Source organism: Arachis hypogaea, chromosome 13 (genome assembly GCF_003086295.3).
Source record: "Arachis hypogaea cultivar Tifrunner chromosome 13, arahy.Tifrunner.gnm2.J5K5, whole genome shotgun sequence".
NCBI lineage: Eukaryota > Viridiplantae > Streptophyta > Magnoliopsida > Fabales > Fabaceae > Arachis > Arachis hypogaea.
Window position 1 is genome coordinate 8,473,949 of NC_092048.1, and position 72,089 is coordinate 8,546,037.

A 72,089-nucleotide genomic window follows, 5' to 3' on the forward strand; every position below is an offset into this window, starting at 1 on the left:
AGCATACATCAAACTACCAACTGCAGATACATATGGAATCTTCTTCATTTCTGCTTTCTCTTTCTCATTTGTAGGACATTGCTGCGAACTCAGCTTGAAATGACTAGCAAGTGGAGTACTAACAGGTTTGGAATTACTCATGCTAAACCTCTCTAAAACCTTCTCAATGTACTTCTGCTGTGACAACCACAGTTTTCCATTCTTCCTGTCACGAGTGATACTCATGCCAAGGATTTTCTTTGCAGGACCCAAATCCTTCATAGCAAAGGATCTGTTCAAGTCTTTCTTAAGACTTTCAATCTTCTTAGTGTCATGACCAACAATCAACATGTCATCAACATAAAGTAAGAGAATTATAAAATCACCATCAGAGAATTTCTTAACATAGACACAATGATCAGAAGAAGTCTTACTATACCAATGACCTTCCATGAAGGAATCAAACTTCGTGTACCACTGCCTTGGCGCTTGCTTCAACCCATATAAGCTCTTCTTCAACTTGCATACAAGATGCTCATTTCCTTTAACCTCGAAACCCTCTGGTTGCTCCATATAGATTTCTTTATCTATGTCACCGTGAAGGAATGCAGTCTTCACATCAAGCTGCTCAACCTCTAAATTCAAGTTAGCCGCCAATCCAAGCACAACTCGAATAGAGGACATCTTCACAACTGGAGAGAAAATCTCCTCAAAATCAATACCTTTCTTTTGCTCAAAGCCTTTCACAACCAATCGAGCTTTGTACCTTGGCCGTGAGACATTTTCATCTGATTTCAACTTGAACACCCATTTATTCTTGAATGCTCTCTTACCCTTCGGCAACTTCACCAATTCAAAAGTATGATTCTCATGCAAGGATTTCATTTCTTCTTGCATGGCCTTCAACCAATCTTCCTTATGTTCATCAGACATAGCTTCCTGGTAGCTCTCCGGCTCCCCAGTCTCAGTGTTCATCACATACTCATGAGGAGAGTATTTTTGAGAAGGATGACGCTCTCTAGTAGATCTTCTCAATTCAGGCTCAACTGGTGGTTCAAGTGGAACTTCAACATCTGGCACCTCAGGTTGAGGTGTAGGTTCATCATGCAAATCATCACCATCATTATCAACTTGCACATCTCCCCCATCAACAGGAGGTCTAGTGGAAGGACCAGGTTCATCATCAACAGAACGTCTAACAGTTACTGTTGGCTTATCTGTCTTCTCAAGATCTTCAATAGTTTGGTCTTCAAGAAAAATCACATCTCGGCTTCTAATTATCTTCTTGCTCACCGGATCCCATAATCTGTAACCAAAGTCTTCGTGACCATAACCCATGAAGATACACTGCTTTGACTTCCCATCAAGTTTAGACCTTTCATCTCTTGGAATGTGAACAAAAGCCCTGCAGCCAAACACTCGCAAGTGACTATAGGAGACATCTTTCCCTCTCCAAATTTTCTCTGGAACATCACCATTAAGTGGAACAGAAGGAGAAAGGTTGATCAAGTCTACTGCAGTCCTCATCGCTTCACCCCAAAAGGATTTAGGCAACTTTGCATGAGAGAGCATATACCTGACTCTATCATTGATAGTACGATTCATTCTCTCTGTTATGTTGAAGAGTCTTAGGAACCGTCTTCTCAAGCTTGATCCCATGTCCTTTACAATACTCTTCAAACGGACTCCTGTATTCACCACCATTATCTGCTCGAACACATTTCAATTTTCTTCCTGTTTCTCTTTCAACACTTGCATGAAAGTGTTTGAAGATTCTGAGCACCTGGTCTTTAGATTTCAAAACAAAAGCTGGGATTTGAATCAGATTACTGAAACTTATATCAAGAGATACCAAAGCTGGGAAACGAGACACAGAAGGCACCAACAAACCAACTGAATTGGCACGCCTTCTAGAAGACAAAAACTGGAGAGGCCTTGTAAGAGTTTTGCGTATGGATGATGTCATGTGCCTTTCTACACTTTGACCCGCATTCAATTGCTTACTTGGCCTGGATTTCTCTAACAACTGATATTTAAACAATCTCTTGCAGCCAGATAGATTTATATCATACAGTGAATTAAGACAAAATATGCTATTGGGAATACTAACAAGACTTCTGCAGTTTTTCAGATTCAAAAAATGAAGCTTTTCTAGAGAACCAGTGGAAGCATCAAGGTGAACAAGTTTAACACATCCTTCAAGATCTAGGTGCTCAAGATTTAGGGCCTGTGATAAATTTGGTATCTTTACCAGATTTTTGGAATGACATAGTTCCATATGTGTCAAGTTATGTAGATCCTACAACAAAACAAAAAAAGGGGCATCATAACAACTTTCCAACTCGTTAAATTAGAGAAAGATGAGAAAATTGTCCTCTTGTTTTCATTTAAATAAAATCAACATGAATAAAGACAATAATATCTATCATACCTTTATTCCCTCCCAGAGTTCTTTGATGTTGCTATACGTAAGGATTAATTTAACTAGTTTATTTGGTTGAAAGTTTGATGGCAAATATGTGAAAGGATATTCTTTCCAATCAAGATATCCTAACTCATTAGAAAGAAAATCCAGGCTTCCGGAAAAATTTCCTTTGGGAAGTATGAGTAATTTCAGGCCACTCATTTGTGACAAAGTTTCAGCTGACAACTCTTTCCCAGCTTCATCATATGTTCTCAGAACTATGGCTTCAACGTTCTCAGCTGTCTGATACATTAGACCTTTTAAAATTATTTAAATTCTAAAAATAGTAGTAAAAAATAATATTACCAATAACTATTTTACCTTGTTTTCTTGCAGGACATATCTTAGATCCTTGTTTTCTATGGGGTATGCCATTTTAGTGAAGAACAGGCTCATGAGCCATTACAAGGTGTTGTAGAAGATTTGCTAACAAGATCATTATTTAACCAATGTAATTCCTTGCTTCATAAGTTGAAGACATGATCATGACATATAACATTTTCTATAATATTCATACGCTAAGAGACAGCTAAAAGTACTATATCTTGAAATTTGAAATCTGATATACAATCCATTAATTTGGTTTGTAGCTTTTGGATAATTTCATAGAGAGAAATAATTGTAGTTTTTGGAGGCAAGAAGGGACAACCCTATTGATGGTTGTCTACCAATCAAAATCAAAGGTTTTATTTCTCACAACAGCTTGCATGACAAGTCTTGTGAAGAGTACAAAAAGTACTTCTGAATGTAGTCTCCATCTACATCCTCACATTTTTTTAACCTTCAAAAACATAATTAAGCATATAATTCATAATTAAGTATATAATTTAATTGGAGATTGAGACATTGCAGCAAGATAAACTCAGCTACTAACATATCCCTTTTTTTTCAGTTTCACTTTGATTTCTCTGCTGGGAACCATAGAAGAAAATGAGTTTGATCACTTTTGAGAGTCGTACTTATTTTAACATGTACCACATACTTGATTCTCAAATTAATTTGTTCATTTTGCTTGTAATAAACCTTAAACAAATCATCAACTCTTCTCAAATCTTATCACAATTTAATCCAAATAGCAAATGAGTACTTTATTTGATAAAGCTAATCATCAGAGAAACATAGCAAAAAGAGAGACACTATGCTAAATAAGAATTCACATATTGCCATCAACTGATGATGTTTATTTCATAAATATAAAAAAATGTTTATAATATTTCTGGAACAACTCAGTACTCTTATACAAAATTACATAGAGCTGATGGTGCATTTTCAGCTTTTTGATCATCAACTCAAATTCTCACGATCAACTCTATCCATTATGGGATTTTGTGTGATCATCAGTTGGATAAAGCATGAAGTGATATCCAAGATGCTTGGTCTCCATTTCAGCAAAATTCAACAGCAGAATGGATTGAAATCCTTGGTCCTAGTCCATCTGAAATGGCTGCAAAGATCATAGCCAGATCAATTTGCTCTCAAGCTGTTGCGATCTGCTACTGACTGCCACTCGATTCAAGTAGCTTTTGCATTTTTGGTGTTGCATGCTTTTGGCATATCGGTGGAAAGAAAAGCATGTGAAATGAATGATGAACCTGCTTGCTTTCTAACTTTTTAACTGAGAAGTCACACTGCAAAAGATGTCTTCACTGCAAGGAATTGTTAGACCTCCCATTGAGTGATTAAATCCAAATTCTTCCTCGGCTTCACTTAGCAATTGTTGAAAAGCAGGTTCATGCAAGTATGATATAGGAACCATATATCTCTTCTTTTGCTCCTCTTCTCCAACATACACTGCAAGATACCCTTTTTGCACATTTCCAGACACTTTTTTGCCACCTGAAAGAGACCGGCTGAGGACACGTTTAGCATGAATCACCGAAGAAGGCAAACGAATAGCCATAGTTTTCTGAGAATGTGGATTTTTTTTTCCTTTTTTAGAAGAAACTACTTGTTGATGGATAATGTGTTGTGAAAACTTGATGAAAGATTCTGAGATGCTGCATGCATATATATAGAGATAGATTTACTCAGCAAGATTTGGAGATAAGCAACGACATGAAATTTGGTGAGACAATAACATTTTGATGAATCACATGGTTCTGTTATTCAAAGCACTGTCAAGTGTTAAATTATGATTGAAACTAGAAGTATAAATTGGGACATGCACCCAACAATTTTAGTTAAAGATGGAATACTTGGCACCCTCATGTTCTAAAAATCTTAGTACAATAATTTGTGGATGTAGGAACTTTCCTCTAGACATGGTGGACAGAAACTATATTTTGGATCAAGGGTTAAGATTTTAATTACATGATTTTCCTTTTGTTTTGCTTTCTTTTTTCCCCAAGCAATTATGGTTAGCATTATAGATAGATTTGGCATTATTAAAGCATACCAAACTACTTGATTATAAAAGAGGATATGGTGGATATACATGAAGAACCTAAGTGATATGTTTTGAGCCTGTCTATAGCATAACAAGTAGGCCATGGCTTTATTTGCATTATATTGGCTTCAGTCTCTAAAAGTCTCTTTCTGAAGATAAAACTATGTTGGCAAGAAACCTCATTGAAGACAAGACAATACCATGTGATCTCATTTGCCATTGTCTCTCCCTTGACCCCATCAAATAGTACATTAACCATTCATTTCTGAAGAGAACTACCTCCACATAACATGTATCTGTTATATCTATATATATTCACCAAAACTATGCCATTCTCAAGCAACAATCATTCTTCTTCTACACACTTTGATATCATTTTTATTGTTGTTTGTGTTAAGCAACATAAAACAATGGGCTTTCGCTTACCAGCTATTAGAAGAGCATCATCTGCTGTAGTGGAAATTACCATCTCAATGAGATGTGAAAGATGTAAATATTAGAAATTTCTCCCTCACAATTTCTCTGGATTGATACATTTTATCAACAAATATTTCTAGACTGCTATTGTTTTGTAAGTTTCATATGTTCTTCACATGTTTTTTTTAGCTGCTACTGTTGCAACAAAATAGTGTGCATTAAGAAACAATTGAAATTGGAGCTGAATTTTGGGAGATATTAGCTACCTGGCCTCAATGTTTTCAGCATCTAAATTCCCCTGAATCTTTATTCTTACAAATTTAGAAGTTTTTCTTCCAAATATCCTTAATAATGTGTAATGTCTGAAATGTAAGTATACCCATTGTTGGTTGGATCCTTTAGTTGCTTTTATTATTAACCATTTTTGTTATCAATTTGCTAAATTTCACAACAACAACAATAACAATAATAACTGAGACTTCATATTTCATATTTACATGCATGTGATGATTCTTTTCTTTTACTATATAGTATATGAATATATCCTTAAAAGACCAATAAAAACTTATCGACGATATAGTTAAAGGATATTGTAACAAAAAATTAACCAATGTTTTTAGGAAAATTTTTAGCTTAATTTATAGAATTATATGATGTGAAATAAATAAACTATAATTGAATATTTAGTTTTGAATCCAATATTTTTAAAATGGCTGAAAAAAGTATGCACGTGTAGAATTAAGGACTTGATGATTGATTTATTGTTATGTTAACTAGAATGAGACCCACGCATCCATTAATGATAGTATATAATAAATATTTAAAATGGCTATGTTTTGTAGAATTAAATTAAATATGTGTAAATTAAAGTTAAATTTAAAAGGTGTTTTGTTTAAAATAATTTGTAGTACAAAAGATTTAAATGTTGGAGTTGTACAAAGTGATATTTTTATTGAGTGTGTGTTTGGATTACAGTTTACAAACGGTAATTTGTATAAAATTGATTTTGCAAACTTGATTTTGATAAAAAGTAAGTTTGTGTTAAAGTGATTTATGTTTGATAATTTTTGTATCAAAATGGATTATAGTAAAATAAATATTGTTTGAATAGATCTTATTAGTTAATTTTATAATAAAATTAATATTTACTCACTAAAATAAAAATAACATATAAAAGTAGACAAAATATATTTTTAAATAAAAATATAAATATAAATTTTAGATATATATATATATATAATCAAATATGTTATATTTTTTAAGTATTAATGTGAGAATGTTAATTTAGTATTTTTTTAACATCGTACTTTTATTTTAGTACTCTCAATAATCTTATTCTTAATATTATTGAAATTTAACATTTATGATTTTATTATTATCTATGATTAATTTTTTATTTAATTTATCTTTTTTAATGAAATCATAATCTATATTATAAAAAAAATTACACTAAAAAATAGCATACGAGAATTACAATTATAAAAGAGAGTACTAAAAATAATAAAAAATTAAAATTTACTTTGTAGTGATTGAAATAAATTTAAGTTCTGGATGATATTTTTTATATAGTATATTTTTAGTATTGTTAGTACTCTTTTTTAGTTTACTATAATTTTTTACTATTATTATTATTTACGTTTAATTTTTTGTTTAATTTACTTTACCTAATAGGATCAATAAATCATATTATTAAAAAGATAATAACAAACATAATACACAAAAATCACAATTATAAAAGTGTATAATGTCAAACAAACAGTTGACAAAAAAAATAAAAATAATAAATAATAAAAAACAGAACTCATATAAATACAAATAAGAAGAATTCTATAAATAATACAATAACATACATACAGGATAAAGTTGGTAAAAGATAAATAAATATTTAGTATTCATGGCTAAAAGCCCGTTAAGAAAACGCAGAAGTTAGAAATTGTTACTTCTTGTAAACGTAGTTTTAGTAAAAAAATCACTTCTGCATTTATAAAAAAAATTGTCAAACCAAAAGTTGAAAACTTTCAAGAAATCTAAACATACTTCTTTTCTTCTAACGCATTTGCTAAACACATCCTTAGTGGTTTAATTTTTGAATTTGTTTTAGTTGATGGACTTAGTCTTCTTATGTGGCGCTCGTCCTCCAGTTTCTTTATTGGTTATCATTAGAGTTGTTGTTTTCTTCTTTCTATCGTAGGTTCTTATGAACACATATTATTTATGAATTGTTAAGTTGTATGCACTTTCTATTGTGTTGTTTGTTCTATCTTTGCATATATGTTCTTCCTTCGAAGATGTGTCTTGAATTTGTATGGTTTTCTTTCTCCTTAATCTTTTAATGTGCATGCAATTTTTCAACGACATCTACAATAAAAAGAACAAAAATGTGTAGAATTTTTTTTGAACAAGTTATTTTAATAAGAATAATTGAAATAGTATAAAGTGAAATAACCTATTAATATTTTTCTTTGACCCACTTTGTCACAATATCTCAAGTGATGTAAATTGAAAATAGTGTTGAGAAATGTTCAAAATTGAATCTTTAATTTCTTTCACAACAGTTATGAGTAAAAAGTTTGTTTTTATTGTACGTTTAATTGGTCTATACAACTCATTTGCATCTTCTATTTTTAAATTTTTTATAGTATAGACTTTTCCTGCTTGTAACAAATGCTTGAATTTGTTCATCATATTTCTCTTCACAATTACATGAAGATATGTTCTCTGCAGTGTTAGTAAATCATAGCTAATAATTAATTAAAAAAATTGATTACATTAATTTTTTTTAAGTTATTAAAAAAGGAACAATGAATAGCATATCGAAAGAAATATAATTTTAACGATATTAAAATATAATTATATATAAAGTATTATAAAATAATATAAAAAGTATAAAACGTAAAAATAATTAAAGTATTTTTTTGTAAATTCAATTTAAAAATATAATAAATATGTTTATTTTGTATCTTTTCATCTAATATAATCATTTCTAAGTAAAGAGACTTTTCTTCATTTGTGGGTGTTAATGTTTTCCATAGACGAACCATGTGAACTTTGATAAACCAATTGTCTGTTTGTTTGGTGATATTGTCCAAAGAATGATGCTCTATTGAGTAAGTTTGAGATGTTGTGTAGTGCCAAAATAAATTTCTTATGCTAAATTTAATGTTATTTGAAGAAATAGTGATAAAAAACTTGTATAAGTAGTTCAAATAGTATGGAATTTGAATATTTGTAACGTAAAATTTATTATGATTAATAGATTATTATGACATTTGTAATATGAATGTTTATTATATTTAATGAGTTATTTATAAAAATTAATAAATTAATTATTAGGGTTATAAATTTATTGTATTATTTATAACGATAAGATGTAATAAATATAGGGATATGAATTCTTATATAGGTTACAAATTTGGTTAGATACTATTAATTTTTAATTATTGTCAATGGTAATTTTGCAGCCGAATTTGTATATATTTCTATTATTTGTATATTTTTTTGTATATTTTATTTTTGTATTGATTTAAAAATAATAGTTGATTTGGCAAAAAATGAGTGGTTGATTCTAAAATTTTGCTAAATAATATTACTGACATGGTATTAGTAAGAAGAGAAAAATCTCTTAAAAGTAATGTGAATAAATTTATCTATCTATTTTTACATATTAAGAATAGATATAAGTAAGTTAATCAAAAACATCTAAATTACAAGAACCATTTGAAAATGTAAAGCAAAAACCTCTAGAAAAACTAAACCATTAAACAATAAGATGAGAGAATGCTTTATATTTTTTGGGAGGTGTTTGAAATGTTACAACTTACGAGAAGTGTTTTTTTATTTTAAGTTAATTTTTTAAAGTTTTTATGTATTTATGTATGAGTTTAATTTTGATGTACCGACAGTGTAAAACGTGCAATCACATCTGTTTTTTTGGATGACCATTTACAATATCAATGTGAAAGATAATTTTTTTTTTGTGACTAATGTGAAAGATAGTTATTTTTAGAGATATAGTAGTTAAAAACATTTAAATTACATGAAGCCATTTGTAAGTGTAAAGCAAGAGGCTCTAAACAAACTGAACCACTAAACAGTAAGAGAATGCTTTATATATTGTGGGAGGTGTTAAAAATGTTTAAGTAGTAGACAAAACGCAGATGCAACATTTTCATTCATTCATGAATTTAAGGATTGCGGGCTACATTAATTGCTCATCTTGAATTGCCAAAAACTTGTGCTTCTGATTGTGACGAGATGAAGAATTGGCTCTGTACATCATTGTTGGGTTAAATTGTTCCACATCTTCCTTTAATACCCAACGATAACCAACACTCTTCACTTCTACTACTTCTGGATAATCACTTTCGATGGCCAATTCAGGATAATATGTTCCTTCTTTTGAACCCGATTTAATATATTGGTGGGATAGAAACATTAGCAACATATGATCCAATTCAGTTGTGATCAAATCTTGCTTAAACCATATTGGAACATTGTAACGACCGGTCTCATAGCGACTTCGATGAAAACGACATTCTAAAAGAGATCCTGTCACTCGTCGAACAAATTGAGGTGAAGCATGATGTGCAACAAATGTTCCACAAACAGCAATGCCAATACAATTGTTGTCATCTAGAATGGGAGACGGATCCAGCCATATTGAACTACCCGCATTCTGTTCGCTGAACCACCTTGGAATTTTAGTTCCTGGAACAACAGCTCTAATGCTGTATTTGGGGAAAGAGCATTGCAAGTTCACCTGCCACCGTAGAAATTAGGTACGATTAACAATATAAGTTCATAATATACATAGAAAGGAGGAATTGAAGTTGGTACCTGAATCATTCTTATCATCCATGAAATAACTGTCACACGACAACCTTCCGTGTCACTCAAATTTGGGCAGTTGAAAACATATATTCCTCCATAAGATACTCTTCTGATCGGCAAAAGTGTACTTGGCAACCACTTTAGATGCTTACAGTACTCCAAGTTCAACACCCTTAGCTTGGGAAGTTCCTTGATGCAATGAGGTAGCGCAACAATATTGTTTCCCCCGATATTTAAATCTTCTAAACAATGTAACTGTCCAATAGCTTCAGGGATTTGAACTAGATTACAGAAACTTATGTCAAGAGATGTCAAAACTGGGAAACGAGACAAAGAAGGCACCAATGAACCAACTGAATTGGAGCGCCTTCTAGAAGACAAAAAATGGAGAGGCCTTGTAAGAGTTTTGCATATGGATGACGTCATGTGGCTTTGCACACTTTGACCTGAATTCAACTGCTCGCTCTGTCTTGGTTTCTCTAACAACTGATATCTAAATAATTTTGAACAGCCAGATAGATTTAAATTTTGAAGAGAATTAAGACGAAATATGCAATTGGGAATACTAACAAGGTTTTTGCAGTTTTCCAGATTCAAGAAACGAAGCTTTTCTAGAGAACCAATAGATGCATCAAGATGAACAAGTTTATCACATCCTGCAAGTTTTAGCTTCTTAAGATTTGAAGTCCGAGATAAGATGGGTATCTTTACAAGGCTTTTGCAGTTTTCCAGATTTAAGGAATGAAGCTTTTGTAGAGAACCAACAGATGGATGAAGGTGAACAAGTTTAACACATCCTTCAAGATTTAGTTCCTCAAGATTTGGGGCCTGAGATAAGTTTGGTATCTTTACAAGATTATGAGAATCACATAGTGCTATATGTGTCAAATTAGGTAGATCCTGCAACCAAAATAAATCCAATAAAAGAAAGCAATATTACTCTATCTAGTTAACTACCTTCCAACTCATTAATTTTTTGTCCTTTTTCACCTAATTGTTTTCATTACTTATACATTATTTTTGTTCCTATATATCATTTTTTTTCTCTTTCAACAATTTATACTCTTTTAATATATATGACCTAGTTGTAATAATAATATTGTTAAAAATAGATAGTATTTATGATTCATAAAATATAAAATTAAAAAATTAAATATTATTGTCAACTATTCAAACATTACATTCGTACTTATATATTTTGTCAAATATTTTCATTTTTATGCTATAGTATATATTTAAATGTAACTTTTAAAAGACAAAAGAAATAATAAATAAAAGTAACTACTTAAAAAGAACAAAGACAAAAAGTGATATGAAATCAAATAAACAAATTTTAATTTAATATTTTTATTCAGAAAGTATGTATTCTTCCTGTAATGTTCCAAGCTTCTTTTTTTCTATTATTACTATCCTACCCTTTAATTTTATCAAAATTTCTACATTACCCTTATTCCTCCTACCCAACCCTAACCCTAAATTACTAAACAACTTCCACTCTTCCTCGTCAACAACAGCCCCCTTCTTTTCAAAACTCACACCATACACAAATACACCTACGCAGAAAAAAAGAAGAAGGAGAGAACGGTAGAAGGGGCTGCTGCCTCCACGCCTCGTCGCCGAAGTTCTGCTGCTGCCAAGTCGCCATCGACGTCAACCCTAGAGAAAGAGGGAGTCTGCGAGGTGAAGGAAGCTGGAGGAGTGTCGCTGCCATTAGCGTTTTGCGGTGCCGCCATCATGGTCGCCGAGAAGGAGGAGGACCCGCGAGGAAGAGGGACGCGGTCAGTCTCATCGTCATCAGATCCGTCTTTGCCGATGGAGACCCCATCGCCAAGCTGCTGCACCGCCGCTGCCACTGTTAGGTTTCCGGGAAGAGGAGCTCTAGCGGGAAAGAGAGAACGAGAGAGTTCGCAGAAAGAGAAACATCACCATACACGAACAGAGGGGGGAGGAGGAACTCACCGGAGGAGAAGGAGACTCGTCGCCATGCCTCTAGTCGCTAGGAACGGCGGTACCGTCGCCGGAAAACACGTCGGAGCTTCCAAACTCACCGGCAACACTACCTTGCCACTGTTCTGGTCTAGCTTCTTCCCTTAGTCTGTCCTGTTTTCACCTTATCTCTGCCACTAATTCATTTTTACCTTGTCCTTGTTTTGATTTATTTTTGTCCTTGTTCTGTTTTGGATCTTCCAGAATTTTATCTGCCTTTGTCTCTGTATTCGATTTGAAATGACTGCCTGGTGTTGTGGTCATTGTCGCTGTCGTGAGACGCACTCTGGGTTTGGTCTCTTCGGTCCGTTAGGACCATGCTGTGAGTAGGCTTTACATTTATAACCGTTAAGCTTTTGGTTTATGCTATTATGAGTTTTTAATTATATTTATAAAACTATTATTGAAGAACTTTGATTTGATTATAATACTTGATTTATTATAGCTGAGCAATTCTTCTTATGAAATTCATATATTAGGAATTTTTACATGAGACTATATATATGTTTGATAAAATTTTATATTATTTTAGAATATTGATTTTATTTGAATATATACTTTTGAAGTATTAAAGTATTTGTTGGCACACACATAGAAATTATGAAATATGTTTCTATGATTGAAAAAGTATGATGTGAAAATATTTCTGATAAGAAAGTATTATCTGATTGATTTGATTCGATACCTTATATATTTGAGAGATTAAAGATTTATTGTATTTGAAACTATATGTTTTGAATTGGTTTGGGAGGCTCGTATTAGAAAACCGTAGTTAACGGCGGTTATGACGTTAACTTAGATGCATCTGACTCAGACTCCAGCTAGCAGGGGTGTTGCTAGCCTAAAGTGTAGGCCACACGTTAGATCTGTTATTTTGTTAGGACACACAAGAGGAAAGGGCTACCCATAGAGGTGGAGCCGTCCATGTGTGGACTTTTGATTTGATTTCTGTATGAGAACTCCCTTATTGATTCACTTATTATTATTAACTATTATTTTCTAATTAAAGTTACTTTGATAATAATGTTTATATGGTCTCATGTCGATTATAAATGTATTGTCTAGTCACTGAGTTGTAAAACTCATCCCTTTTTTTTTAAAAACATTTTTCAGGAACAAATACTTGACTATGTGAGACTTTTTATTCAAGAGTAACAATCTGCAGCGAGTACGTATTCTTTGTCGAGTTCCTAGATGTATATGCTCCATATGTCACAGGCAGGATCCAACCATTTGTAATTATTTTATTTTTGTTAAAAATATATATAACTATTTATTTTAGAATTTGTAAAATATTTATAACTTTCTTATTCAACTTATAATTGAGTCGGTTTAGGCTTGCTAAGGGACTATTTTCCTGAGCGCCGGTCATGGCTCATTTTGGGCCGTGATAAAGTGGTATCAGAGCTTAGGTTTAATCAGTGTAATATGGAGCAAGTGTCCTATAGTAGGATCACAATTGTATAAATAGAAGCGCGCCTATTTGTACAAATTGTGGCACTATCAGAGGCCTATAGGAATGTCATCCTTTTCTTTTTGTCATTCTTGTCTTTTGGTTCTTGTCATCATGAGTCATCTGTCGATTCTTGACACCTCTTTTCTCTTCTTTGTACCCATCCTTGAGTTATTATTTGGTAGCTTTTCTTAAACTTGCTTTTGCAATGACTTTAGTTTCGGTTCCGGTTCGCAATTCCTGCCTTGTAGCGAGTTCTAATCTTTCACGCTTTTGTGAATATTTGCTTTAATCTTCTTCATTTTCATGTTATTTTCTATGGTTTCTGATTTCAATATTTCATCAATTATCTAGAAGATTCGATATGTTTTTACTGTGAATTATTATCTTATTCCTCTCATAGAACAGTATTTGGATTTGTGGATTGTGGATTCACTTAGCTGCTAATTGAGATGCTTTGTTTTGGATTTTGATAAAACAAGGTTGTTCTTCTTATGTTGATGATCTTTGAAGTTAACATAATTTTGAACCACTCGTGATTTGTTCTTTCGAATCAATAATAAAAAAAAAAACAGTTATTCGGTTGCTTAGGTAGAAGAACTACGTGACGAATATATGCATGGAGTGTTATTCTTGTTTGCTAGATTGGAATTATAATATTCTCTGTTTAGGTGTGGCAAATTTTCTTTTATGATCTGTTAGTGGAATTGAAGATCTTTTCCGATCTGAAAGTTTAGTTGAATTTTTTTTGTTTGATAATCTGTTCTGCTATGGCTTTGTTTGTTGAACGTGGCTTTTCTTTCAAGGGCACTATTTCTTTTGGGATCCTTCAAGTTCTTCCCTTTTCAATCTTAGGATTCCTTTGATTCTGAAATTTAGATTTCAATTTTTGACTCATTTTATTTCTGCTCAGTTACACACTTCATATTTCTCATGGTAAAATGACTCAAAATAGCACGCAAATTAGGGGGCATGAATTTTTGTGAATAGAAATTTCTTTGTAGTAATCACTTTTTCAAAACCCATGATTTCTTTTTTCTTTTCCTTTTTCGTTTTCCTACTGGTTGATGCTGCTTTGGATTAATACCCTTACCTTGTTGTGAAAAACAACTCAAACCAATTTAGTTTATTGTGTACTGAATATTGCATTGAATTCTGAAGAAGGGTCTTTCTTTCCTCCTTCATTTGTTTTTCAATCATGTTCTGAAATCTAAGATTCTTTGTTGTTTTTCAACACCTGAGTTGAGCATTGTTTTCAATACCTTTCAAAAGTTTTGAATATATACTTGTTGGTTAGTTCTCTCTTTTTGTGCATTTTATTTGTTTGATTTTTTTTTTAATACTGTAACATTATTTATTGTATGAAAAAGTGCTTTGAATGTTCAAGCTTTCTTCCTTTATAGACCTTTGTTTTAAACTTTTAATCAATGCAAGTTTTACCCTTGCACTTTTGCAATGCTTTGCTTGTTTGGATTTTCATTGAAGACCCTTTACTCACAAGTTCTTAATCCGTTTACTGATTTTCAGCTGTTTCTTAGTTCCAAATTTATGATCCGAAAAAGCATTTTTGCTTGAAGTTACTTTACCTTGTGCAAGTTAACCATGTTATGGTTTAAACCTTGAATTGTTGCATATGTAGGGGGTTTAATTAAACAATTTTAATTTAAGAATGTCCACAAGATTTATTGAGTAAATTGCAAATAGCTTTAATTGTTGTGAGTGATTAATTGATGATATGAATGCTGAATTGTGCTTGTGATGTGTGATTGGAATTATTAATTAGTGATATGGATTGATTATGCGAATTGTGAATTATTTGACCAATAATTGCTGTGATTGTTGAATCCTAATGGATTATATTGGTTGATTACTGTTGAACTGGTTATTGTAATGGACTTAGTTGGTAAATTGATTGGAGTTTGGTTTAGAGGATAGTTGGAGAGCTGAATTTTGAAAAGTTGAACTAACTTGTTGGAAATCTGAATTTTGAATTCAACGGCAAATTTGGAAAGTGAACCAGTTACTCAATAGTGATTGAAATGATACGAGATTAAAAGCCAAGTAAAGTAGAATAAGTAAAATTGCTAAGATTCAATTTTGAAGGTTTCGTATAACTGGAACATTAGTTATGATTTTTCAAAGTTAAATCGTAAAACCTGGTTTTCTGCATTTTTTTTAAATGAAGCTAGAAACTTTGAAAATCTATAACTAATTCGGTGATGATCGGAGTTGTATAGGACCAAGTCTGGATTAAGCTTGGGAATATAGGGAGCTGGACTGGATTAATTTATTTTTGTTTCATACAAAAAGACTTTTTAATTTTTAGATAACATCTTGTCTTTCATTTGTTTTTATAATGGTTAAATTCATTTTCTTTCACAAGAGTTATAAAAAAATTTATTTTTTCGTAGCATTTTAATTTTTTTGTTTTGTTAATTAAAAAATTTGTTAAATTATATAAATTCTATCATATATGTAATTATATGATAGAATCCCGTATAAAAAAAAATCATTGGATAGAATCATAGAAAATTATTGTTGTATTGATCATATTTACTTTTAAATTTGATGGAAGCCTATAAATATTATGGCTATTTTCAATATGCTTATAAAAAAATTATTAACTTGAATAAGGTTTTTCCGTGCACAGTATGGATTACTAATTTGTTTATTAAAATTTTAATTTTAAAGTTAAATTTTTTATGGGAAGTTAATATTAAATTGTTTTGTTCACAACTTTTCTTATACAATTATTAACTTTTATTAAATTGTTTTGTTCACAAATTTTATCTTATATATTTTTGAATTCTTTAATAAAGTAAAATTATATATCTTTATTCTTATGATCCAATTTAATGTAAAAAGTCCATATTAAATACTTAATCTAACTATATCTTTGGAGGAACGGGTGTGTGACTATGTATCAGACCGGAGGTGGGATCTCAATCGAATTGCAGTAGTCCTAGGTGACGATTGGATTCCCGTTTTCAGGTCGACGAAAACACCTGAACCAGAGATGGGAGAAGATATTCTAGCCTGGCTGTTGACATCAGACGGTGCGTTTTCTATCAAGTCAGCTTGCTCTCTCTATCTAAGCCCTTCAGATAATTCTAAAGCTGAGTTGTTTTCGAAGATCTGGAAGCTTGAAGCTCCCCAAAGGCTGCGTACTTTTTGCTGGCTTGTTGCAAATGAAGTGCTTTTAACAAATGAGATTAGAGTCAAAAGAAATATGACCCAGGATGGATCTTGTGTTAGTTGTGGTGAGGCAATCGAATCGATGCTCCATGTGATCCGAGACTGCAGAGTTGCGAGACAAACATGGATGAGCATTGATGCCAGATTGAGATTTGGTAACTTTTTCAACACCCCCCTTCTCCCTTGGTTGTTGGAGAATTTATCATCCCAATCCCTCTTCAAAGGGGTTCACTGGCCCCTCCTTTTTGTATGCATAATGAATGCACTCTGGCTTCGTCGAAATAAGGTGATCTTTGATAGCGATGAGGCCGTAGCAGAGAATAGCATTCATTTTTTGGCCTTCCGTTTAGCGAAGGACTACTCTATGGCACACCTCGAGCTTGCTCAGAGCAGGAAAAAGGTTTGCAACTTCATTGAAAGACAGATCAAATGGAAGCCACCAGATCACCCGTTTATTAAGCTCAACTCAGATGGCTCTGTGTTAGATGGAGGAAGAGCAGCTTGTGGTGGGATCCTAAGGGACTCTGATGGAAGATTTATAGCTTGCTTTAGTGCAAATTTGGACGGTGGAACAGTGACGACAGCGGAGCTTTTGGGAATTTTACTAGGCCTGGAGCTAGCTTTGAATATTGGTTGCTCTCATCTGATCATTGAAGCAGACTCCCTTGTTGCAGTGAAGCTTTGTCTCCAGAAGGAAATTAACTTACATGCTACTAGATCTTTAGTCTTGGCTATCAGAAACAGATGCAGCAGGCTTACTAACTGGAATATTCATCACCAATTTCGGGAAGCAAATACTTGTGCTGATAGGTTGGCTCACTTTGGTCATAGTCTTCCATCTGGCTGCCATATTTTCTTTAATCTGCCCTCTTGTATTTCCTTAGCTTTTCATGCTGATTCTATAGGTATTGCTCTCTCTAGAGTAGTCTCTATTTAGTTTTCTTGTTTTTGGGCGTTTCTGCCCCCCGATGTTCATCAAAAAAAAAAAAAAAAAAATCTAACTATATCTTAATATTAAATATTTTGTATTAAACTTATCATATGCACGAGGCTCTTCACTAGTTTACTTGAAACTATATATTTAAATTCACAAATAAGTTATTTAGTTGATATACTTTTCTTATCAATTATTTTAATTTATAATTACAAATATAAATACAACTCAAATTCTTTTTCCAATTGTATTCGTATATATTGATATTATTAATATTTTATGAATAACTGTATATAGTTTATAATATCCACCTATCTAATTATAACTTTTTTAAAGGGGGTTTTATTCTTGTAATTAGAGAATACGTTACAAAAATCAATAGCATAAATAATTACTTTTAGCTTATAAATTTAAATAATTAGTTCATTTATGCAAGTAATTCTAATTAAATAAAATTTTATCAAATAACTTAATGAATACATATATATATTAACTATTACAAGAAACAACTTATTGTGAATATAAAAATGGTTTTAAGTAAATATGAATATGTTAATAATGACTATTTTGCAAAAATTAGAAAAGAATACATATTTTATGAATAAAAAACTTGACATTTATTTAAAATTTTACATTTTTAAATTAATTTTCTCTTTCTTAAAATTTTATATTTTTAAATTATTTTTCTCTTAATTTTATTCTTCTACCTTAATGGTATAAGAATTTAGTTGAACATTTTTAAATTATAAGGATCTAATTATAAATTTGATAAAATTATAGATGTCAAAAAAATAATTTAATTATAAAATTAATACTAACAAAGACAAGGATATCTGCCATACCTTTATTCCCTTCCAGAGTTCTTTGATGTTGCTATAATCCAGGATTAGTTTAACGAGTTTATTTGGCTGAAAGCTTGATGGCAAACATGTGAAAGGATAACTTTCCCATTCAAGATATCCCAACTCATTAGAAAGAAAATGCAGGCATCCTGAGAAACTCAAATTTTCAGTAAGACTAAGTATAATAAGCAATTTCAGGTTACTCATTTGTGATAAAGCTTCAACTGGCAACTCTTCCCTGTAGATACAAAATTCTCGGAGAACTATGGCTTCAAGGTTTTCTGCTATCTGAAATATTAGAGCTTTTAAGATTATTTAGATTCTAAATAAAAGTGGCAACCTACAACAATTTCAATAACTATATTACCTTGTTTTCTCGTAAGACATTGCTTAGATCCTTTTGATTCCACAACCTGCTCCACTTTCTTGGTTCGTGGGGTGATTTTTCTCGAACAATACTTCTACCCAACTCTCTCAACAGATCGTGCATAACTATCTCCCATCCATCAAAAATAGTTATAAGTGATTTATCAATGAGAATTCTTATACCAATATCAGGATAAAATCCTCGAATACGTAAAATCTCTTTCACATATTCTTCGCGCTTAAATGGAAAGAAACAAGCAATATCAAGAAATATTTCCTTTTCCATATCGTCAAGTGCATCAAAACTGATTCGTAGCACATCCATAATATCTTTTGTTGGCTTTTCTTTCAATCTAATTAATGCACTACTCCATTCGGAGACATCTCGCCCAAACAAAAATGAGCCCAATACTTTAATCGCTAAAGGAAGTCCATTAGCATATTTTAATGCAGAATCTGTCAGGCTCTCGTAATCTTTTGCAACGTGATTACATTTGAAAGCTTTTCTGCAAAACAATTGGAGAGCATTCTCATCATTTAAGAGCGGAACTTTGAAAACTTCATCCGCTCCATACTCTCTCAATATATGCTCATCTCTAGAAACTATGATTAATCTACTCCCTCTACCTAGCCTTTCCCGTTTTATAGCCAACTTCTCCAATTGAATCCCCTCATCAACATTATCAAGAACTAGGAGAACCTTTCTATGGCATAACCTAGTTTGAATCAGATTATTTGCCAGTGAAAGATTGCATATCGAAAAATTTTCTTGCATGAAAGCTTGACAAAGAAGTTGCTTTTGTACACCAAGTGGACCATAATCTCCGTAAATTCTACTTACGTCATCCACAAAACATGAAGAATCATATTGATGAGAGATTTTTCCATATAAAATGGTGGCAAGAGTTGACTTTCCTATGCCGCCCATTCCACAAATCCCTACAACTCGAACTCGAACATCATCGTCTGAGAGCAAAAGTAGAAGCTTTTCTAATTCATGTAGAGGAGAATGCATCCCAACTATATCATCAGATAGACTTGATGATGGTTTGGGACTCACTATGTTTGTTACCACTTTGACGATATTTTCAATCTCAGCAGATTGTGACCTAAACACATCAATTAAGAAAAAAAAAAAAACCCACAAAATCATCACTTACTACAGCACAAAATTATTTCAAAAGAATAAATAGAAGACATAGAAGGGGTTACTGACTTATCCTTCTTCACATCCCAGCCAGAGAGATTAGCTACTTGTGTTAGAGCCGCCCTCCATCTTCGCACTTGCTCCATCTTCTCTGCATCATCTTTGAATCTTTCTTCATGTTTCATAAAGGCTTTTTCATAATTTCCACTTTGCCTTCTCACCTCAGTTGGACTCACATCATAGAAAACTGGCAGAACACGCTGTCCCGGTGTTTCAATGCAGTCAGCTATCTTTGCCAGCTCTTGCAAGCACCATGTGGAGGAAGCATAGTTGATAGAGAAGACAACAATCAGAACCTGTGATCCTTCAATAGCTTTCAGAAGCCCTGCAGATATAAGTCCTCCTTTCTCGAGCTTAGTATCATCCCTGAAGGCAAATATGCCGTGTCTTTGGAGAGCAGCATAAAGATGATCAGTGAAGTTGAAGCGAGTCTCCCCTCTAAAACTCACAAACACATCATATTTCCAATTCTTCTCAACAGACAAGGGGCTTTGGATTCTCATGCAATCCATTGTATGTGTGCACAGTCAATAAGGAATAAGCAATGCAGAAATAAGGATTAGTTGTTATGAAAATGAGATGCACACCGAGGATAAGGGATTTATATATATATTAAAGTCAATGGACGTGTCTTTTGGTTAGTTTGCAGGGTAGTAGTTTTTCTGTGGAGGAAAGGATAGATGAAAATTCTTGCAGTGAGTGGTTTATACTTTATTATGAGCAAAACAAAACATTGAAATGGGAGTGTGGGACATACTTTTTTTTTTTTAAAAAAAATAGATAAGTAGTGACGTTATCCTTTCTTAACTTCCAATTTGACACGCATTGCTTCAATATTCGTAGCTCTTTGCTCCAAATCTTTGTCATGATTTGCTAAACATTTTCTCTATGGCACCTACCCAATTTCTTGAACGATATAAGTGTCGTTAGTCTCATTTTCGTTTTATGACTGTGTGATGGATGACTAACGAAATTCATGAATATTTGTAGGGAAGGATCTCATATACATGAATTGTAGCTTCCTAATATGTTTCAATTGAATAGAAAAACATTTCTGCTACAATCACGAAACATAGAATAAACAAGAACAAAAGCACACGTTTCTAGTAAACTTCTTCCCTTTTTTTGGTGGACTTCTTTGTAGAATACTAGTGTCTACTTGTATATGACTAAGTTGAATTTAGAACTAAATAAGTGCTATATACTAATCTGCGAGACGAGTTTGTTGACTGGTTCAATTCAAGCAGTAGTAAAATTAACTCAGAAACAGAACCATCCCAATAGAAATGTGAAAAAGGGGTCCATAGCCTATGATAATAAAAATAAAAAGGAAACAAACTATTAGAAGAGTATCATCTGCTGTTAGCCAAGAATCTTGTAAAGTTGATGAAGTTCAAAAAAAGGCTATCTCAATCTCTGTTAAGAGAGAAAATGAAGGGGCTTGTGATTCCAATTTCATATTTAAATCAACCTTTGTTTTGAGAGATACTAAGCCAAGGCAGAGGAAGATTTTGGATATGTCATTCAATGGACGATCTCAATGCTTTCATGGACCTCACTTCATGCTTGAATGGATTATAAGTAATACTAAAAGAAACTTACACAGGGTAGTTGAGGGACAACTTTGCATATAAGACACTCAGAAATTTCTTTTCATCCTTCATTTTTAGTGGAAACTAGCATCTGAATTAGATGTCAAAGATGTTAATATTAGAAATGGATTAATACATTTTATCACCAAATATTTATAGAATGCTATTGTTTTGCAATTTGCATATGTTCTTCAAGTGTATTTTTACTTTTTAGATGCTACTGTTGCAAGAAAATAGTGTGTATTAAGAAACAATTGAAATTGGAGCTGAATTTTGGGAGATACTAGCTATCTGGCCTCAATATTTTCGGCATCTAAATTTCCCAGAATATCTATTCTTAATATATAAAAGTAGATACATAAGCATGCACCACATTACTTTTGAGACATTTCTTTCCTCCTACTAATGCCATATCAACAATATTGCTTACTTGGCATAACTTTAGAATCAACCACTCCATTCTTGCCAAATCAACTACTATTTCCAAATCAGCAAAAAAAATAAAATATACAAATAGAAAACTAAAAAATAGAATCCAATAAATTTGTAACCTCCAAATACATTGAATTCATATTCATATATTTATTATATCTTACCGTTATAAACAACACAATAAATTTATAACCGCAACAATTAATTTATAAATTAAAAATTTAAAAAATGAAAATTATATTTTATTATTATAATTATGTTTATTATAATCATTTTAATTTTTGCCAATGAGTTATACCTCAAATAGCATAGTCTCCCATATTGGTCGCGAGTTCGAGTCTCTGTATTTTTGGTAAAAAAAAATAATCATTTTAATTTTTAGAAGTAACACTAGGTACAAAGAACTATTATTGTAGTTTTTACTTATTATTAAAAACAAATTCTATTTTATTTTACCAATATAAATTTTGAAAAGAATATTTGAAAACTAAAAAAAAACAAATTTATTAAAAGAGTATCAAAACGAAACCAAAAAATATATGATATTAGACATACATTTTCATATTCAAAACGAAACCAAAAAATATATGATATTAGACATACATTTTCATATTAGATACATTTGTAGTATATAAGATGCATCATGCATGCATGTTTACCTCAAAACACTAATTAACTATTTTCTTTTTTTTTTTACTAAAAATGTTTAACTTTTAGCTTTTGTTGCGTATATTTGTACATATAAGATGCATCATGCATGGATACAAATCTAATTATATAATTATTACAATAATTATGTTGACCTCAACTCTATAAGTTTAGGCCATTGACTACGTTAATTGCATTGCCAACTTTAGAATAATTATTATTTGACACAACTTTAGAATCAACCACTCAATTCTTGCCAAATTAACTATTATTTTTAAATCAGCAAAAAAAATAAAATATACAAATAAAAAACTAAAAAATAGAATCCAATAAATTTGTAACTTCCAAATACATTAAATTCATATTCCTATATTTATTATATCTTACCGTTATAAACAATACAATAAATTTATAACCGTAACAATTAATTTATTAATTTTTATAAATAACTCATCAAAGGTAATAAACATCCATATTACAAATGTCATAATAATATTATTAATGATAATGAATTTTACATTATAAGTATTTCAATTCTATACCATTTAAACTACATATATAAGTCTCTTATCACTATTCCTTCACATAACATCAAATTTAGCACAAAAAAGTTTATTTTCGAACTGCATATCTCAAACTTACTCAATAGAGCATCATTCTTTCAGAGCAGAACGATTAGATCTAATGGCCATGCAATGAGAATATGATGATCAGGTATGACAACAAAAATCACAACATGCATCATACATTCATACTTTCTCAAATATCATATACCCAATGATAACATAAATTGAATATTGGAATAGGAAAAGATCTTCACAATTTTAGCAACTATAAACGAAATTAATGACAAATTAGGATAGAACTGTGTTAAATGTAAAAGGTGTCCGAAGAAAGCATATATAAAAAAAGAAACAACAATATTTGTGGCACATGTAATCAAACACCATAATATCCAACAATAAGGTAACTCTATATACTTTTCATAATCTCATCTATCAGATTATTAGTTGTTAGCCCAATACTTATTTTAGGTTCAGAATTCAATTAAAGGTTTTAGATCAAAGTGTTACAACAACTTTTGTACTATTTGATGGCGACACAAAAAACTTATTGGGCACAACTGCTTTAAATCTAATGACATTTCAAAAAAATAATGACATTGAAGCACCACCCCATCAAGAGATTAAGGAGAAAGAAAACCATACAAATTCAAGACACATCTTCGAAAGAAGAACATACATACAAAGATGGAACCAAATAACACAATAAAAAGTGCATCAAATTCAACAATTCATAAAGAACATATCTTCACAAGAACCTACGACAAAAAGAAGAAAGCACAAATTCTAACAACCAACAAAAAAAAAGGAGGACGAACGCCATATAAGATGACTAAGTCCATTAACTAAAACAAATGTAAAAATCAAACCACCAAATAAAAATATTTAAAAATGTTTACAACTCCCATCCAAATCTTTTGTACTACAAATTATTTAAAATAAAATACCTTTTAAATTTAACTTCAATTTACACATATTTAATTTATTTCTACAAAACATAACAATTTTTCATATTTATTATATACTATCATTAATTTACCGTTCCGCGCGTGGCGCGAGTCTCATTCTAGTTTATACTTATTTAGAAGTTTTTCTTCTAAAAGACACAAAGGTGTACCCATTGTTGGTTGGATTGGATCCTTAAATTGTTTTTATTATATATATAATTAAGGATATTATAAGAAAATCTTTTCATAGAAAATATAACGTATAAGTCAACATTTAAAGTTTCTTTTTATGTATTTAGTGTATTGGAAAAGATAAAATTTCTTCTTTTACCATTTGAACTAATGTTTTAAGGATATTTTTTAACTTAATCTATATAATTATATGACATCAGAATAAACTTACGATTGAATATTTAATTTTGAATCCAATATTTTTAAAAATGACTGAAGCAAGTTTATACCTGCAGAATTAAGAACTTGATTGATTGATGTTTATGTTATAGTAGTTTAATTAAAAAAGATTTAAATTACAATAACACATTTGTAAATGTAAAGCAAAAGCCACTAGAAGAACTGAACCATTAAACAATAAGAGAATGCTATTTATTGCTGATCTTCAATTGCCAGAAACTTGTGCTTCGGACTCTGAACTGAAGAATTGGCGCTAAACATCATAGTTGGGTTAAATTGTTCCAAATCTTCCTTAAATACCCAACGGTAACCACACCTCTTCACTTCTACTACTTCTTCTGGATAATCACTTGCGGCATGCAATTTAATACCATGAAGATCTGATGCTCCTTCTTTTATATGACTTGCATAAAAATTAATGAAAACTTCCCGGGAGATAAAACTTAACATATGATCTACTTCAGTTGTGATCAAATCTTTCTTAAGACATATTGGAACTCGGGAATAAATGTTCCCATCAGAACGAGTACAACGAAAACCAAAACTAATTAGATCTTGATGATCTATTGTTTCTTCAAACAATTGAGTTGGAGCATGATGTGAAACAAATGTTGCACAAACAGCAATGCCAATCCAATCATTGTCATCCAGAATGGGATATGGATCCAAGATCACTGAATCACCCGTATTCTGTTTTTTGAACCACCTTGGAATTTCATTTCCTGGAATAACAACTTCAAATTTGCATTTAATTAAAGGGCATTGCATGTTCACCTGGAATCAAAGAAATTAGCTATCCATATCAGTTCATAATATACATAGAGAAGCCAAAAGGGAAAACAAACGAGGAATTGAAATTGGCACCTGAATCATTTTTATCATCCATGAAATAACTGTCACACGACAACCTTCCGTGTCACTCAAATTGGGGCAGTTGTAAACAAATATTCCTCCATTGCTACCTCCTCGTATCGGCAAAAGGGTACTAGGCATCCACTTTAGATGCTTACAGTGCTCCAAATTCAACCAAGTCAGCTTGGGAAGTTCCTTGATGCAATGAGGTAGCGTCACAAAATTGTTCCCCCCCTATGTTTAAATCTTCTAAACAACGTAACAGTCCAATAGCATCAGGGATTTGAATCAGATTACAGAAACTTATATCAAGAGATACCAAAGCTGGGAAACGAGACACAGAAGGCACCAACAAACCAACTGAATTGGCACGCCTTCTAGAAGACAAAAACTGGAGAGGCCTTGTAAGAGTTTTGCGTATGGATGATGTCATGTGCCTTTCTACACTTTGACCCGCATTCAATTGCTTACTTGGCCTGGATTTCTCTAACAACTGATATTTAAACAATCTCTTGCAGCCAGATAGATTTAAATCATACAGTGAATTAAGACAAAATATGCTATTGGGAATACTAACAAGACTTCTGCAGTTTTTCAGATTCAAAAAATGAAGCTTTTCTAGAGAACCAGTGGAAGCATCAAGGTGAACAAGTTTAACACATCCTTCAAGATCTAGGTGCTCAAGATTTGGGGCCTGTGATAAATTTGGTATCTTTACCAGAATTTTGGAATGACATAGTTCCATATGTGTCAAGTTATGTAGATCCTACAACAAAACAAAAAAAAGGGGGCATCATAACTACTTTCCAACTCATTGTTAATTTAGAGAAAGATGAGAAAATTGTCCTCTTGTTTTCATTTAAATAAAATCAACATGAATAAAGACAATAATATCTATCATACCTTTATTCCCTCCCAGAGTTCTTTGATGTTGCTATACTTAAGGATTAATTTAACTAGTTTATTTGGCTGAAAGTTTGATGGCAAATATGTGAAAGGATATTCTTTCCAATCAAGATATCCCAACTCATTAGAAAGAAAATGCAGGCTTCCGGAAAAATTTCCTTTGGGAAGTATGAGTAATTTCAGGCCACTCATTTGTGACAAAGTTTCAGCTGACAACTCTTTCCCAGCTTCATCATATGTTCGCATAACTATGGTTTCAACGTTCTCAGCTGTCTGAAACATTAGACCTTTTAAAATTATTTAGATTCTAAAAATAGTAGTAAAGAATAATATTACCAATAACTATTTTACCTTGTTTTCTTGCTTGACATATCTTAGATCCTTTTGATCCCATAACCTGCTCCATTTTCCTGGTTCTTTGGGTGATTTTTCTCGAACAATACTTCTACCCAACTCTTGCAACAGATCATGCATAACAATCCAACCCCAGTGATTACAAGTTATGAGTGATTTATCAATAAGAATTCTTATACCAATATCAGCATAAAAACCTCGAATATTCAAAATATCCTTTACATATCCTACAAACTCATTGTGAAAGAAACATGCAATTTCAAGAAATATTTCTTTTTCCATATTCTCAAGTCCATCAAAACTGATTCGTAGCACATCCATGATATCTTTTGTTGGATTTTCTTTCAGTCTAACCAATGCACTACTCCACTCAGAGACATCTCGCCCAAACAAAAATGAGCCCAATACTCTAATTGCTAACGGAAGTCCATTAGCATATGTTAACACAGAATTTGTCAGGTTTTCATAATCTTTTGCAACATGATTACATTTGAAAGCTTTTCTGCAAAACAATTAGAGAGCATTCTCATCATTTAAGAGTTTAACTTTGTAAACGTCGTCCACTCCATACTCTCTCAATATATGCTCATCTCTGGAAACTATGATCATTCTACTTCCTCTGCCTAGCCGTTCCGGTTTTATAGCCAACTTCTCCAATTGAATCCCTTGATCAACATTATCAAGAACTATCAGAACCTTTCTATGCCGTAACCTAGTTTGAATCAGATTATTTGCCAATGAAAGATTGCACGTTGGAAAATTTTCTTCCATGAAAGCTTGACAAAGAAGTTGCTTTTGTACACCAAGTGGACCATAACCTTCGTAAATTCTACTTACATCATCTACAAAACATGAAGCATCATATTGATGTGAGATTTTTTCATATAAGATGGTGGCAAGAGTTGACTTTCCTATGCCACCCATTCCACAAATCCCTACAACTCGAACATCATCATCTGAGTCCAAAACTAGAAGCTTTTCTAATTCTTGTACAGGGGAATGCATCCCAACTATATCATTAGATACACTTGATGATTGTTTGGGACTCAGAATGCTTGTTACCACTTTGACAATATTTTCAATCTCAGCAGATTGTGACCTAAATACATCAAGAAAAAACAAAGGAGAACAACAAAAAATCTTCACTTAAGACAGCAAAAGAAAACCTACATATCTATCAACCATAATTATATTCAATGAAATCTTTGAAATGTCTTAATTAATGTTAGGAATGGTGATCAAATTATTTCAAAAGAATAAATAGCAAAACATAGAACTGATTACTCACTTATCCTTCACATCCCAGCCAGAGAGATTGGCTACTTGTGTTAGAGCTGCCCTCCATCTTAGCACTTGCTCCATCATCTCTGCATCATCTTTGAATCTTTCTTCATGTTCCATAAAGGCTTTTTCATAATTTCCACTTTGCTTTCTGACCTCAGATGGACTCACATTATAGAATACAGGCAGAACACGGTGTCCCGGTATTTGAATGCAATCAGCTATCTGCGCGAGTTCTTGCAAGCACCATGTGGATGAAGCATAGTCCATTGAGAAGACCACAATTAGAACCTGCGATCCTTCAATAGCTTGCAGAAGCCGTGCTGATATAGGTCCTCCTTTCTCGAGCTTAGTATCATCCCTGAAGGAAAGTATGCCGTGCCTGCGGAGAGCATCAAAAAGATGATCGGTGAAGTTGTTACGAGTCTCTCCTCTGAAACTCACAAACACATCATATTTCCAGTTCTTACTATGGTACAGGGTGCTTTGGATTCTCTTGCAATCCATTTGTGTGTGTGCACTGGGAATATACAATGCAATCAGGATTAGTTTGTATGGGAATGAGATGCATACCGAGGATTCGGGGAAGAGTGTATAAATATAGTGGCTTCATAGTGATTGGATAGCGTAGCATGGCAGCATGAATAGAAGAAAACACTTTGAAGTGGGAGACATACTTTTTACTAGATCAGTAACGTGTTAACCTTTATATTACTTTCCAACATAATGCGCATTCCTTTAATAGTGCCAGTAGATGTAAACTCGCATTCCTTCAATTATTGCACCATTTTTTTTATCTATTCCCATGCAAATGGAAGCAAACAACAAATATTGTAAGGTGCAAATTGAATCTAAAATTGCAGATATATATTTGTATTTTTTTTAAAGGAAGAATGGATGATTGATTTTATATAAGTTGTCAATTGAGACATTGATTATTTCACTGCAATTCTCTATCAATATTTAAATTGTTATTTTTCAAAATTCTTTAAAAAAATGTATTGCTATTATGTTAGCGTATATTTAGATTTCAAAAATGCTTGTGACCATGTCAATTTTATAATCGATTCTAATCAAGTATTTTTAAGTGATTTTTTTCATTTATCTTATATTCTTATTCACACGCTGAGCTCCCAACATCTTTTCTTCCTTTTCTTTCCTCCTCCTCCTTCTGTGTCTTTTTCTTTTTCCACCTTTAATTTTTTTTTTTCTAGATCTTTTATTTCTCCTCCATTCTTCTATTTTTTTTTCTTGTGCATTTTCGGTTTTTTTTTTTTGTGTATTTTTTAAAATGTGACTAACAAGAAAAAAATGGAAAAGAAGAAATGTATAAGGAAAAAGCATATACTCTTTACACTAAGCACTAAGCAGTAAGCACAGAAACTTTATGATAATACAGAAATTTCTAACATAAACACAATTTTTTGAAAAGTTTGGGAAAAGTATAAAAATTTTACAACAGTAAACAAAAGCTTTTTTAAGGTAAAGACACAATTTTTGGAAGAGAAATAAAAGAAGAAAACATATAAATTATTGACGATAAATACAGAATATCTTTTTTAAAAGATAAACACAATTTTTGAAGGAAAAATATAAAAAAAACACATAAATTTATTGGAAAAAAATATAAATTTTATGATAATAAATACACACAAAATTTCTTTAAAGATAAACACACAACTTTGTGATTTTACCATTATAACCATAACGTGTATGTTAGATACGGTTCATATGAGGATCTGCAAATCTTTTTCCTTCACTTTTTTCATCTCTTTACCTCTCCTAATATTCTAGCATCTTGTAACACCACTTATCAATTCCATAGTCACAACTATTTTCATTTGGTGTAAGCCAGACGATTACATTATATCAAGCAGGGGAAATGTAAGTATGTAACACTTCATTGATTTAGAAACAAACCTTAATTCCAACTTTAAATAGAAAACGAGGGTCAACAAGCATTCAATTTCTCATAATAGAGCAGTGCTTCATCACACACGATAGCCATACTGACCAAGTCAATCCCTGCAACACAAAAACACCAAATCGACCTTAACCACTGAAATGATCTTTTCCTTCCCCAAAAATTCAAACTTTGAAAGAAACCCACATGTAAGTCCAAGTAACGTTGAAGGAAATTTTTTCGAATGCCGATGGTCTTCACTGCCTCCACCATATCCAATGGAAGCTTCACACCACATGCTTCCGCTTCCTTCATAACCGCTTCAAAATCCAACAAAACCTTGAACTCTTCATCTCCATCGTTCTCTTTTACTTCTCCACTGTTACCACCAGTGCCGCTACCGTCGCCACCACCCCCACCATCACTGCAATCACCTCCGCCAATCTCAGGCTTAGGAGGATCATTGAATTGGTGCATTCAAGGTTCAGGGACAGTGTGGCAGATCTTGAAAGAGGGGGATTTGCGGAGAATAGTAAGAGCATTGTTGCGTTTGAAAGAAGGAATTTTCTTGCAATGAATATGGTAGTGCCATGTTTGGTTCTCGTTGCTCTTGTAATGAATACGGTGGTGCTATGTTTGGTGAGTTGTTTAAGGAATTCAACCACAAAAAAATGGAACATAGTCGACGGACATAGAATTGAAATCATTAATTCACTATCCCTATTTTTACTAGAAAACAAACATCATCCTGACCCCTCAGCACCTTCATATGATCACTTTTTCTGTTTTTCATGGGGAAAAAAATGAAACTCCATACAAGCATACACCCACTAATTCTAATTTTATCATCCCATAAGTAAAATTCATGTAACAGGAACAAGGATCAAGGAAGCAATGAGTATCACTGACCAATGAGTATCCCTAAGTCACTAATTGAAGCACAGGTAGCAAATTTTTATTGTGGTATTACATAAAAGAATTATGAGATCTCATAAATAACTGCAAATTACAAATTAGGCAATTACCAATAAATTATATAGTCTCCTTTTCTTTTCTAAAAATAAAAAATAAAACTTTATGCACAATGTAATGAAGGCTAATCACTGTATTAAGTATTAACTAAGAAAGAGAGATAAATTACACAAGATTTTAATCTCAGTGCAGCTCATTCAAAATGTACAAATCAGAATTGATCACAAAGCCGAAAATGGCTGCATCCTCAAGCAATTCAATTCAACTTCCAAACCCTAAAAATTGCGAAAGGTAAAGGACTAGAGGGTAATAGGTGAATTCTTACAAATAAAAGGAGTACTCATTTGCAGTAACGATCAGCCTTCTTCTTGACGCGGTCATCGAGAGCATCTTCAACGGACTTGAAGTTAGTTTTGGGTTGGTAACCGAATTTCTTGGCTTCAACCGGAAAGAGTTGTTCGTACTTCATTCGCTTCGCGGCGTCAATCGTGTACGCTTCTCCTGACGCAGATCCCTCACCTTGCTGCTGAACCTCCTCACCTTCCTGCTGCTGCTGCTGCTCGTCGATGGCTGGGTTTTCATCATGTTCGTTGGGGTTCTTGTTCTTGTTCTTCTTTTTCTTCTTCTTGTCGATGCCTTTGGTGCGAGTGGCTAGGGTTCCTCCTTTGAAGGCCAATCTTCCACTTTTCACCCGCTCGTACGGATCAGACATCTCTGCGATTTTGATTCGGAGTTCCGAATTGAGCGATGGAAGACGGGAAGTCACCAAAACCTCTTCTTCTCGGAGTCTGGACCGACCTACGCAGCCGCAGCTAGCTTCTGGATTTAGGCGGTGATTTTTTTTTTAATGGACAGAGGCGGCGGTAGTTTAGTTGGTTAAGAAAACAAAAACACAATATGGAAGAATAAAAACCCAAGTTGGGCTGAAAATTTTAATTATGGGCCATATTGCTCATTTTCCATGAAAAGGAGGGCCAGCTAAATAAAAATTAAAAACATTTAGCTAGTTTTTAGATTTAGCCTGCTCTTCCTTCTTGGGCTAGCTCCGTTTAAATTACAAAAAAAAAATTGGAAGGCCAGCTATTTTTTAATTTTTTTATTTAAAAAAATCTCAACTATCTCAGTACTCTTTTTTTCATAATAAAATAAAAATATTAAAATTGTGTTTGAATAATATATTTGACGTAGGGAATGTATCTTTTAGGATTATTTGAATATTAATAGAAATAATTTTAAGAATTTTTATGAAATATTTTATTTAGTTAAAAACAGAATTTAAAATATTCTTATATAAAAGAATTTTCAAAAAAATTTCGTGTTTTTTTTTTCATTATTTATTAACTCCTCTTATTATGTGCTTACTCAATTATTCATTTATTAAACATTTTCTTCTCATTTTATAAGCTGATATAGAGTTCATGTGACAATAAATTGAAATGATAAAAGAATATCTAATATAGATGAACTATTTAATTTTTTGTTCATTACTATATCAATGAGATTGCATTTTGCAGTTACAAAAAAGGACAAAAATGAAAAGCAAAAGTGCCTGCTGTACAATTTTCCTCGACTAATCTATAATAATCTATGTCAGATTTCTCTACTATGATTAATTAATAAGTAGCTACTTCAAGCTAAGCGAGACTTGAGATCTAAGAAAGCATCTTCACTACAAGGAATTGTGAGACCACCCATTGGATGATCATATCCGAATTCTTCTTCGGCTTGGTTTAGTAATTCTTGAAACAAAGGTTGATTCAAGTATGATACAGGAATCACGAACCGCTTCATTTTCTCTCCAACATAGACTGCGAGATAGCCTTTCGGAACTTCTGATGATGCCCTTCTAATAGCAGGTAAACGGAATCCCATTGTTTTTTTCTGTTGCTTGTGTAAGAAGGAAATGTTTCAATTATAACTTTGTGAGTTACTTGAATTGCTTGAGAGTTCCATAGTCATAGTGTGTATATATAGACATAAGATATAACATGAGAGTCTCTTTATTAGGGTACTATTTGATGGGGTCTTCATATAGACAAGCCCACAAGGGCTTATATGGTATATCACATGGTAGTGTATTCAAGGTGTTTGATTAAAAGATTACTTAAGATTTGAGAATTCAAATTTCAAAGCCATCAAGGTTGACACCTTCAGAAAGAGACTTTACAACAAAATAAGCTTAATAATTGCATGGCAAACTTAATGGCCTATTTCTTATGTAGCAGACAATTTCAAAACATATCACTTAGGCTCCTCCTAATAGAATCTTATCTGCATAGAAGACCACATTTTGTGGAAAATACCGTACCTGATACTACTAGTACTTAGAAGACATGAAAATGAAGTATGGTCCTACAGTTGAGCCAACCACTTACACTAGTTACTAAAATAGTAATAATTGTCTACTTTAGGGTGGGTAGTTATGTATTGGTTGTACCATCCAGGAAGGTACTTCCATTATGCAAGTAGTTCAAGAGGTACATCAATTATACAATCTACCCAATAAAGCATTCAGAATTAGGATAAATTATTTGTTTTCTTTGAGGTTAGATGAAATTACATAATAATGTTATGTCTAATATTATTTAATCTCAAAGGAGGTTAATGTAATTTACCCTTAAAATCTGTGTAAATAGCATGCATATTAAGAAACTTTTAAAATAACTCTACTTGATTTATGTGTTAAATTTCTCAGATTTGTGAATACTTATTCTCTTATCAATGGAGCCTATCCAGAGTTTTTGAGCTCAGTGTTAGTATATACCAAAGAAATCGGTTCAATATTTTTCCACTTTTCTAATTTATCTACTGAGCTAGTTAGAATGAGAACAATATGGAATAGCCAAGAAACAGTAAGTAGCACTGAAATATGACAGATACATCCCTGATATCTTTGAGTTTTGGAAATTTGACGCAGAGGAGGAACAGAAGATCTGCACATACAAATTTATAGATAAACTGTCGATGGTATGATAGAAAGATTTTTCTCTAGAAGTATGGTAGTGTTATTCAATGGAATTATTTAACCTTATGATAATTCGTTTGCAGATATTGGTTCAAAGACAGAAAATTAACTTCATCCAAAATTGAGTTATCTTTCTCTTACTGGCATTTTCTGTTCCTGCTTTCAAATTTATTTGCTCATATAAGATGATAATTGCTCGGGGAATTGAAAGATTTCATAAACAGAAATAATTGAGTAACTGAATTTAATTCATTGTCAATTTGTCATCGTACAAAAAACAGAAGACATACTCTTTGAATGTCATTCTGATGCTCTATACTAATCTATTGTACACAACATGTCTATGTTAATCTATATCAGTGTCCTATAGTGTGAGATTCATCATCAATTCAAGCGAGATGTGATTAACTGGAAGACATGTTCACTGCAGGGAATTGTGAGACCTCCCATGGGATGATCATATCCAAACTCTTCCTCAGCTTGACTCAACAAGTCTTGGAATGCAGGTTGGTTCAAATATGAAATGGGAATCACAAAACGCTTCTGGTTCTCTCCGACATACACTGCAAGATACCCCTTTGGGACTTCTACAGATTTTGAAGCTGCTTGCCTAGCAGAGAATGATGCCTTTCGGATGACAGGAAAACGGAAACCCATCTTTCTTTGTATGTATGTAAGAAAAAGAAAGAGCTCTAGAGATTATAAGAAGAATGTGTTCAAGTATTGATGCTTATTGCCAATGAGTTTTGTTGATTTTGAAGGTAAGAGCAAGTGTATTTATAGATTTTATGACTCTAAGGAAACTTAAGAGAAATCATTATTTGATTTGGGTTTAAGGATGGGGACCATACATATAGAGATCACATGATGCTGTCTTAGAGTCCTCTAACAATGAGTAAGCAATTGTTTAAGAGTGCTAAGTGCATGCCCCACCTTCTCCAAAAACAGGCCAATAGAGCTTAGCTTCTTAAATGTTAGTTCATACATTATTTATAGCATACTCCATATTTTTGTAGACATGATTGATGCATGTAACCTGCATTGTTTTCATCATTTTGAAAACACAATTCAATGGTAAGGTGATACAGCCAACTGTATATATCTGTGTGATGAATTATTATGAAGCTGAAAGCTATTGATAATGGACTTAGGAGACAATGCATCAAGAGCATGCCAACAGATTGCTCCACTGGCAGTAAAATAGACATATATATATGCAAATAAAGTCTAATGCCGCATCATGTTTCCCATGGTTTGAGAAATTTCCATGGTGTTTCCCCTTGAAAGGTGAGGTTCATATTGGCTCCGTAGAAAGTACCTAATTTTGGTTCACTTCTGTCATTTGAATACTTTGTTTTAACAAATCTATGGATAAGGTCCTGATAATAATTTATTCATTTCATTATCAGTACCTAAGAAACATGTGAGATGTCTATAGCATGTCAATAGTACAATGCAAGAACAAGAATTAGGCTTCACCTGTGCATTAATATAGATGTCTTGTGATCCCTTTGTCAGTTGGCACTAGTAGACCCCATCTTATCAAAATTATTTCTTTTGTGAATTGCTTAATGGAACCCCTTAGCAACTATATATACACTATATCTTGTTTTCTCTGAAAACACAAATCATTTGCATCTCCTCAAGTAATAGAACTCACATATTTCTCTCACAGCAATCCTTCAAGAACAATATATATTGCTTTTTGTGTGGAGCAACAAGAAACAATGGCTTTCCGCTTACCAAGCATTAGACGGGCCACATCAATTTCTTCATCCAAGCGGACTAATGTTCCAAAAGGCTATCTTGCAGTCTATGTTGGAGACAACCTGAGGCGGTTCGTGATTCCTATATCATACTTGAACCAACCTTTGTTTCAAGAATTACTAAACCAAGCAGAAGAAGAATTTGGTTATGATCATCCAAATGGACATCTCACAATTCCATGCAGTGAGGACGAGTTCCAAAACATCAGTTCTCGGTTGAATGGGCTGTAAATAAATCATGTTAATGGAGACTACAGACTAGGATAGATTAGTTGAGACAAATTTGTACAGAAGGCACTTTCTTTTATTATGAAGATTCTTTTTGTTTCTTCCTTGTATCATTCCTTTGGAAGTGGAAAAGAGTTGGTTGAATGAGAAATCTATTATATATGACAAGTTCTTTTCGAAACACTTTTGTTAAATCAGAATTAATTGAAATATATGCATCAGATCCTATTCAAATTCAGTTAGTATATAGTCGGCTATCAGTTTTTTATGGGAACTAAGCTAAGCTAAGTATTTGTGTTGGAGATACTGATCAAACTTATTATAGTTGTAACTGCTGGCTTGTTTTTGTTCATGAAAACTATAATTAGAAGCTGGATCTCTGATTATAGGTAGTGACTCCAGATACATAAATATTTTCAGCTGATAATTTATGGCATGAATAACTTATCTTTTAAGTCATTAACCTAATATCTCTAAGCAGGGGTCTGCAGGTTACCAGCTCTATTACCTCGAAAGGCGCTACTGTTTAACTATTTCGATCATTATTGTTCACCTGGTACCTATTGTTAAGCTTTGAAGAACATGGTGATTTAGTTTTGGTGTAGTAATCTATGCTTCTTACATTGCCGGGTTTGATTTATCTATGAATCTGAATGCTAACAAAATTTAATAATCATAAGTAACAAAATAAAGAAGGAAGCAACTCATGAAGGGGCCACTAACCAGTTTCATGCATTAGCATACATATTCTGCAAATATATTTACTTGATAACTTGGAAAAAAAGTCATGAGAAAATGAAAGAAAGAAATTGAACTAAACTATAGTGAGAAAGTTGCAATAATCTGTGTTTGATTTTTGTTATGTACATCTTTCTTGCTTCTCTGCAAAGGAATCTATTCTTAATATATAAAAGTAGATACATAGTTTACCCACATTACTTATAAGTTATTTCTCTTCTTCTACTAACGTTAGCACCAACGCTTACTTGACAAAATTTTAGAATCCACCACTCAAATTTTGTCAAATCAACTTTTATTTTCACATAAAAAACACACAAAAAAACAACTAAAAAACACAATAAAAACCAACAAATTAATTTTTTCCAAATCAATCCTTATTTCTAAAACAACAAAAACACAAATTAACATTTACCCCAACAAAAAGCTCTCAAAACCAAAGAGCTTATTACCTTTTTCAAACCCTCACCCTCTTAGCACCTCTCCATACCAAGATCCTATTTCCTCCATCCTCTTCCGGTCCCATCCTATTTCCTCCATTCTCTTCCGGTTCTATGAGCCATTGTTTTTTCCTCGAAACAAATTGTACATCGCGAGGTCCATCTCCGACAGAGCCGCATTGCATAAATTGTAGAAACCAGGGCAAACTCCATTCCTCCTCTTGCGGTTTCCCTGCCAGAGCTTGATTCTGGGTCTCAGACTCGGCGCCGCCAACATAGAAAATTTGTCTAGTATCTTCCTAAAGATTTTCAACTTTGCCGTTTACTCTTCTCATTGTTTAATATCATTTTCAATAGCCCTATTTATTTGTTATAAATAATAACATTTTAATTGTGAACTCATTGCAAGTAGCACAAGTTTATGTATTCCTCTTTTGTAAACGGTTTTGTCCAACACTCACAACCAAAATTAATGTGCATTTAAAATTATTGCTCCCTATATACTATCGATTGCAATATTTCATCATCAAATTATAAATTGTTATTTTACATGTGCAGTACTTCTTCCACAATTTATATTTACGTGTTCCTCTTTTTCAAATTGTTATTTCACATGTGCTTCCACAATTTACTTAGAATGGATTATCATTCTTTGACCATGTCTTATTCTGTTTGTTGTAGAAGGATTTGCAGTGGTAACGACAGACCGGAAGAGTTAATACCCAAAATTGATAGATGAAAATCAACCAATCACTATTTAGTAAAATGTTTTAAAAAAATTAAAACAAAAAACTCTTATCTATTATTATTCAATTGAAACATCAAGTACTAATTAAATGCAATAAACATACATTAAAAGTGTCATAATAATAATAATTATAAAAAATTTCAGTTACAAATATTCAAATTCTACAACTTATAGATATTAAGACTCTTACTACTCTTCATTTCTTAATCTCTTATACTAATTGTCAAAAATTTCTTAAATTTAATATAACATTTTTATATTTTTTCATTCTCATTCATTTATTTTTTTCATTATTTACAAACAAAAAAACCGCAAGAAAAGACAAAGTGTAGCCATTAATGCAAATCAAAAAATAAAAAAAAATGCAGTTTTGTATAACTCTAATATAAATAACCTATGTCTTTTTTAAAAATAAATAAATTCAAAATCTATTTATAATATGTTCTCTAAAATATTTTTAATATAACATTTATTAAAATATACTATATAGTATAAATAATCTATCTCTTCGCGCATTGCGCGGGTCTCACTCTAGTATAAAGAAAGATGACAAAGTTTAAATGCTAGCTAATGATCTATATTCACTTGTTAAGTATATCATTTGAACGAGTTAGTTCATCCGAGAATTGAAATATAACAATAGCAAGAGGTGTTTCAAGTTGCAACAGTATCTTGCCATAACTACTTTCTCATTCAGAAAATTCATTTTACAATTCCATAGGAATGAATGCAAAATGGAAACTCTCCAGAAGAAAAAAAAAAGAGGTGCCTTCTGTACAAATATATCTCTCAACTAATCTATCTACACCCGAATAGCATGATCTACATCTCATTCAAGCGAGAATCGATGTTTAGAAACTCATCCTCACTGCATGGGATTGTAAGACCACCCATTGGATGATCATATCCATATTCTTCTTCAACTTGACTCAACAATTCTTGAAATAAAGGTTGGTTCAAGTATGATATCGGAATCACAAACCGCCTCATATTGTCTCCAACATAGACTGCAAGGTAGCCTTTTGGTACTTCAAGTCCCTTGGAAATTGTTTTTGCTGCCCTTCTAATACTTGGAATCCGGAAACCCATATTGTATATTTTTCAAAGAACTTGTATGAGAAATAAGTATTTGAGTTAGGATACTTGAGGATGCAAATGAGTTGTGTTGCTTTAGACCTCAAGAAATTTGGTATATATAGATGCTAAGGGAACCTTCAAATCAATTTCCAACTGAAATTATTTTTGATGAGTGATAAGGGATCACATGGCATTGTCTTGCAGGTGTTACTGTGGATTGCTAAGTTGAAAAGGATTGGATACCCCACTTTCTGATACAGTGGCTAACAAATTACTCTCTTGAAAGCAAAGACATATGCATAGCATAGGTGACACCAAAAATATTTTCATGCATTAAACCGTAGATAATATATTAGTACATATGCTTTAGACATCACACGTTCTCTTTTTCTTTTTTTTTTTTCCTCCCTCAGATTGACATTGATGTTGACATTCATCTACAAGGTGCCAACTCATACCAGAGTGATAAATTATCAAATTTGTAAACCATGAGCAAGACCTGATTGCTATATTTGAACATAGTGTTACAAAGAGAACCAACATAGCATATTAGCATACATGATAACATGCCAGTGGATATGTTCATAAAGTTCAAAGCATGCTCCAATCAGACTATAGATTCAGACTTATATATGCATTGAACTCCTTTTTTTTTCTTGGATAAGGATTCATACAACAGTTAGATTCCTTTTGATAATTCTGAATTTTTGTAGGAACCATTGTATCATACCAAGAAAGACCAAGACACATCTGTTCAAATTAAAAAGTGGAAGGTTTGATACTGGTTTTAGCTTCATACTCATGACAGCTGTTATACAAGTCACTGGCCCTTGGTCTATTTGGTTATTTTAGACCTAAAGTTTCTTTGATTTGTTTTTTTTTGAAATAAAATAGGCTCAACACACAGAAGTGGAGCAACAGTAGAAACAACAATTACTTAAAAAAATTACATAAACTTTTTAACTTTCAGTGATGCCATCAACCCCTACAGAACGCTCGTGGTCCATTCGTCATAACTCAGAATCGTCTTTCTTATTACAAACTCCACATCTGTGTTCTGATTATTGAAGATCCGCGCATTGCGTTCCACCCAAATGTTCCAGATAACTGCAAAGAATCCCGGCAGCCACTTCTTCTGATCCTGTTAAACTGACATTATTGGAAAGAAGGAAATATCGCAATGAATAGTGGATTTGGATATCTTCAAATGTGTTTGTGGTGAATATGGATCAGTGAGGAACCAGTCAATTGCATATAATTTTGTTGTGGCCCTCAAACCAAATAACATGTTCATGTGAAGAAATGGGGTCATTAGCTGATAGCAGCAAACAAATGTAACTCATCATACAATGTAACAATCACATTATGGAATACAACTGGATTAGTGTTTCAATCTCAATTGTCATTTCAGAGGCCACATTTTAGTGACACCGTGTACAAACTGGGAAGGGTCCACCGAGATTTCAAAGACAGATAAAAGCAAAGTGGGACATGGTAAATACAGGGACTGGTCCTTTAAGCTGTTTAATCATCCTATAGTGTTAATTGGATACTTGAATTGACCAAACAAGTTATCATTATTGAAACTAATGTTATGAAAATTCAAACTTAGTTACTGCTTTTTTATCATAACTTTTTTTTTACTATCATCATAAAAATTACCTGATGGTTCCTTTTCACTTATTGTACAGCATAGTGAAGATTGATTTTATGAACAGCACTTTAATTTCTGTTTATTATTGCCTCTGAACTTAACAATAATTTAGATTTAAGGAGAGAATTGGAGACAAAAGTTTATGTTCATAAATTTCTCATTGAGATGAATAGTAGGATAACAAAAAATGGAGAAAATCTTTCTCAGGATAAGAAATTGTTACAAAAATTGTGTTAAGTAATCTATTTCTAAGTCAGCCTAATCTTGATGGTGCTAGCATCAACTCAAGCGAGAAGTGATATCTAAGAACATATTTTCTTCAAAAGGAATTGTGAGACCACCCATTGGATGATCGTATCCAAATTCTTCCTCAGCTTGACTTAGCAAGTCTTGAAATGAAGGCTGGTTCAAGTATGATATAGGGATCACAAACCGCTTCATTTTCTCTCCAACGTAAACTGCAAGATAACCCTTTGGCACTTCCATAGCTTTTGAAGACGAAGTAAATGATGCCTTTCTTACAATACTGGATAACCGAAAACCCATTGTTGTATGGGATGAAGAAAGACTAGTTTTACAAATGACTTGTAATAAGATGCAAGTGTTTGAGTTTCCTGTGCTTTAGGATGTGAATGACTTGTGTTGCTGCCATATCCTTGCAACCATGAACATATATATAGATGAAGGATATGTAATAAATGGGTAATTGAATGGTTGGTTGTGGTTGCAGGCTATGAAATGGGACCTATTAGGAGACAAGGTCATATAAGAGGTCACATGGTGTTGTCTTATGGAATTTTTTCAAACCTGTTATTAGTAGATAGTTCAAACTCTACCTTATGAAGAGGAGGCCAACACAGATTAGATCATGTTGCCTATGGTTTTGCGGATTCCATGGGATATGTTTCTAAGAATCTGGTGTACTTGAAAAATCAGGTTCACATTGGTTTGTGAGGATGTGCCTAATTTTGGTTCAGAGTTGTGGCCAAGGTCTACAGATTTCATTATCAATAGCGATGTCTATCTGAAGAAACATGAGATATGTCTATAGCATGTCTAATTCGGTATCTTTAGTATAACTACAATGCTTGAAATTAATGTAGATGTCTTTGATTTGACATGTATAATCTCTTGGCAATTATGTCAGAAGGTGGGGTATGATGTATGAACGCTCACTTAACTTTCAAGTCCTTGAAAGAGACCTCCAAGACAATACCATGTGATCTCTTGTGATCATTTCACTATGTAGACCCCATTTTACAGTTTCATCAGAATTATTTTCTTCAGGATGGCAACTATATATACACTACTTCTTGTATTCTCAAACAACACAAATCAGTTCCATCTCCTCAAGTATCAGTACTCACATATTTCTCTCAATCAAATCCTTCAAGAACAATCTATTTCTTTTCTCTTTTGAAAAACAAGAAGAAACAATGGCTTTCCGCATTCCAGGTATTAGAAAGGCATCACTTTCTGCATCAAAAGGGACTAATGTTCCAAAAGGCTATCTTGCAGTCTATGTGGGAGATAAGATGAGGCGGTTTGTGATTCCTGTATGTTACTTGAACCAGACTTCATTTCAAGAATTACTAAACCAAGCAGAAGAAGAATTCGGATATGATCATCCAACCGGTGGTCTCACAATTCCATGCAGTGAGGATGAGTTCTTAAATCTCAGTTCTCTGTTCGGTGGCCAATAAACAACTAACAGGGATTGACATAGATTAGTTGAGACAAATTTTGTACAGAAGGCTCTTTTTTTTTAACTTTGGAGATTGTCCATTTTGATTTTTCCTTTTATAATTCCTTTGGAAGTGTAAAAAAATTATATGAATGAGAAAGTTATTGCATCTCATTGTTAAAACCTCCTTTTGCCTTTTGTTTGAATCTTTATTATCTCCTATTTATGCAACAATATCAGAATTAAGTTCCTATTGAAAACTTAAAATATGTTAGGCTATCTAAGTTTGACTTTTGCCAAATTTGATGATTCATTTCCTTCAAACATTTAAGTTACAGTTTCTTAACAGTGGTTTGAAACCACTCTTGTAAATCTGTTTAGGCCAGGACTCTTAGGAAATTAAAGGAAGAAGCACTTCCATAGTTCCATGCCGTTGTTTTAAAAATAATATATATATATAGAAGCAGAAGCTTTGAGGGTTGTCTAATAAAGTTTAGTCCTCATGTTAATAGAATTTCAAGAACATCAATGATTTGCTCAGTTGTCTAATAAATCTGTTTAGTGCACAAATGGGTGCACACTACTGCCCTTTCAACCTTCCCCATCATTATTGAAGCTTCAGAACTTGAACCTCACTGCATTTTCCAATTTAGTCAGTCTGTACCTACCTCATGTGCCTCACTGGAATCATCGCTGCCAAGATAGGTACTCTTTCGAAACTTGTCACTCTTGATCTGTCCTATAATAATCTTCATGGAAAGCTTCCAAGATCACTTTCAAGTCTTACTCAACTCATAGTTCTTGATGTTTCCTTCAATTCTCTTAGCGCTACCATTCGTTCTAAGTTGGGTGAATTCAAGAATCTAACATTTCTTTCACTTGCTTCAAACCGAATCGAAGGTCCTATACAACAACAGTTAGGGACTTTAAGAGACTTACAAGAACTACATCTCTCAAATAGAAGAAGTTGCTGCAGAGAATGATATAATTTGGATTTCATCAATGGCACTACTTTCTTAGTATTCTAGAGAAATAACTTAGTGTATCTACAACAAAAGACCACACTTCAAAATGCATTGAATTATCCAAAATTCAAACTTGAATCCAGTTAACTTTACCATATGCTTCTCCTTCATTTCACTAATTCACATGGTGGAGTGCTGATGTGCTTTAGAAAGTAAAACTCTGCAGCATTCGAGTATAAATAGACTTCTTTTAATAAAACAGTAGCAGCAGCACAACGAAGGAATAAATATAATTGAAGAGAATACACCAAAGTAATTGAGTCTATACATATTTAATGATGAAGTGTATAAATTCATTGAAATTGTGAAAAAAAATTCTGATATTTACATCTATGGCATCTCAGTGAGATGATAACTACTAGCTTTCACTACAAAATTGTCTCTCAACTAATCTATGTCAGTCTCCTTTAGAATTACATATGGTCAGTTGAAGCAAGAAGTGAGGTCCAAGAAGGCTTCCTCACTGCATGGAATAGTGAGACCACCCATTGGATGATCATATCCGAATTCTTCTTCTGCTTGGCTTAGTAATTCTTGAAATGAAGTCTGGTTCAAATACGAAATGGGAATCACAAACCACTTCATGTTCTCTCCAACATAGACAGCAAGATAGCCTTTTGGGACTTCCAAAGCCTTTGAAGATGTTTGGTTTGAATTAAATGATAGCTTTCTTCTGATACCAGCAAAACGAAAACCCATTTTTGTATGTGTTGATGAAAGACCAGTCTTAGAAATGACTTGTAAATAAGATACAAGCTTTTGAGTTTCTTATTGCTTGAGGATGTGAATGAATTGTGTTGGTCCTAAATGCTTCCAACCATGAATATTTATATAGATGGAAGGATATGTAATAAACATGTAGCTACTTGAATGATTGGTGGAGGAAGGCTATCAGATGGGACATATTAGGAGACAAAGGCATGTAAGAGATCACATGGTATTGTCCTCATTAGAGGGTAGGCCCAAAAATTGTAACTTATTTATGCAAGAGGAAATCTAATTGCCCATGGTTTGCAAATACCACGGAGTTTTGTTTATAATCTGGTGTACTTGAAAAGTTGAGGTCCATATTGTCTTGTGAGGCCAACTTTTGGTTCTGTTCTGGCCTCAGAACAGTGTTTCAGAGCTATAAATGTCTATCTGAAGAAACATGTGAGATGTCTAAACTCTAAAGCATGTTTAATGGAGTAGCTTTACCACAACGGATAGATAGAGACCTAACCTTTGATAGAAATTTCCAAGACAATACCATGTGACATCTTGTGATCATTTCTCACTTTGTAGACCCCATTTTACAGCTTCATTAAAATTATTTCTTCAGGATAGCAAACTATATATACACTACTTCTTGTGTTCTCAACCAATACAAATCAGTTGCATCTCCTAAAGTATCAAAACTCACATATTTCTCTCATACAAATCCTTCAAGAACAATGGCTTTTCGCATTCCAAGTATTAGAAAGGCATCAAAAGGGACTAATGTTCCAAAAGGCTATCTTGCAGTCTATGTGGGAGATAAGATGACGAGGTTTGTGATTCCTGTATATTACTTGAATCAACCTTCATTTCAAGAGTTACTAAGCCAATCAGAAGAAGAATTCGGTTATGATCACCCAACTGGCGGTCTCACAATTCCTTGCAGCGAGGATGCCTTCCTGAACCTCACTTGTCAATTAAGTGGGCAGTAAATTGTGCTCATAGAGACTGACATAGATTAGTTGAGACAAATTTTGTACAGAAGGCTCTTTCTTTTCATTTTGAAGATTGTCCATTTTGGTCTCTTCCTTGTATCATTCCTTTGAAAGTGTAAAAATAGCACATGAATGAAAGAAAGTTATTGCATCTCATTTGTTGGCTAATTTTATTTTTTATTGGCTTTGTTGAATCTGAATCATCTTTTATATATTTATGCAGCAATTCAAAATTAAGCTCAACATTGTTTTGAAGAAATTCACTGAAGTTGATGATTCATTTCATTTAAATTAGAATTTTGAATGGCAGTTGAAACTACAATTGTAAATCTGTTATGAACTCACAGTTTTCTTATATTAGAAGTAAAAGGAAGAGACATTCCATGTCATTATAAATAGTAACACAAGCTGGAGACATTCCATGATTGAGTGTCACAAACTTCAATTTTCACAGTGATTCTAATTTTATAGAGGGCTGTGTTATAGAACTGCAAATTCATATCTTAACCTTTAACATCTCCATTGCATTCATTTTTGAACACATAGATTGCTCATAATTTCAGAATGCAGGGAAAAAAAAGGTGAAGGGAACATTTAATTATCCAAACTTGAATCCAATTTTGATTTGCTGCATAAATAAGAGATGATTCAGAAAATTTAACCAAAAGTTAACCATATATTGAGTAAAATTGCAGTTGGACTTGGACAAAAATAGAACTTAAATCAGTTAAATGTAAGACTGATCTTTGCTTTTTGAAAATGTTAAGGCATGGCTAAAACTTCAATAAAGAAATAAGAGAACAGACATATATAAATAAATAAGCCATACATCCCACGTTTGAAATTTCTTTAGCTATAAAGGAGATGTTATCAGTTGAAATTTACCCTTTGTTAGTGTAAACTTGCATTGGCAGGTTGTAGAAGCAGCTTCTTGTGTATCATTGGTGCCATGAATTAAAGTTTTCCATAATTCTATCCCTTTTTTCTATATTAAAATCTTATAATTTTATAGACTTGAGAATTAGTGCAACCTATGAGAACAAATGAACAATGAAGTATGGTTTATCTTACACCAGGCAGCATTGTCACTACTAGATACTGCATATTGTTCCGTTTGAAGAGGTAACATAAAATAGTTAAGAAAGAAAAAAAAATGAAATACTAGAGTAGTTGAATTCTTTCTTTGTCATTAAACCAAAAAACAGAGGAAACACTTTGAACTTGTCATAGTAATGGTCATTCTTCTTTCATTTACTTAAAAAAATGTGTAATCTTTACAAGTAACCTATTGTACAAAATGTGTGTACTAATCTATGTCAGTCTCCTACAGCATGCGATTCATCGTCAATTCAAGTGAGAAGTGATTTGTTGGAAGACATCTTCACTGCATGGAATTGTTAGACCTCCCATAGGATGATCATATCCAAACTCTTCCTCAACTTGGCTCAACAAGTCTTGGATTGAAGGTTGGTTCAAGTATGAAACGGGGATCACAAACCGCTTCTGTTTCTCTCCGACATACACTGCTAGATGCCCCTTTGGGACTTCCACAGATTTTGAAGCTGCTTGGCTAGCTGAGAATGATGATGTCCTTCGAATAACAGGTAAACGGAAACCCATTTTTTTAAAGATGTATGTAAGAATAACAGCAAGGAAAAGTTCCCAAGTTTAAGAAGAATGTGCTTTTAAGTGTTTGACACTTAAGATTGCCAATGAGTTGTGTTGTTTTTGAAGGCAAGAGCAAGTGTATTTATAGATTTTATGATTCTCTGGAAAACTATTTCTAAGATTAAATATTTTTGAAAATGATAGGAATGCATACATACACATCACTACATGAGAGATCACATGGTATTGTCCTAGAGGCCTCTCTCAAGGATTAAGCAGTTGTTTGAGAATGCATACCCCACCTTGTCAAGGAATGGCTAATAAAGCAGCCACTTGCAATCAAAGGATAGGTGCTCAAGTGAAACTTAAATGTTAGTTCATAGTAGTTAATACAAGGCCCACCATATATATGCAAGAGGAAGTGTAATTGGAACATGTTTGTCCATGGTTTCAAATTCCAGTTGGAACTGCTTCTAATCTGGTGTACTTGAAAAAGCTGAGGTTCATATTGGCTCACTACCAATAGTTTCAAAGATAATAAATAAAGTCATAGTCAAGGTTTACAATTTCATTGTTAGAAGCAATCTCAATTTGAATAAACATGTGAGATGTCTAAAGCATGTCTACTAATTAATGGAGTAGCTGTAGTACAATGTAAGGTCTTCACTGTGTAATAATAATGTAGATCTCATTAATTTCAAGAGGCTAATCTGTGGGACATTATATGAAGAAGTGGGGTATGCACTCTCAATGAACTTCCTAACACCTTCAAGACAGTATCATGTGATATCTTGTGATGGATAATACATTGTCAATTTGGTAGACCCTATCTTATTCAAAATTATCTCCTGAGGAAATTGGTTTGAAGAAGATCCTAGCAACTATATATACACCACTTCTTGTGTTCTCAAGCAACACCAATCATTCACATAACCTCAAGTGTTAGAAGTTTAGAAAAACTCAAATATTTCTTTCTCCTAAACAACAATGGCTTTCCGCATACCAGGTATTAGAAGAGCAACAAAGAACAATGATGTCCCAAAAGGATACCTTGCAGTTTATGTTGGAGATAAAATGAAGAGGTTTTTAATTCCTATATCATACTTGAACCAACCTTTGTTTCTTGAATTGCTAAACCAAGCAGAAGAAGAGTTCGGTTATGATCATCCGAATGGCGGTCTCACAATTCCATGCGGGGAGGATGAGTTCTTAAACCTCACTTCTCAGTTGAGTAGGCTATAAATCATGCTAATGGAGAATAGATTAGTTGAGAGTAACTTGTACAGAAGGCACTTTCTTTTTGAGATTTTATATTTTGGTTTCTTCCTTGTATCATTCATTTGATAAATGAGAAATTCATGACAAGATATTGTTTAAACAAATTCAGCTTGTGTCAAATCTGAATGAAATCAAATTTATGCATGAGTAGCATTTTCATGTTTCAGTTCATATAATGTTGCCATTGTCAATCTCTCTTTGACTCAATGTTGTGATACCATGGAGGACTATGTAAGTTCGTTAATAGAGTTTCTGTGGTGATCAAGCTGGCTAAGGTGAAGCCACCATACACTGCGTGACACGTGGAACTTTTGAAAGAAGTTTGGGCGTCCTTTGACTGTAAAGAAAACTAATTGAAGACCGGAAAAACTAGGCTTAGATAAAGACGTTAAAAACGTCTTCTTTTAAAAATATTTTTTAAAAGTTAAAATTTAACATATATAATAAATTAAATTATATTATTTTTATTAAAATTAGACTGACAAATCAGTTTATTCAAAAAATTAATAAATTAAATTTTGAAATAATCTAAATTAATATTTTTTTTTTACAAAAAATGACTACAATATTTTTAATTAAAATAGTCCTATTAAGTTTAAGAAATTAATTTTATTTATCACTTTAATCCATAACTATCTATTGTGTTAACTTTTGAGTTATTAAATATTTGGTAAAAGAATTTTTTTTTCTTTAATTTTGATATCTAGATGTATAACTATTATATAGATCCTTATTATTTTTCACACTTACTTGTTAAATCATATTTTATTTGCTTTAAGAAAAAATTTAAGATATCAAACATTTAAATTTTTTGTTAATCAAATTATCAAAATTTGTCAATAATTATAAAAAATAATATCAAATATATTATATCTTCTTAAAAGAGTAATATTATATGGCAATGAGTAATAGCTCAAATGGCATAAACTCCCCATACTCATCTAAGAGGTTGCGGGTTCGAGTCTTCATATCTTTGGTAAAAAAAAAAAAAAGAGTAATATTATATGGAAACTACTCTTTTAACTACTATTAACATATACAATTGAATATAAAAATTTATATGGTTGAATATCTCTCCTATTTTTAATACTATTTTGTAATAATTCTTAATCTTTCTCTAGATTTAATATATCAACTTCTATGTCTCTAACTAATAAAGTTTTAAAGATTTTCTTAAAGTTTTATTTAATTTCAAAACAAAATAGTAATTTCTATATTGTTTTTTTTCTAATATTTTTAGAAAATTAATTTTTATGGCTTTCTTTTTATAAATTTGAGATAAAAAATAAAAATTTTAATAAATAATAAATTATTAATAAATAAAAATAAAAATTTAATAAGTTATTTAATTTTTTTAATGTATAGAATAATAAAATTTAAATTAATTTAAGTATAATACTAAAATCATTATGTTGTTATTATATGTAACAATCAAGATAAAAATTTATAAATATTTATAAATTTATTTATTTTTTCAATCTTATTTAATTTGAAGGAGATATAAAAATTTAAATTTAAAGAAATCTTTTCTCACATAATTTTAATTGCTAAAAATATTTTCTTTTTAATTTTATATTCAATATCTTAAATCGTTGCTAGTTTTATTATTCTTTTAAAATTTTTAATTTTATTTTTATTTTTTTCTTACCATTCTCCATACACATATTTATCATTATTTTTTTCACTAAGTGAAAGAAAGATAAAGAGAGAGTACTACATGTACTCCATAGAATAAAAAAGAAGATAACATAGATAGAAGTTATGTGTAAAATAAAAAATAATTTTAAGAAGAATGAAAAAAATTAACTAATAATTATATTTTTTACCTATTTTTAAGAATAAGATGACAGTTATATTAATCACTATTTATTAATAAGATTAACATGAAAAAATAAAAATTAGATACCAAAATTACATAATGCAATTATAACATAAATAAATAAATAAATAATTTTTTCAAAAAAATCATCATTCTAGAATAATGAATTTATACTTACATGTACTACGTTCGTTAAGCATTTGGTTTCGTTGTATAGGAATTATCACAATAGGATTCGCATATCCATAGAGATATGAAACTACAGTAATCCTATTTCACCAGTGAAAGAACCAAAATTTTAATAGAGTTAAGAGAGAAAAGTGGAGATTAGACACAAAACTCTTATTCCCTTTATATATATATTGTTATAAATGTTTTTTTTTATTTTTATTTTTATTATTATTTTTTTTACCATTCACCATATATATATTTATTATTATTTTTTCTCATGAAATGAAAAAAAAAATAGAGAGAAAGAGAGTACTATATGTACTCCATAGAATAAAGAAGAAGACAACATAAGTAAAAATCATATGTAAAATAAAAAGATAGATGTAATAAGAATGAAAAAAAATTTACTAATAATTATATTTTTGACCATTTTTAACATGACAGTTATATTAATCACTATTTGTTATCACTGTTAAAGATTGAAAAGCAAAAATTAAATATCAAATTCTCCTATTCCTTGTATAGATTTTATTAAATGGATTGTGTAAGAATATACGATGTCTATAAAAATTGGACACCAAACTTTAGTAACTTTATATATTGTTTAACTAAGGAGTACTTGGTTATATGTAAATTTTTTTTAAGTTAAACAATAAATATCAGAAATATATAAATCATGTATATTAATTTAATTAATTTTGTTATAAAATATCAACCAATTATATTATTATGACGACTGATACTTGGACGAACTCTATTATCATGAGCTTTCATTCTTAAATTTTTCAAAGATTAGAATATAAATATTAATCAAAATTAAATTTATAACCAAAAAATAAATTATCAGAATACATGTTAAGTTTTATATTACCTGTGAATCAATTTTAAACACTAGTAGGGTAAAATCAATTTTTTAACAAAAAAAATTAAGTATTTTTTATTAAAAGTGAATCAGTTTTTAAACTCAATCGTGGCATAAAGTCATTTTTTAATTAAAAAAAGAGTAAAATAAGAAGAAGGAATAGAAACCAAACTTCTGTATCTTTATATATATATATATATATATATATATATTAATTTTAAAAACTCTAAAAATTTTAACCCAATTAAAAGAAATAGACTAAAATTTAAAATTTTTAAAATTAATATATATAATAAGAGTATTTTAGTCATTTTTTATAATAAGAGTATTGTAGTTATTTTTTATAAAAAATAATATTTATTTAGATCGGTTCAAAATTTGATTTACCATTTTTCGATCAAATTATTTTATCTGACCTAATTTTGACAAAAATAATATGATTTAATCGATTATATTTATTAAATTTTAATTATTAAAAAATATATTTAAAAAAATATTTTAGACGTGTTTATCGAAATAGCTCCCTCTAATTAAACGTCGCAGGGAGAGGGTAATTCATTTAGGGCTGGCAATTCATACCCTACTCGCGGGTACCCAACCCGGGTAGGGTAGGGTAGGGTACGGTCCGGGTATGCCTGCGGGTAGGGTAGGGTACGGGTTTAGGGTGTACCCTACCCTACCCTACCCGCACCTCAAATATAACACATATTTTATAAAAATTAGGTATATAGTGAAGGAAGTGAGAGTTAAACCCACAACCTCTCTTATGTAATGACTTACAATAAGTGAATAACCACTAAACTAGTTAGTTAATTTAGTAATTTAGAGCATTAGTTTGTTATTTTTTATGTTATTAATATATATAAAATTTGAAATGATTGAATTTTATATTTACTTTAAAAAAATTTGACATTTCTGCGGGTAGGGTAGGGTAGGGTTTAGAACTTTAGGGTACGGGTAGGGTTAGGGTTGAGAGATTCCCAACCCGCGGATAAGGTAGGATAGAGTTTTAATAGAATTTTCAACGCGCGGGTAGGGTTAGGGTAGGATTTGGACCCTACCCTACCTTACCCTACCCATTGCCAGCCCTAAATTCATTTGAAAGATGTTTCTCAAATTCAAAAAATGAAAATAGACAAATTGGTAAATATAGGTTGAAGTTGTCGAGGATTCCCCAAATCCATGGAGCGAAAGAGTGCTTTTGGACAGAGTTGACGAACAGCTAGGATTTAAGCTGGTGGTGAATTTAGGATTAGGGTTTATTTATTTAGGATTAATTTAACAAATTTACCATATCAGTAATAAAAGTATACTATTATTACTAAATGAGTGTCTGCCAGTTAACGGATTAAATAAGTGCGCACTAGCCACTTCAACGAAGAACATAATTAAAAGACTAATGCGACTAAATCAATTATCTTTTAAAGATGAATTTGATTGGTTTGTTTTTTTATGATAAAAATAAAAATAAAAATATTTTTCTGAGTGATTTTAACTATTAATTCTAAATATGTAGCTCTGTGAAGTTGCAGTTTCATATGAGTGGAAAATTTGGACTTACCTGTATAAAATGGAATATTGTGGAAGATAAAATTGAATTGACCCTTATGCCCCCACGGTAACTCGCTTCTTGTTACCGCACGCCTACATTAATCCCGAGAAGACTAGCGAGTGCAAAATTCCAATCCCTCCAACAAAGATCAGCAAGTGTCCATCTCTGATTCGGTGGCCACCTTTATTCTTCTAAAACTTGGCCACCATAGAATTACCTGTTAATAGCATATTAAAAAATAGACATTAATTATTATTAAAATGAGACCTGCATGATACGTAAAACGGTAAATTAACGATAATATGTAATAAATATTAAAAATTATTATATTTTGTAGAATTAAATTAAATAAGTATAAATTAAAGTTAAATTTAAAAAATATTTTATTTAAAATAATTTGTAGTACAAAAGATTTGAATATTGAAATTGTATAAAATGATATATTTATTTAGTGGTTTGATTTTTGCATTTGTTTAAGTTGATAAATTTTTTTGTATTTGTTTAAGTTGATGAACTTAGTCTTCTTATATGTCGCTCGTCCTCCTTTTTCTTTATTGGTTGTTGTTAGAGTTGTTGCTTTTTTCTTTTTGTCGTAGGTTCTTGTGAAAGTATATTCTTTATGAATTGTTGAGTTGTATGCATTTTTTATTGTGTTGTTTGTTTTATCTGTGCATTTATGTTCTTCTTCCGAAGTTGTCTTAAATTTGAATGGTTATCTTTCTCCTTAATCTCTTGATAGGTATGTGATTTTTGTCTAATGATATTAGTGTTGGCAAAGTTGGTTCCTATAATCAATGAATAATTTAAATTAGAAATAAAAATGATGTCTTGAATAAGTAATTTTTTTGGAGTATTACCTGTTTTATTTATTGTAATGGGTGTTGAGGTTCAGTTTTTTTGGTGTCTTGGTAATAGTGTATTATTGAAAACCTTTTTTGAGATTAAAATTATACTTTGACTTCAAATATAAGTTTGAGGTTGCACAAATTTTTTCTCGAGTGTCGTTAAATTTGAAACAGTTGTGCCAACAATTTTTTTTTTGCCATCAATTAGTACAAAAATTGTTATTGCACTTTGATCTGAATAAGTATTTGGTTAGTAACTAATAATTTGATAAATGAGATTATAAAAAGTATGTGGGTTATGCTACGTGTACACCAAAATCAGCTACAAAAGTCAGCCACCAGTATAAAATACATGTTGAAATACAAATACGCATTGAAAATAAATTAAACCACACATGTATTTATACACAAATACATTTGTGGCTGATTTTAGTGGCTTATTAATATAGTTACTTTATTGTTGGATATTGTGGTGTTTGATTACATGTGCCACAAATGTAGTTGTCTCCTTTTCATCTAATATAATCGTTTCTAAACAAAGAGACTCCTCTTCATTTGTAGGTATTAATATTTTTCATAAACAAATCACGCAATTTTTGATAAACAAATTGTCTGTTTATTTGGTGATATTGTCCAAAGAATGATGTTCGAGTAAATTTGAGATGTTATGTATTTCTAAAATAAATTTTTTGTGCTAAATTTGATGTTATTTGACGGAATAGTAATAAAATACATATATAAGTATGTCAAATAGTATGAAATTTGAATATTTGTAACATAAAATTTACAATGATTAATAATATTATTATGACATTTGTAATATGAATTTATTACATTTAATGAGTTATTTATAGAAATTAATTATTGGGGTTATAAATTTATTGTATTGTTTATTACGATAAGATATAATAAATATAGATATATAGATTCAATACCTTTATAGGTTACAAATTTTGTTAGACACTATTAATAATTTGGTTATAAATTTTTTCGTATATTTTCTTTTTGCTGATTTAAAAATAATAATTAATTTGGCAAAAATTGAGTGGTTGATTCTAAAGTTTTGCCAAGTAAGCGATATTATTGATACTAGAGTGAGACCAGCGCAATGCGCGAATAGGTAGATTATTTATACTATATAGTGTATTTTAATAAACGTTATATTAAAAATATGTTAGAGAACATATTATAAATAGATTTTGAATTTATTTATTTTTAAAAAAGACATAGGTTATTTATATTAGAGTTATATAAAACTTTATTTTCATAATTTTTTTTATTTTTCGTTTTGCATTAATTACTACACTTTGTCTTTTTTTATGTTTTTTGTTTGTTTGTAAATAAAAATGTTATATTAAATTTAAGAAATCTTTTACAATTAGCATGAGAGATTAAGAAATGAAGAATAATAAGAGTCTTAATATGTATAAGTTGTAAAATATAAATATTTGTAACTAAAATTTTTTATAATTATTATTATTATTATTATTATTATACTTTTAATGTATGTTTATTGCATTTAATTAGTACTTGATGTTTCAATTGAATAATAATAGATAAGAATTTTTTTTAATTTTTTTAAAATATTTTATTTTACTAAATAGTGATTGGTTAATTTTCATCTTTTGCCAAGTCATCAGAATTACTGATGTGTCATCATTAGCAAAGAAAAGATGGCTTAAACTCATTGTGGAGAAAGTTGGTATTAGCTTTTATATATTATAAATAGATAGATAGATGGCATTAGTAGGAGGAGAAACATGCCTTAAAAATAATGTAGGTTGATTGAACTGGCTCAAAATTAACTTTCAAGCTCTGTTTGTGCGGAAGCTAGTTTTGTAGGAGATTTTTTCGTTTTGTCTCATACTCAGAAGAAAAAAATAGAGAAGGGAATAAGAAAAAGAAGTCCTGATTCTGATTCTAAGTGCCATGAATTCTACATCTGGTCTCCACCACAACCATGGTGGAATTTCCACTATAATCAACTAATTATAATCACTAATACTATTGAATTACACCCTAATTCAACTAGTATTTACCACCAAGCTTTTTTCACCAAAGCTCAGCTTCCCAAGTGTTGTCCCAACTTGGAAGGAAAACCTAAACAGATTCAAATTCACCAAATGCTAACCCAACTTGGTAAGGGAAACTAATCCTAATTCAACAACTCAATTACACAGAATTTTAGTGGCTCTTTCATGCATCATTTTTGCATTTTCTCTCCTGCATTTTTCAACTCACGTATTCAGCATTTTCTCGAAATAAAAGATGACACAAGATAGTCATAACAAATAAAATCAGAAATAAAGCTCTAGTAGAAGAAAAAAAATTCAGCTCAAGTGTTGAGATGATGTTCTTGAATGTGCTCTCTTTTTGGGAGTGGATCATTTCCAGTGAGAAAAAAACTGGATGGTATCCAGTGTTCAATCTAACCATTCATTGTTCTCTCTCTTATTTATTTCTGGTCCACTCATAGAATCAAAGTTGATAGATCACACTGTATTCTATAAATTGTTAAAAAAATTGGAGAGGATCATTTTCCTCTCTTTTTCTTGTTTTCATATGTTGAGGTGAGGTTTGTTTTATAGAATCAGCTTGCTCTTCCAATTCGCTTTCTATTGCCTCTTCCAATTTCTCGTACCATCAACCCGTTGGAGCTGTCTCTGAGTGCATGCAGTCCTTTTTCATCATGTTCCACTAACTCTGCTGGTTGAGGAGTCATTCCACCACTTCTACTGTTCTTGGCTTTGCTTTTTCCTTTGGCATGCATTTCTTTTATCCTCTGCTCTATTATTTCTGCTATCCAAGGAGCTACTCTACTGCTTCTACTATTGGGCAAATTTAATTTTGCTCTCCCATATTCTGAGTGTTTCTTTTGCTGATGTCCTTATAATGAGAGTGATCCCAGTTGTCCTTGTTCTTGTCTTAGTGTTACAGCTGTCTCATATTGCTAATAGATGTCTTTCTTTTTTTTTTTTTTTTTTTTTTTGTGTTCGGTGCTCTCTCTCTCTTGCCTCATGTACTGATTTGTTTCTCAATTAGCAAGTATTGGATTTAAGAAGCAATTATACAAGTGGGCCTGCATTATTTAGCACACACATTACATCAATTTGAGCTTTGTAATATTTGTCATCATATATAAAACTCAAATTTAAACTTAGTTCACCATGGTAAACTTATCCATCTACTTTTATATATTAAGAATAGACAGATAGATGTATGTTATAAATAGTTTATCTAAGAAATAGAAATTAACAACACTTATATGTAATTAAAAATATTATTCTCACAATTAATGATTATACAATTGATTATGATTATTGTCATAATATTTCTTCATCAAAGGCAATTGCACAAACATAGTCCAAATAATTTATACATTGTTACCATCACATTCTGGAATTCAACTGCATTAAAGTTTCTATTTTATTTTATTTTTTTAACATATTGATAAGCTTCAATATCAATTGTCATTTCAGAATTCAGGCCACAGTTTATAGTGACCACCATGTACAAAGTGGGAAGGGTCCACAGAGATTTCAAAGACAGATGAAAGCAAAGTGGGACATGGTAAATATAGGGACTTGTCCTTGAAGATGTTTAATCATCCTATGATGATAATTGTATAATTGAATTGACCAAACAAGTTATCATTATTGAAAGTTTGAAATTAATATCATGCAAATTCATACTTAGTTACTGTTTTCTTTTTGTCATAACTTTTTCTTACTTTCATCATAAAAGTTACCTTCTGGTTCCTTTTCACTTGTTATACAGCATAGTGAAAATTGATTTTATGAACGGCAGTTTCTGCATATTATTGCCTTTGAACTTAACAAAACACTTAGATTTAAGGAGGAAATGGGAGACAAATGTTTATGTGCATAAATTTCTCATTGAGATGAATAGTAGGATAACAAAAAATGGAGAAAATCTTTCTCAGGGCAATAAATTGTTACAAAAATTGTGTTAAGTAATCTATTTCTAAGTCAGCCTAATCTTGATGATGCTAGCATCAACTCAAGCGAGAAGTGATATCTAAGAACATATTTTCTTCACAAGGAATTGTGAGGCCACCCATTGGATGATCATACCCAAATTCTTCCTCAGCTTGACTTAGCAAGTCTTGAAATGAAGGCTGGTTCAAGTATGATATAGGGATCACAAACCGCTTCATTTTCTCTCCAACATAAACTGCAAGATAACCTTTTGGAATTTCCATAGTTTTTGAAGATGAAGTAAATGATGCCTTTCTTACAATACCGGGTAACCGAAAACCCATTTTTATATGTGTCGAAGAAATACTAGTCTAAGAAATGAAAATAAGATGTAAGTTTTTGAGTTTCTTGTGCTTTAGGATGTGAATGACTTGTGTTGCTGCTAAATGCTTGCAACCATGAACATATATATAGATAATAGAATATGCTATAAACATAATTCCACTTGACTGATTGGTGGAGAAAGTGTAAGAGATGGTAGCCATGGGACTTATTAGGAGACAAGGTCATAAAAGAGATCACATGGTGTTGTCTTAGATAATTCAAGGTCAATTTATGTATACAATAGCAAGTTTGATTTGATCGTGTTGCCTATGGCTTTGCAAATTCCAAGGGATATGTTAACAATCTGGTGTACTTAAAAATGAGGTTCGTATTGGATCATTATCATGTGTCCAATTTTGGTTCTCTTCTGGCCTCAGAACAATTTGTTTCAGAGATATAAATCAGGTTGTGGACAAGGTTTACTGATTTCATTGTCAATAGCAATTCAAAATCTGAAGAACATGTGAGATTTCCAAAACATGTCTGATTCAGTATCTTTAGTACAACTACATTGCATTGATTTACATGGCTTTGATTTGATATGTGTAGTTTCTTGGCAATTATGTCAGGAAATGGGGTAGGAATTGTATGAACTCCAAGACAATAGCATGTGATCTCTTGTGATCATTTCACTTTGTAGACCCCATTTTACAGCTTCATCGGAATTATTTCTTCAGGATAGCAACTATATATACACTACTACTTGTGTTCTCAAACAACACAACTCATTTGCATCTCCACAAGTATCAAAGCTCACATATTTCTCTCAAACAAATCCTCCAAGAACAATGGCTTTCCGCATTCCAGGTATTAGAAAGGCATCACTTTCTGCATCAAAAGGGACTAATGTTCCAAAAGGCTATCTTGCAGTCTATGTGGGAGATAAGATGAGGCGGTTTGTGATTCCTGTATGTTACTTGAACCAGCCTTCATTTCAAGAATTACTAAGCCAATCAGAAGAAGAATTTGGTTATGATCACCCAACAGGTGGTCTCACAATTCCATGCAGCGAGGATGCCTTCCTGAACCTCACTTGTCAATTAAGTGGGCAGTAAATTGTGCTCCTAGAGACTGACATAAATTAGCTGAGACAAAATTTTGTAAAGAAGGCTCTTTCTTTTTGTTTTGAAGATTGTCCATTTTGGTCTCTTCATTATATCATTCCTTTGAAAGTGTAAATATGTTACATGAATGAGAGAAAGTTATTGCATCTCCTTTGTTAACTTTTTTTATTTTTGGCTTTTGATGAATCTGAATGATCTCTTATATATTTATGCAGCAAATCAAAATTAAGTTCCACGTTGTTTTGAAGAAATTCACTGTTGATGATTCATTTCATTTAAGAACTCAATTGAAAATCTGTTAAGAACTCACAGTTTTCTTATATTAAAAGTAAAGGAAGAGGATTCCTATGTCGTTGTAAAAAGTAACACAAGCTTGAGATATTCCATGAACTTCAACACTTTTCAGAGTGGCTCTAATTTATAGACTGCAGTGAACCATAAAATCCAGCAATATTGAATTCTGAAGGGAACATTAATTATCAAAACTTGAATCCAGTTTATTTAATTTAATTTAACCATATAACTGGAAATCAATTAATGCTTCTCTCCTTCATTTCATAAAGCACTTAATAAAATCCAAAGGGCTAATGAAAGGCCACACGGTATTGTCTTCAATGACTTCATGAAAGGTTACTTGTGTGCAGACATGCTTAAAACATATCACATAGGCTGGTTCTTCATACTGATTAAATAAAGGGATAGGATCCTAGAGAGAACCACATTTTGTGACTATTTCCCAACTTCTGCAGCACTTGGAGGGCATGAAATATGGTCCTGCATGCCGCATCCTAGCCAAACCTTTCAATATATCAAGAGGTATATATTAGTATATTCTCTACAAAAGGCAGGAACCGTGTGAATAGTTACTTGTGGTTGAACCTCACTAAAATCACTAAGTCTAACTCCCCTGCAGTTGGCCTTGGACGAAAATATCACTTAATGAAATCAGTAATATGCAACACATAACAAGCTCTTTGGAAACTATAATGAGACCTACGCGATGCGCGGACTGTAAATTAATGATAGTATATAATAAATATTAAAAATAATTATGTTTGTAAAATTAAATTAAATATGTGTAAACAAAAGTTAAATTTAAAAGGTGTTATTGTTAGAGTTGTTGTTTTTTTTTTTGTGTTGTAGATTCTTGTGAAGGCATGTTTTTTATGAATTGTTGAGTTGTATACACTTTCTATTGTGTTGTTTGTTCCATCTTTGCATGTATGTTCTTCTTCCGAAAATATATCTTGAATTTGTATGATTTTCTTTCTCCTTACTCTCTTGATATGCATTCAGTTTTCTAATAACATCTACAATAAAAAGAATAAAAATGTGTAGAATTTTTTTTTTAAATAAGTTATCTTTAATAAAGAATAATTGAAATAGTATAAAGTGAAATTATCTGTTAATATTTTTCTTTGACCTACTCTGTGACAATGTCTCAAGTGATACAAATTTAAAATAGAGTTGGAAAATGTTCAATTTAGAAATACAATTTAAAAATATAATAAATATGTTTGTTTTGTATCTTTTCATCTAATATAATCATTTTTAAGCAAAGAAACATTTCTACATTTGTGGGTATTAATGTTTTTCATAGACGAACCACACGAATTTTGATAAACCAATTGTCTGTTTATTTGGTGATATTGTCCAAAGAATGATATTCTATTGAGTAAGTTTGAGATGTTGTGTAGTGCGAAAATAAATTTCTTGTGATAAGAGACTTATATAAGTAGGTCAAATAATATGGAATTTAAATATTTATAACGTAAAATTTATTATGATTAATAGATTATTATGACATTTGTAATATGGATATTTATTATATTTAATGAGTTATTTATAAAAATTAATAAATTAATTATTGGGGTTATAAATTTATTGTATTGTTTATAACGGTAAAATATAATAAATATAGGGATATGAATTATTGTAGGTTACAAATTTGATTAGACACTATTAATTTTTAATTATTATCATTGGTAAGTATGCAACCTAATTTACATATATTTCTATTACTTGTATTTTTTTGTATATTTTTTTTTTTTTATTTGGAAATAATAGTTGATTTGGCAAAAAATTAGTGGTTGATTCTAAAATTTGCCAAGTAAGAGATGTTGTTTACATGGCATTAGTAAGAAGAGAAAGGTGTCTTAGAAGTAACGTAAGTAAACTTATGTATCTACTTTTATATATTAAAGAATAGATAGATGTTAAGGCATGGCTAAAACTTCAAATAAGAAATAAGAGAACGGACATATATAAATGAATAAGCCATACAGCCGTGTAAGAAATTTCTTTAGTGTAAATTTGCATTGGCAGTTGGCAGAAGCAGCATCTTGGGTATCATTCGTGCCATGAATTAAAGTTTTCCATGCATGTTCTTTTATATAAAACACTCAAAATTCTATCCCTTTTCTTTTTAAAATCATATAATTTTGTATACTTGTGTAATAGTGCAATCTATGACAACAAATGAACAATGAAGTATGGCTTTTCTTACACCAGGCAGCATTGTCACTGCTAGATAGTAGATACTGCATAATGTTCTGTTTGTAGAGGGAATATAAAATATTTAAAAAAAAAAAAAACGAAATACTAGAGTAGTTGAATTCTTTCCTTGTCATTAAAGAAAAAGCAGAGGAAACACTTTGAACTTGTCATAGTAATGGTCATTCTTCTTTCATTTACTTAGAAAAATGTGTAATCTTTACAAGTTTCCTATTGTACAAAATGTGTATACTAATCTATGTCAGTCTCCTAAAGCATGAGATTCATCGTCAATTCAAGCAAGAAGTGATTTGTTGGAAGATATCTTCACTGCAAGGAATTGTTAGACCTCCCATAGGATGATCATATCCAAACTCTTCCTCAGCTTGGCTCAACAAGTCTTGGATTGAAGGTTGGTTCAAGTATGAAACGGGGATCACAAACCGCTTCTGTTTCTCTCCGACATACACTGCTAGATGCCCCTTTGGGACTTCCACAGATTTCGAAGCTGCTTGGCTACCTGAGAATGATGATGTCCTTCGAATAACAGGTAAACGGAAACCCATTTTTTTTTTAGTATATATGTAAGAATAACAGCAAGGAAAAGTTCCCCAAGTTTCAAAGAAGAATGTGGTTTTAAGTGTTTGATGCTTAAGATTGCCAATGAGTTGTGTTATTTTTTGAAGGCAGGAGCAAATGTATTTATAGATTATAAGATTCTATGGAAAACTATTTCTAAGATAAAAGATTGTTGAAAATGATAGGAATGCATGCACATCACTGCATGAGAGATCACATGGTACTGTCTTGAGAATGCATACCCCACCTTGTCAAGGAATGGCTAATAAAGCAGCCACCTGCAATCAAATGTTAGCTGCTTAAGTGAAACTTAAATGTTAGTTCATAGTAGATAATACAAGGCCCACCATATATACGTAAGAGGAAGTGTAATTGAAACATGTTTGCTCATGGTTTCAAATTCCAGTTGGTACTGCTTATAATCTGGTATACTTGAAAAAGATGAGGTTCATATTGGCTCACTATTAATAGTTTCAAAGCTAATAGATAAGGTCATAGTCAAGGTTTACAATTTCATTCTTAGAAGCAATCTCAATTTGAATAAAAATGTGAGATGTCTAAAGCGTGTCTACTAATTAATGGAGTAGTTGTAGTACAATGCATGAAAGAAGCATTATGTAAGGTCTTCACTGTGTAATAATAATGTAGATCTCATTAATTTCAAGAGGCTAATATGTTGGCCATTATATGAAGAAGTGGGGTATGCACTCTCAATGAACTTCCTAACACCTTCAAGACAATATCATGTGATTTCTTGTGATGCATAATACATTGCCAATTTGGTAGACCCTATCTTATTCAAATTATCTCTTGAGGAAATTGGTTTGAAGAAGATCCTAGCAACTATATATACACCACTTCTTGTGTTCTCAAGCAGCACCAATCATTCACATATCCTCAAGTATTAGAAGTTTAGAAAAACTCAAATATTTCTTTCTCATAAAAAAACAATGGCTTTCCGCATACCAGGTATTAGAAGAGCAACAAAGAGCAATGATGTCCCAAAAGGCTATCTTGCAGTTTATGTTGGAGATAAAATGAGGAGGTTTTTAATTCCTGTATCATACTTGAACCAACCTTTGTTTCAAGAATTACTAAACCAAGCAGAAGAAGAATTCGGCTATGATCATCCGAATGGCGGTCTCACAATTCCATGCAGAGAGGATGAGTTCTTAAACCTCACTTCTCAGTTGAGTAGGCTATAAATCATGCTAATGGAGAATAGATTAGTTGAGAGTAACTTGTACAGAAGGCACTTTCTTTTTGAGATTTTATATTTTGTTTTCTTCCTTGTATCATTCATTTGATAAATGACAAATTCATGACAAGATATTGTTTAAACAAATCTAGCTTGTGTCAAATCATTTAGCATTTTCAAGTTTCAGTTCATATATTTCATACTATCTGGTTCTGATATGGATTAAAGTTCCTTATTTGTCCTTGAGCTGATCATGGAACAAAATACACATTTTTATTGGAAGAGTTTTAGCCAATTTGTTACTAGATTCTTCTACAAAAAATGAGGTTAATGCTCTCTGCAACTCAGAATAAACTTGTTTAGTTAATTTGTTGTTCCCATGTTCTTCCAATTCAATCATCATTGCAAAATAATATTTCCTGAATTTTGTCCCCCCCCCCCCTCTCTTCAAATTTATAATTCAAATATTACAAACGAAAACATTCCAACTTCAAATATTACAAATAAGTTCATGAGTCATGACCATGTTTGTACTTGAAGGACTTTAATAAGTTGCTTTTCAATTTTTAGTGATACATAAGCACATAATAATGCACCAGCTCAGTTCAAATGATTGCAGGTGATGAATACAAAAACTAAATAGTAAATCATACCTTCATCAAATATATAATAAAATGGTGAGAAAAATTTACAAGTGTTAGTTATAGTACAAAATTGTATTGATCACTTATGATTAACATTTAAATCTTCTCCTTTTATGATCTTTGCAACCGAGAAGTGATATCTAGGAAGACATCTTCTCTGCAAGGAATTGTGAGGCCACCCATTGGATGATCAAATCCGAATTCTTGTTCAACTTGACTTAGCAAGTCTTGAATTGAAGGATTGTTCAAGTATGATATAGGTATCACGAATCGCTTCTTTTGGTTCTCTCCAACATAAACAGCAAGATAACCTTTTGGAACACAAGTTTTCTTTTGAAGACTAGGCAATCTGAATCCCATTTTAGAGCAAGAGAAAGATCTGAATAAAATTTGTGTATAAACTATATAGTATTTGATGCCTTAAAAAATTGTAAAAACTTGACTTTGTTTGTGATCCTAAAACAACAACTAACTATATATATAGAAAGAGAGAGAGGCTTAGGATAAAGAATTTGATTTGATTATAGATATAATAATTGATTATGAGATATCTAACTGGGGTCTAGTTAGGGGCATGGACTTGTGAATACCACATGGTAGTGTCTTGAAATTTTTTTAACAAAGTTGAAGAAATTATTTGAATCTAGATGTCCCACCTTTTATGGAAAACAGCCTAGATGGTACCCATTTGATAATTGGAAAAATAACCAGAAATATGTAATATCAAAAACCATATGCATGTTAAAACAATTTTAATGGCTAAGATCTGTCCTAGACAAGGTTAAGACATGTTGTTTGCTTCATATTGATAACATGAATCAGAAAGTTTATTATTTTGGATAAGGACTAGAGGTTGTTAGCATTTGCTTACAATAATACAAGGAAATTAATTCTTCTAACATTGCTTTTAGAATTAAAATGTGAAGTGGTTGAGACTTGAGACAAATAATCATGGTCACTGAAAAATAAAAATTCAAAGCACGTCATTGACAAATTTTTAAGCTTATCATGCATGTTTGAACCTTAATCAGCTCTGATAAGTGCAATGGTGGTTAGGTACTTAGGGCCAAATGGGAAGAATATATTATTAAAAGTTTAAAACCAAGAAAATAGTACAATTGAAATAACCATTAGATAATGTTGTAGCAGAAAGTTTAACTGTCTTTTACATTGGCAATTCAGGTAGTAAATTATGTTCTTTAGAGATAAAACTGTAGAATAATTGTACTTAGCCAAATTGCTGCTGAAAACAAAAATGGGGTCACTGAGGCTTCAAAATCGGGTCCAAATCTTCCGGAGCACGAGAGATTTCACATGTTGTGCTGAAAAAGAAAACATCTTTTACACAATCACATGGTTAGTACTTTTACTTAACAGTAGTAGATTCTATAAATACCATTGGAATATCCACAGAATTATAACACTATAGTACATCTTTTAACTTAACCCTTTTGTTACTTTAATGGTGAAATCTTGTAAGAGGATATCACATTGATTTAGTTACTTTACTCATCTATGACTATTTCTTTCTGCATGTTACTTAACTGTTGATCTCTCTAATATTCACAAATAGTTGGTGTAAGTCATTGGTTAAGAACAATAATATTTCTCCTTCAGTGAAAGAAAAGTGAGATAAATTGGTGCAAAACTGGGGTAACTTAATCACAGTAATCTACTATTCTTCTTTAAAGCATAGCCTTCAATAACCATAGAATTCTTGCAAATTATACAATTTTATTATATCATACAATCATGTTATTATATTTTATCATACTATTCATTGACCTCCCTTGTGGTTAAATAATTTTACACGAATCCTTTGATATGTCATACTTGTATGCAAATTTCTTTGTGCTATTATAAGGCAGCCCAGTCTCATATTTAAAGAGTTTAATTTTGATGCACTGTTCATAAGGCAGTTCTACACATGCACTCAATCACGTAATGTCACGTCAACAAAAATAACTACTTTTTACACTAGTCGCAGGAATGGTCATCTAAAAAATGAATATAATTAGATGACGGTTTAAAATAGTTTACACAATCAGTGTATCAAAATTTAACTCTTTTATGAAATACAGTAAAATCAAATGTTATCTAATAACACTCACACAAAAGAGAGAGAGAGAGAGAGAGAGTATATAATTTAACCTACTATTGAATCTGAATGAACAAATCATGAATGTGGCATGTCTAGAAAAGGGGAATCTATCTGCTAAATGATTGAAGACTTATTATGAGTCTTTAGACAGGAATTCTTTTTCTACTTGAATAGTCCCAACATGATATTATGTTTGTTATGAATCCTATAACCGAATTTCGTTAGAAAAATGAACATTCTACTGAGTGTAGAAACAGTAGCATTAAAAAATTAAAATAAAAAAGAAAAAAGAAAAGAAAAGATTGTTTGATTAAGTCAATGTTGATCAAATTAGATTGAATCAAGAAAAGTTCAGTCCAATTACAAATTATGAGAACGAAATAAAGTGACAATTATCACAACAGAAGACATCAAGTCTATCTATTATTACATCATATGCTGTCAAGTAGTGACAAGAGAAATAGCCTGTAAAGTAGTCCACAAGTCTAAATACAAAGCTCCTCAGAAACAGATATGACCAATGCAAACATTTTCTCCTATTCATCATGTTGTCATTTTACATCACTGAACATGCCACAAACTTATAATAAAAAAAAAAAAAAAGAAAAATTTCCATAGCATCATTAGTACAAATCAAGAAACAATATTCAACAAGGCATTGTAACTTTTGACCAGCACCACACTTTTATTTTGGCTCCTCAAGCTAAGTTAGTGGATCACAAAGACTGGATCCAATTATAAAGTTTTTCAGATATGTATGATGTATCCCTATTAAAATATGAATATATATCTTGTTTTTATATCTTATTATGAGAGAGAAAGTTGGAATAGCACCTATTGTTAAGAAGATGGTAGAATCTCGTCTCAAGTAATTTGGACAAATGAAAAAGATCGGTAGAGCATCCAGTTAGAAGAGTGATTCAGATAGAAGACAGATAAGTGACAATGTTGTCATTTGATCTATATAGCCGACCCCACATAATGAGATAACGCTTTGTTGTTGTTTATGTTATTATATATATGCATTATATATTTGTCCTCGTTATTTAAATTTTCTAGATCCGTTACTGGTGGGGCATGATGTATTGGTCCATATTAGGCACACTCATGTGAACCTACCCTAATTCCTCCACCTGACATGTTTCTAAAACATTCTTCATATAATCAAAACCAAACAAGTTTAGTTACTTGCATGGCTTGAACACACTATAAATATTCACCTTCTAAAGACAGTATTTCAACACTCCAACAAGTCTTCTAACTCCACTTCCACACACCCTTTTAAAAAAAATTTTCTACATCATGAGAACTAGTAACAGAATTGCTCATGCAACACAGAAACTGCAGAGGACTCTGTCACAGAGAATCAAAATGGCTTCAGCAGCAAACATTGCTGATGTTCCAAAAGGCCACTTGGCAGTGTATGTTGGAGAGAATCATAAGAGGTTTGTGATTCCAATATCTTATTTGAGTCAACCTTTGTTCAGAGATTTGTTGGATTGGGCTGAACAAGAATTTGGATTCAATCACCCAACTGGGGGTCTCACAATTCCATGCACTGAGGATTACTTTATTAGTCTAATTTCTTCTCTTCATTAATTTGAATGTCTAAATCATTTGGACATTGCTCTTTTTTATTTTTTTTTCTTTATTTGATTTGATTATGATTTTCTATCATGTCATTAATTAGATAGGAGCAACAAAAGTTTGGTCCATTTCCATTCATTTTGTGCTGGAGATTGCCCTCAAGTAATGTCTACAAAAATTGTACATAAATTCTTGGCAACTGAGTCCAAGCAAATTCTTATCTTGCAAAATGTAGATCTTTTGTTTAAGGATTGTTGGGTTTGGAGTTGCATTTTGAACTTGAATTTAGAATTCAATAACTTTGGAGTTTTGACTAGTGCTCTCTCTACTTTAATATCTAACTTCTTACTTCTTACTCTTCACTATAAAATTGATTTTAGGATGCATATATATGCACATTATTTTTAAATTTCCAAATATCATGATCTCTTAATCTGGTTTAGCCATAGATGATATTTTAATCTGATTTACTACGTTTAATTATGTGAGAATATATATCTACCAAAAAAAAGAGTGAGAACATAATTATGATCAAAATGAAAATATTATTTTCTAGAGAGACTGTTTAGCATTTACTTTGTTGTTTTTGACAATCTTATTGCTAAACATTGCAATATTTTAGTAATGAATAAATTAGTGACTTGGATTTTATTTATTTATTTGCTATAAGATAAAATATAAATAGTATCATATTAGAAACTAATAGTAATCATATAGTTATATAATAATTATTTCGATTAGAATTTCTTTTTGTTCTTTTAAATACAGTTCATTTTTATTTAAGTACCTCTAAATTTTTGCATTGACTTTGGTCCCTCTGTCTTTTTTTTTTATTCCTTGTCATTATAAATTTTTATTATTATATATGCTAAGATACCTATTTAGTTTTTATAAATATAAAAAAAATATTTAATTAATAACTTACTAATAAAAAAAGAAAATACTCACATGATGATATTTATTGTGAATCGTTAGATAATTTAGTCAATATATTCGATCAAAATATATCAAACCATTTATTAGTTTATAATACAATCTTTATATGAAAATGTCTTTATAGGAGTATTCACTTAAAAAATCTCTAAACATACTTTTTTCTACCAACAAAAAAAAAAGAAAAAAAAAGAGAAAGAAGAATAAAGTCAGTGGATAAAAATAACTAATTCCTAAACAAGCTAAAAATGACATAAAGAACTAACTCTTTTTCTACAAAAAGTAATTATGCTAAGTGACTAAAACAAAAATGCTCTATAAACACAAAATTTAGCGACCAAATCATCTATTATATATATATATATATATATATATATATATATATATATATATATATATATATATATATATATATTAATTTATATATTTTTTAAATAAAATTATCACCATCAAACTAATAAAACCCTGCAGCAGAATAATCAAGCTTCAATAAACACCTACATGCAGCCAACATTCTGTGTTTATATTCTCATTTGTATCTTGATTATAAGTGTGAATCAAAATTTGTTACATATTATTTAAAAAAAAATATTAGAGAACTATTAAAATTTATTATTTTTAATTATTATTTTCAGTCATTAATTTAATTTCTTTAGTTTAGTAATTCAATAATATATTTTAATTTATATTTTAAATATTGATAACTAATTAATAGTCAAAAAATAATAAATTCAAATTATATTATAATATTTCTGTTATTTATAAACTTTAACTATATACTGTCTATAAAGTTTGACTATCAATAAAAAGTGTAGTTATTTTATATTTCAGTTTATCTTTTTTTACCGGTGACTAACTTATAATATGCTATTAAAGATAAACTAAAAAAAGGATTCTGTTCGGTTGCTGGTTGGGCCAATTGGAGAGAGGCCGTTAGGAGTGTGAATCGGGGCCTAAGCGACTAAGCGTGAGACTTGAGAAGAGGTGTGGTGTCTAGGGTAAGCACGGTTTATGGGTACCAATTACCCGTCTGAATTCGAACCGAATCAATTAAATTGGTTCTGAAGTCAATGGGTAATCGGGTCCAATCCGAACTAAATTGATGACTTTTATTAGTAATTGGTTCGAATATCAGTTTTGGGAGTGCGAAACCCGAACCGATCTGCAAACCCAATCATATATTAATTAAATAAAAAAATAAAAAATATATATGACTTTTTCATTAGACAATGATTATTCATTATTAATATATTTGGATTTTAATGAGTTTAGTTTTTAATTTATTTGGTGTTTAATATGTTTGGATTATTTCTATTGATGTTACATGTTTATTGTACTTGTTGAATTTTTAAGATAAAAATTTGATTTTTTTTATGAATTTTAAAGTCATCGGGTATCCAATTACTCGAACCGAACCAATCCATTCTTAATCGGTTTAGTTTAGTTCGAATACATATACAAAAAATGTAAATCCGAACCAAACCAAACTAATTATATTTTGATCGGTTCGGTTCTAATTTTACTATAAATCCAAATCAAAACCGACCCATACTCACCCCTAATGGTGTCTGCAGTTCGTGGGTGTAGAGTTTCTCTCCTGTAAAAATATTTTAATGCTAAAGTAAACGTTCATGCGATGAAACAGCTAATTAGGATAATAGCGACTTATCCCCTCCTTTATTCTTTGTCATCGAATACACTTTTCTGTGTAAAATCATTTGTGTAAAAGTTTCTACCAACTGTACAAACCTCACTGCCAAAAAAAATTTGTTATGTGAAGAACACTGTCGTTCAAGCAAGTCATGGATCCCTCAGATGGACTCCAGTTCTTGTTGGGATGGGCCGAAACAGATTTAATTAATATTTATATTTGCAATTTGTTCAATTCCTTGTGACCCTGTAAGAAACTAAGGAATTGTAGAAACTAAATTAAAATAACAAGGATTTAGTCTTTTGGGAACTGGAGGTCCAAAATCCAAACCAAAGTAACAAGTAACAACCAACGCAACAACTTAACTGTGTCACATTGATGATATGCTCTTTTAATCTCATGATGTTGCATACTCTCTTCAATAATTTGGTGCCAGCTGGTACCCGCCGCCACCACCAGCAGCAGCATGATGGTTGAAACTTGAAACAATAATACACTGCATCTTTTCATATTTTTCATATCCGTAAATACTAGACACACAATAATATAAAATTACACATTTATTATATCTAATATTATATATTTATTTTAAATTAATTAATGAATATAAAATATGATAATTTTGGATTATTATTTAAATTTCGACCAATTCAAATTGGTTTTGAATGTATATGTATATATATAGATTCGGTAAAACGAGTGCAGTACAAGCTACTTGAAGCATTGATATTTGGTAGGGGGTATGCACCTACGTACACATAATGTAAAATGGCAACGTATATAGTTGCAAACTATAATTATTATTTGTCATTCATACACCTTTTTATTGTGGATATTTATACATAATGTTTCGGTCACATTATTATAAATAAACTCCAGAAGAACCACATGTGCCTGGTTATCATATATATGTTGGCATTATATGTATGATAGAAGATAGAGTATATACCCATTTTGGTTCTCAAAGAATTTTAAATTGGACATTTTAGTCCCCAACTAAAATTAATTACTCGATTGGTCCCTAACAATTAACTCCGTCAGTCACTTAGGTCCTTTACTCCGTTAATTTTAACGGAGGACAAAATAGTCCCTGACAACTCTAACAGGGGACAAAATGGTCCCTGATCTCCTCTGTTCGGAAACGACACTGTTCTCTCCAATTTTCATCATATCTTGTATAACACTAACAGTCTAACACTGTAACTTCAAACTATACAATGCACACTCTATAAATTTAATGTTCACAAGAAAAAATCCTCCACGGGTTGAGTTGCTGATGTAGTTTGTAATTTTAGAAAGATTAAATACTAGAGATAGATTATGTAAGTTTAAGATTGTACCAGAAGCAGAATCTTTTTGTGTCTTATGTAAGGATAGATTAGAGATGGTACATCACTTGTTTTTTCATGTGATCATATGTGGATGTTGTGGGGATCAATCTTGGTGGATTGGAGTGTGATTTGGGTTTGGCCAGGAACCACCAAAGAATGCTTTAAGGTGTGGATGGATAGAAAGATAAGAAAAGATATGAAGGAAGTGTGGATGGTATTATTTTTTTCTGTAACATGGTGCACATGGAGATGTAAAAATAACATTGTCTTTAATAATGGAGTGTTGGTATTAGAGAAGTTAAACGAGAAAGTTGTAGAATGCACAAATCGATGGTATCAAGATCGACAATATAGGAGTAATTGATGTATTTATGAGTGCAAATATCAAGTCTAAGGTGAATAAGAAGACATATGAAGTTGATATTTGATGCATGATTTACTGATCTATGAAAAAGGACAATAATTCTGCAGAGTAAAAGTTGGAAGGAGAATGATCATGATTTGATGTTGTATAACTGATCGGTTTCATCTTGAAGTGTCTTTGAAAGAGCTAAAATCATTATATTCTTTTGCTCCCTATTTGCTGTTTTATGCTAGTTTTTATGTTTTCTTTGTAGTTATTGCTATGTTTTTGTTACTATTTTTGGAATTACGCCCACTTTGTTTGGAATTGGGTGGAGATGTAATTATCTAAAAAAAAGAAAAAAAATCCTCAACTTGTTCTCAACCAATTTATACTCAGGAAACTAATGCCTGTCTCTCAACTAGTTGTCGTCTTCGATGGATCCCATGAATCCAGACAGCAAGTCATTTGTTAAGACTCCGAAAGAGAAGGAATGAATCACTCGATGTCTATTTCAAATGAGAATTTGCATATGATGTCAAAGAAGAATCTTCTCATGATGTCCTAATGTCCAACAATCTATATTGCTTGCCAGAGAGTGGAGAAAGGCGTGCCCTTGGAATAGTTGTGGAACTTGGTCTTGATGTCGTGGACGTTGTCGGTGTTGGAGATGATGTTATCAAAGACGTGGAAGTGGATGCTTTTGGTGGATGAAGTGCAGAGGAGGTGGATGTACCAGTCACAAAGATTTAGGAAGTGTGTGGTCCATGAC

General features: G+C 31.5%; 6 protein-coding genes across 12 annotated transcripts; all 6 read right to left on the reverse strand.

Annotated features, from left to right (window-relative positions):
- Positions 1 to 3,603: 3,603 nt before the first annotated feature.
- On the reverse strand, positions 3,604 to 4,507 carry LOC112736987 (auxin-responsive protein SAUR21). The gene has a single exon (XM_025786675.3). The coding sequence runs from the start codon at positions 4,341 to 4,343 to the stop codon at positions 4,047 to 4,049; it is 297 nt and encodes a 98-aa protein (XP_025642460.1). The 5' UTR covers positions 4,344 to 4,507; the 3' UTR covers positions 3,604 to 4,046.
- Positions 4,508 to 9,333: 4,826 nt separating this feature from the next.
- Positions 9,334 to 21,017, reverse strand: LOC112736981 (disease resistance protein RUN1-like). Its single transcript, XM_025786668.3, has 5 exons — positions 20,069 to 21,017; positions 18,854 to 19,961; positions 18,487 to 18,774; positions 10,083 to 10,976; positions 9,334 to 10,005 (listed from the first exon to the last, which is right to left on the reverse strand). Exons 1-5 carry the CDS (start codon positions 20,569 to 20,571, stop codon positions 9,445 to 9,447), a joined length of 3,354 nt encoding a protein of 1,117 aa, XP_025642453.2. The 5' UTR covers positions 20,572 to 21,017; the 3' UTR covers positions 9,334 to 9,444.
- Positions 21,018 to 24,695: 3,678 nt separating this feature from the next.
- Positions 24,696 to 27,085, reverse strand: LOC112732546 (TMV resistance protein N). The gene is given in 5 exon segments (XM_072213122.1): positions 24,696 to 25,426; positions 25,517 to 25,738; positions 25,740 to 26,270; positions 26,408 to 26,683; positions 26,762 to 27,085. Coding segments are annotated over 5 exon segments (1,935 nt in total). The 3' UTR covers positions 24,696 to 24,844.
- Positions 26,921 to 32,814, reverse strand: LOC112736985 (TMV resistance protein N). 7 transcript variants are annotated; one of them, XM_072213124.1, is made up of 4 exons: positions 30,156 to 30,451; positions 29,966 to 30,070; positions 28,053 to 28,842; positions 26,921 to 27,606 (listed from the first exon to the last, which is right to left on the reverse strand). In XM_072213124.1, exons 3-4 carry the CDS (start codon positions 28,550 to 28,552, stop codon positions 27,603 to 27,605), a joined length of 504 nt encoding a protein of 167 aa, XP_072069225.1. In that variant the 5' UTR covers positions 28,553 to 28,842; positions 29,966 to 30,070; positions 30,156 to 30,451; the 3' UTR covers positions 26,921 to 27,602. The 7 variants fall into 7 exon arrangements, 4 of the variants coding, with proteins under 4 accessions (XP_072069225.1, XP_072069224.1, XP_072069226.1 ...); XM_072213123.1 differs by having other exon boundaries at positions 26,921 to 27,863; XR_011870195.1 differs by lacking the exons at positions 26,921 to 27,606; positions 30,156 to 30,451 and adding an exon at positions 31,246 to 32,814 and having other exon boundaries at positions 28,150 to 28,427; positions 28,619 to 28,842.
- LOC112736989 (auxin-induced protein 15A-like) lies at positions 32,378 to 32,792 on the reverse strand. Its single transcript, XM_025786677.3, has one exon. It carries the CDS (start codon positions 32,790 to 32,792, stop codon positions 32,550 to 32,552), a length of 243 nt encoding a protein of 80 aa, XP_025642462.1. The 3' UTR covers positions 32,378 to 32,549.
- Positions 32,815 to 34,115: 1,301 nt separating the features above from the next.
- LOC112736988 (auxin-induced protein 6B-like) lies at positions 34,116 to 35,453 on the reverse strand. The gene has a single exon (XM_025786676.3). It carries the CDS (start codon positions 34,540 to 34,542, stop codon positions 34,270 to 34,272), a length of 273 nt encoding a protein of 90 aa, XP_025642461.1. The 5' UTR covers positions 34,543 to 35,453; the 3' UTR covers positions 34,116 to 34,269.
- Positions 35,454 to 72,089: the final 36,636 nt, after the last annotated feature.

Coding starts and splice junctions, on each gene's coding strand:
- LOC112736987 (XM_025786675.3), bottom strand. CDS start 4,343: ATGGCTATTCGTTTGCCTTCTTCGGTGATTCATGCTAAACGTGTCCTC.
- LOC112736981 (XM_025786668.3), bottom strand. CDS start 20,571: ATGGATTGCATGAGAATCCAAAGCCCCTTGTCTGTTGAGAAGAATTGG. Junction 18,775..18,853: donor ATGTCTTACGAGAAAACAAG/GTAATATAGTTA, acceptor CTAATATTTCAG/ATAGCAGAAAACCTTGAAGC. Junction 10,977..18,486: donor AACTCTGGAAGGGAATAAAG/GTATGGCAGATA, acceptor TTTTGGTTGCAG/GATCTACCTAATTTGACACA.
- LOC112736985 (XM_072213123.1), bottom strand. CDS start 28,552: ATGGATTGCAAGAGAATCCAAAGCACCCTGTACCATAGTAAGAACTGG. Junction 27,864..28,052: donor GGCTGGGATGTGAAGGATAA/GTGAGTAATCAG, acceptor TGATGTATTTAG/GTCACAATCTGCTGAGATTG.
- LOC112736989 (XM_025786677.3), bottom strand. CDS start 32,792: ATGGGATTCCGTTTACCTGCTATTAGAAGGGCATCATCAGAAGTTCCG.
- LOC112736988 (XM_025786676.3), bottom strand. CDS start 34,542: ATGGGTTTCCGTTTTCCTGTCATCCGAAAGGCATCATTCTCTGCTAGG.